Source organism: Microcebus murinus, chromosome X (assembly GCF_040939455.1).
Source record: "Microcebus murinus isolate Inina chromosome X, M.murinus_Inina_mat1.0, whole genome shotgun sequence".
In the NCBI taxonomy this organism is placed as follows: domain Eukaryota; kingdom Metazoa; phylum Chordata; class Mammalia; order Primates; family Cheirogaleidae; genus Microcebus; species Microcebus murinus.
In genome coordinates, this window is record NC_134136.1 from 83,636,594 (window position 1) to 83,708,682 (window position 72,089).

The window sequence follows — 72,089 nt, forward strand, 5'->3', positions numbered from 1 at the left end:
AAATCCTGACACATGCTACAACATAGACGAAGCTGGAGGACATCATGCTAAGTAAAATAATCCAGTCACGAAAAGACAAATACTGTACGATTCCACTGACTTGAGCTACCCAGAGTAGTCAAAGTCAGAGGCGGAAAGTAGAATGGTGGCTACCAGCGACTGAGTGGCAGAAGGAACAGGAACCATTTAATGGATAAAGAGTGTTAGCTCTGCAAGGCAACAAGAATCCTGGAGAAGGAAGGTAGTGAGCATTGTACAAACAACACGCACATACTTAACACTACTGAACTGCACATTTTAATAGTGAAGATGGGAAATTTCATGTTATGTGCATTTGACAACTAGAAATTATCTTAAAATGCCACTTTGTGTCACTCTCACCATATCCTATTGGTGGGAGCAATCATAGTTCCGCCAATATTCGAGGGCAGGGGACGTAAACCCCATCTCTGCTGTTGCAAAACTGCTGCAGCGTTTTAAAGCCACCAGAGTGGACGGAGGCCATGCCCTGTCCCCACACGGCTGGCAGATCCATACACAGGGCCGCGTGCATCCCATAGGTCCCCATGGCACCAGGCTGTGGCTTCACCTGTGATCAGATCCCTGCCCACCTTCTCCCCCGACGCACTCTTGCTCCCCTCGTTCCCCAGGAGGTTTCTCCTCTGAGACCTCCATCAGTAAACCCCCATCTCAGACTCTGGGCTGCTGGAGCTTCCGCCCTGAAACAGACTCTGAGATTGAAAAGTCTATTAAAAATCAAAAGGGCAGTGGAACTTTAGATTTTTGCAGGGCTGTGGAGAATACATTCTGAAATAGGAAGCCTTTTCATCGCTCTCCTTTTGAATAAGCCCTGGACCATGCCAGCTGCTCACAAGACCTGTCCTCGTCACTTAGCCCTATTCCTGCAAAGGCCGTGACTGCCGCTCTCCTCTTTGACTGGCTGCTCTTAAGAAACCAGGTGGCAACTCGGGGAGACGGCAAGTCACAAACACCAGGGCAAAGCACTGCTGAATTGTCCAGGTGCTGGCCAGGGTGACCAGTTGTCTTTGTTTGCTCTGGACTAAGAGGTTTCCTTGGATGTGGGACTGTCGGTGTCAAAACCAGGAGATTCCCACACAAGCCAGGATGACTTTGGTCACCGACGGCCAGTTTGCATCCATCCCTCATGGATGTGTAAGATTTTGTAACCCTCGTGTTAAAACGGCTGTGCATGCATATATTAGTGTCCTGGGGCTGCTGTATCAAAGAATCTTGAACTGCTAGCTTAAAAACAAAAATCCACAAATTTATTTATCACCATTCTGGAGCCTGAGAAGTCCAAGATCAAGGCACAAGCAAATTCAGCGTCTGGTGGGGACTCACTTCCTGGTTCATAGATGGCACCTTCTCGCTGTGTCCTCACTTGGTGGTGGAGAGAGGGGAGCTCTCTGGGGTCCCTTTTATAAGGACATTGATCCCATCCGTGAGGCTCCATCCTCAGGACCTCATCACCTCCCAAAGGCCCCACCTCATATTATTCACCTTGAGGGTGAGGTTGCAACATACAGATATTGGGGGGACACACACATTTGGTCCATAGCAGTAGAGTTGGTTCCTTCTGAGGGCTGAGAGAGAAGGATGTACCCCAGCCCTCCCTTCTTGATGGCATATAGACAGCTGTCTTCTCCCTGTGTGTCTTCCTTTGATCTTCCCTCTATGCATATCTCAGCGTCCACATTTTTTATAAGGACACTAGTCCTGTTGGGGCCCACCATAATGACCTCATTTGAACTTGATTAGCTTTGCGAAGACGCTACCTCCACATGAGATCGCATTCTGTGGCTTGGAAGGTTAAGACTTCGACATATTTATTAATAGGGTGAGGGGAGGTGCACTTCGACCCGTAACAATGCATAAAGCCAAGTGTCAACATGCTTAAAATCAAGATGCTCATGACTCTCATGTGAGTCCATAATACTTTTTGGACAAAATACACACAACAGGGAGATAAAGGGTGGGTTCTCTTGCACCACTTATACCAGTGATTGGGGCAGCAAGTCCCATTTGGGACACACTGGCCAAACGTCAGGGAGAACAGTCCACTTAGTAGGTGAGATAAATCAGGTGTCAGGAATTTGGGGACAGAACTAACAGTCCAAGGTGTCCCCTAGAAGTCCCCAGATCCCGTGACACATGGCTACGTTAAAAATCAAATCACCCCAATTAGTGAACTGAATTACTTCCACAGGTATCTGAATCAAGGCAGACAGTGACATCAGGCCAGAACAAACATCCTAAATTTAAGAGACAGGCAATAACTCGAGAGCCCCCAAGCAGAAGCGAAATCACACTGAGTGTTTGAGGAAGACTGCAACAGTGTAGCACAAATGTCAATAACATTTTTTTAAAGAAAATTAATCCTTCTGATTTACTAGATTGCCACTGAGTAAACATTTACCTCAATAAAGGTTGGCATGCTCTTGGTCTAAAACCATTCATTCATTCATCACCAAACAATGAGTAGTTCACCCCCCAAAACCATGAACAGGATTTCATGGACTAAGTCTATATTAAAATGACTCATAGATTTTGTTTTTACAAAGTAACCTTTTTAAATGGATCTGTATTATGATCAAATAACGAATTGGCAATTACATAATGTCATATCCTATGTACTTTAAAAGTATGCTCAGCACAGAAAACTCAACCATACATTATACTCACCTGGTATTAGATATCTGTCAACACCCTTGGGCAACAGGTAATTACCCACTTTTTACTGGCACTATAAAAACTAGTTGTCATTCAGATTGATTGAGCAACTGATGTATTCTTGTACATTGCCATCACATCAAATTGCATTATATCCTGACATAACCTAAGAACATACAGTCATTTTTCCATTAAGCAAAACACTAATCAGAAAAAATTAAGGTTTAAAGACCTCCAGCTAGAATTCAACCAAATGCTACAGTGAGGATTTTCTTTTTCAAACCTCAACATAAGCCATGAATGTGACTGCATCTTACCCTTTTTTTCCACTTTAATTTTAATTTTTTTGGTGTTGTTCTATTAAAGGTTTGAAAAAATATTTTATCTGCTTTATGTGAAAGCTGTTGTGGTAACTAACCCCTGGGTGTCTGGCAGTAAACACTGCTCCACCACCAAGAAAACAGAAGTCAGGAACCCCATCTGAGTGTATTAATAGGGTTCATTTATTTGTTAAATTTCCCATAAATCGTTCCAGGGCAAGCAGAGAGAAAACAGAGCAGCAATAGAGATGTAAATATTTTGAAAATATGAGCAGTTGTCTGCAGAAAATTCTGCTACCAGGGTAGATGTCAGTCTGATTACTGAAGGGTGTAGGACTCTCCTGCCCAGGAGTCAATGCAAACTGGGAAACTATAGGCTGTGTTTACACATGGCAAATGAAGTGTGAAGCTGTACCCTTCTGGTGAATTGGAGCCATCTAGACGCCAATCAAATATTTTAAGTGAAAACAAGAAGTGCATCTTCTCTTCTCGTCGGGTGTATTGCTTTTTATGTGGCTGCATTCCCCACTGTGCTCTGTCACTTGGATTAAATAAATATACTGTTACCGTTGACTGAAGTTCCTTCTGGGAGAATAAAGCGATAATCACGTTTCCCTACAGAAGAGATTCTGAAAATTCCCTTTTTTCTGAGAAATGATGCTTATGCGGATGTTAAAACCTAAATTTTAAAAATTAAGAACGCCCTCTCTTTTTGTGCTGACAATAACTCAGAGTCTTGGAGAAAGAAACGAGCTGAGAAGGTAAGAAATATACATGCTTCTAAATGTTTCTCTTGTACTTTCCAGCAATAGTGCCTATTCAAGGGAAGATCTGGGCGTTGACAAATGATTTTTTTTCTAATTAAACATGGCCATAATTTTCATCAATTATAGCTCTCACCCTCCTGCCCCACACAAAAGCACACACTGATACACTCTTGGTGTTGAGTAACTGTGTCCACACAGGTTTTGTTGCAGATACCAGGTAAAATTCTGGCTATTTTCTGCAGAAATGCAATTAACGAAGAGCATGGTTAGGTCTCTGGAACGATCTCCCAGGCCAACATCACCAAAAAAAAAAAAAAAAAAAACAGTCTTCCGGGGAAACTGTGTATGCTGCCATGGTGGGAGGGAGACCTCTAAGACTTCACCCAGAGCCCCACTTCACCTGCTGGACCTTCCTCTCCACTGGTCTCAATTCCTCATGAAGGTTTGAAGGGCTGCCTGTGATTGGTGGAGCTAAGTCCTAGCTGGGACCCTAGCTGCAAGGGAGCCTGGGTAATGTCCTTGCTGGCCTTCCTTCCTTGGCAGTGTTGGAAGGCACTCTTGAAGGATACGAAATTGATGCTCAGTCAGCCAGTTAACCTGGCATAATATGTAAAATTAATCGTGTGGCTAGCGACCTCAGGGGCAGTGGGTTCATTTAGAGCTTACGTGTAAGCACATTAAGCTTTGGATTACAAACATACTCCACAACTTAAGATAGCAAGTGCAAGTTTTCTTGTTACGAGCAGTTTTCTCAGCTTTTAAGCTTAAGTGGTTAAACTACTACAAGGCACGCTCAGTGAACCAGGAAGAGCATCTTGTAAGTAAACATCAGGGTGTACACAGTTCAGACCTCACACCTGGCTCCCAACAGCCTCTTGGTTTGTCATGTTTTGCCAGAATGATGAATACTCCCTGGCCCGGAGGCTGTTAGGGTGGGCACACCAAGTCCAGGTGCTCGCTGAGGTGTCCCTGGGTGAGTGGGAAGGAGACATTAGGATTTTCATTTTGTGTCTCATGAAAAACAGACAGCAATAGTCCAAATCCACAGGGAGGCTCCATCCCCCGCTCACGGTATAGGATGTTATGCGGAATGCACAGCAGGGACAGGGCGCTTAGTTGGTTCTCACTTGATTTTATTTTCAGCAAGTGGCAACTTTTCACCATTGACAAGTGTTTGCTCAGAGGAATTTCCTGACGACGCCACCTACATTTAACTCCATTAATCCTCACCAAACAGGTGAGTGCTTTAAAGGCCCTACAAAGAAGCCAAGATTGAACTTGAGACCAATATATTTTGGTTTTTCAGACTCCATCGTCCCTGTCTTAACTAGTCTGCAAAACCAAAAAGTATTGACTATTTAGCCCTATACAGAAATAGTGTGCCAATCCCCGTTTATTTAATAGCAGCATACCCTGCAGGGGAAAAAAAAAAAAAGAAATGAAGCCTCATTCCATATATCAGATATACCAGTTGTAAGGTTATATTCCAAAACCAAACAGATAGAAATCAATAAAAAGATATATTTGCAATAGAAAAGATATATTTGCAATAGAAAAGATATATTTACACTTTTCTTTAAGTTCGCTGTCATCTTTCTTCCTAGGAACGTGTGGAATGACTTTTTGAATGTATAAACTGATCATTTGAACTTTCCCAAGACTCGAAGTTGCAAATGTTTTTCTGTTGTGAAAACATTTCTGCATCGTCCTGGCCTTCCCAGGAAGCAGAGAAACAGAAACGTCATCTGTGTTCTGTTACTGTCACTGTTCCCCGGCCATCAGTGTCTGACTGCAAAGTAAACAGCCATCCCAAAATACCTATGCAAACATGAGCTTATTCTTCTACTGATACGATTTGCATTAAGCTGAATCATTTCCCAGAATAAATTCAAAGGGCATATAATTTTAAACCCCTATGATGGCAGTTGTTCTAGAAATGGGTTTATAAAAAGAAGGCAGGCCCTTTATTAATTTATACAAAATTTTCCATGAGGCTGATAATTGAAGTTCCAAAGGCAATGAGTTTAATTACAATGCCACCTGCCTTGATATCAGATGAACTGTTTATTTTGGAAATAACAGTAAAAAAAAATAGGTTAATGCTTTTTCAAAGAAGTTCTTAAAAGCATAATGGAACTGTGGATATAAAACCATTTTCATCTGCATTATAATAGGTCCTTGTGATCCAATAAATTCTTATAATTGATAATTGACAGTTTTCTCCTCTGAGTAAGGATTATCCCTTACCTTTATTTTTGGACAAGTGGGATTCTAGTTTCTTAACTCATTAAAAAGCATATCTTTCTGTTTAGATAATTACTAATACAAGGGCAACAGAATTGGTAAGTCCAAGATACAAGGAAATCCCTGTCTCTTTTTATTTATTCTTGCGTTGTTTTATTAGGGACAGGATCTCACTCTGTCACATAGGCTGGAGTGCAGTGGTACAATCATAGCTCACTGCAGCCTTGAACTCCTGGGTTCAAACAATTCTTGTACGTCAGCCTCCTGAGTATCTGGGACTATAGGCATGTGACCCCAAGCACGGTTTTGTTATTTTATTTTTTGTAGAGATGGGTTGCCCATGCTGGTCTCAAAATCCTGGCCTCAGGTGATCCTCCTGCCTCAGCCTTCCAAAGTGCTGGAATTACAGGCATGGACCACCATGTCCAGCCCCCTATGTCTCTTTTAAAATCAACTAAGGACTGTGTATTTATTTATTTATTTATTTATTTTTATTTTTATTTTTTTTTGAGACAGAGTCTCACTTTGTTGTCCAGGCTAGAGTGAGTGCCGTGGCGTCAGCCTAGCTCACAGCAACCTCAAACTCCTGGGCTTGAGTGACCCTTCTGCCTCAGCCTCCCGAGTAGCTGAGACTACAGGCATGCGCCACCATGCCCGGCTAATTTTTTTATATATATATATCAGTTGGCCAATTAATTTCTTTCTATTTTTATAGTAGAGACGGGGTCTCGCTCTTGCTCAGGCTGGTTTTGAACTCCTGACCTTGAGCAATCCGCCCGCCTCGGCCTCCCAAGAGCTAGGATTACAGGCGTGAGCCACAGCGCCCGGCCAGGACTGTGTATTTAGAATCACATCATTTAGCAAAACTATTGTCTGATGGAGTGCAAGTGTTTTACAAGACAGCCTTACATTGCAAAAAGAAAAAAAAAATATGAAGTTGGGTAGTCAAAGAGAAAGGCAACTCCAAATATGAAAAAGAAAACATTGCCAATTATGCTTCTAGTTCTTATTGATAGGTTTTAAAGACTTTGGGGGCTGATTTCTCAAAAGAAACTTGTTATTTTTAATGGTAGAAAAATCCTGATGGCTTCGTGGCAAAGCAAGATGTAGAAAGAGAGTCCTATCTGGGCAGGGGTCTCAACATTGGTGGCACCTAAGAATGTCCTGAAAAGACATTTATACTCTGATGCCCATGCCTCATCCTGGCCCAGGTACCCCTGAATCCCCATGGGTGGGACTGAGACATCAGTATTTTTCAAATGCCGCAGGTGATTCCAACGTGCAGCCAAGCTGGAATATCCCAGGTAGGAGTAAATCACACCTAAATGAAACCTAAAGGCCCTGAATGGAAAATAAAGTAAGGGACAGATGCGTTAGGAAAGATCTCTGTATACGAGCATTAGTCATTTAATAACCACTGCTTGTTAAAAATACACCTTCCAAAGCATTCGTTTCGAATCCATGTGTTTACCTTCATGCAGGGTCTAACAGCCCCACCAAGACTTCTGAGTGTATTGGAACAAGCAGAAGTCAGTCATCTGTCAATTTCATGCCAAATCTGGGACTTGCTACAGGGCAACATTGCAAAGGGCTTGCCTTTTTGAGAAAGAGGCCCCAAGATTTTACAGCAACAGGTTCTAAAAAGTGAAAAACAAACAAACAGACAAACAAAAAACGTGGAGGTCAGATTCCGGGTCCAGGGACAGGACTGAAAGTGTCACTCAAAGCACAAGAAAAAACGTAGGGGCTGAAACGTGACCGCAGCCAGTTCTCTGGAAAACACACCCATGGCGATATTGACCTAGAATGTGCTCCTTGGGAGAGAGAGCACTGTCGCTCCAAGAAATTAATAACTGTTATTTGATTAAGGTCTGAAAATCGAGACCAGGTATTCAGCTAGTGTGAAATGTAAAAATTAACTTCTAAAGGCAGCCCTAGGAATAATTTCTTGAAGCCACCACGCTGCCTGGATGGAATGCCACGTGGCAACGGCGGGCCGTCTTCCTTCAGTGTCTTGGGGGGAGGAAGACTACATCACACATCAGATGTAAGCAGCCCCAGAAAAGGCAATTTCCCCCATGTGGGTGGACACTTTGTTACCAAGAAGGAAGTTCATTTCACAGGCTCAGAACGCACAACGAGAGCCACCATGGTTGACAGTGTCTGGCGTCCTCGTTTAGTGACTTCAGAGTGCTGCCAGGCACTGAATGAGACAAAGAGGACTGAATGAATCCTCGTGTTTTGGCGAAGTGTGAAGCAGGGAGGTCTTTCCAAACACCGTTTCAAGATGCCCTGCCATTCCCCCGCCCGAGAGACCGCACCCCCCAGGAGGAAGACACTGGGGAATACACTCTGGACAAAAGATAGGTTTGCCGGTTCACGTTGGTTCTGGCAAGCGAAATGCACGATCTGGCCACTGGCTTGGAAAACAGAGTTCTGGAAATATAAGAAGAAATTAAACATGATTCACTGAGCTAATTACCCAGGACACACACCGTGAATCACTACACAAGACGCATCCTCGGTACAATAAAAAGACCCAGACGCTGCCAAACACAAATGCGACTCCAACTCATTGTGTGCCTGTCTTCATGGGCAAAGTGCCTGCTGGCTGGAATTTTTCCTCTTTGCATGAATGCAACAGGGAACACGAGTGTGCCCTTAGTTCTCATATATCTGTGATGTTCTCTGGTGCCCCCTCTCTCCCTCTGTCTGGATCAACATTTTCCTTTACCTTCCCGTTGTATTTGATATGGTCTATCATTATGTCTTTGCATTTCTCTCCTGGCGTGGCATGTGACATTTTGTTTCCCTGGACCTTAACTTAGTACATGACACATGCCATAAATATTTGTCAGATGGATGGATGGATGCAGTATTTAACTTATTATACTATGTTTTTCTTATCCTTCTCCTACCTTTCTGTCTCCTTCGGTTTAACTTTATTGGCTTAATTACCACTTTCTCTACGCCATCTCTGGATGCTCCTCAAGAATCACCACTCAGTTGTTTTGCTGTCTTCCAGATCGCATCAGTTCTCATTGGATTAAGTTATGACCAGCGGAATGTGTGGGTGGCAAATTAGAGGAGACAAAAACCAGGGAAGGGACCCTCCACATGGGGGTGTGATCAAACAGGTAGAGCTGGGGAAGTGTGGGCAGAGAGGACTTGAGGCAGCATTCAGTTGGCTGGGAGGTCTTTTCTAAGCAGTGCAGGGAGGTATGTATGAAATGCAGGTGAGAGCTGTTAATGGAAAGAACCAATCCCTGCAAAATAATTTTAGAGGTTTGTTCTGAGCCAATATGAGTGACCCTGGGCTGAGAAACACAGTCTCAAGAGGTCCTGAGAAAATGCACCCCGGTAGCCAGGTTGTAATTTGGTTTTATACATTGTAGGGAGACAGGAATTGCAGGTAAAATCAATATGTGGAGGGTGTACCTTGGTTTGGCCTGAAAAGGCAGGACATCTTGAGGTGGGGGCTTACAGATTATGAAAGGTTCAGAGATTCTGTGATCCATAATTGGTTAAAGAAATAAAGCTTTGTATAAAGGCTCACAATCTGTAGAAAGGAGTGTTTTAAGATAAAGAACTCTGTTAACAGACTGAGCTGTGTCTCCCTTCCACCCCTCCCCCCACCCCGCAAAATCCATATGTTGGAGCCCTAACATTCCACATGACTATATTTGGAGACATGGGCCTCTGAGGAGGTGACGAGATTAAATGGGGTCTAAGGGTGGGGCTGGCACACTCACAAGAAAAGGAAGAGATACCAGAACTCTCTCTCTCTCTCTCCACAAGGAGGATGAAGCAAGAAGGTGGCCCATGTACAAGCTAGGAACAGAGCCCTCACTAGAAACCACACCTCCTGGGCTTGACCTTGGACTTCTAGCCTCCAGAACAGTAAGAACATAAATTTCTGTTGTTTAAGTCCCCCGGTCTGTGGCATTTTGTTACAGTAGTCTGAGCTTACTAATACATCTACCAACAACGGCTTTTAATTTTTGATACGTTATTGGAAAAAACTGCTTTCTAAGGAACACAGAAGTAGCAGATGTCTGGCCTCCTAACAGTGAGGACAATAAAAAGATGCAGCTTCAATGAGGAACTTGTAATCAAAGGAAAACGTGTGCAAAACCATCTGTGAACACCATGGCTGAGCAGGTGCAAAGCACGATCCAAGTTCAGAATAGAGGTATTGACGCAGATTTCAAGGACATGGCCCTGGAGCTGATTTTTGAGGACAGAAGACCTGGATCTTTAAGGGAGTCAGAGAGACGAGGTAGATGAATGTCCCTGGCAAAGCTGATGTTGTAGAAATGACCACACGTATTCATGCATTTCTTGCTCTTCCACCTTAGTGTCACTGGGGTGTTTTAGTTTGATTGATTTTTATACCATTTTCCCCTAAAATATCAAGAAGCATGTTTACGGACTGTGAATTACAAAGTTTGATCTTGTTATTCACAAGGGAGTGTTCCGGTGCATTCTGCAGGTATGCACAAGGGCCAGGGAAATAGAAGATGCCTGCTTCTCAGAAGAAGGTGTGGAATACTGTTACGAGGACGATTTCTTATGATGAAAATTGCTCTAGGTAGCATTACTCGATGAAGTCAGTATAAACTTAGAAAAACAAATGCAAAAACAAATGTGAAGCCCTAACACCAACTCTCAAAACCCCCAGTAAGAGGACACAGCTATTATCGTATACTTGGAATTTTTTTTTTTTTTGCTAACTTTATTCATAACCACAACCACGTGCACAAGTAGAGCAAAGAAACCATTCTAATACAATATTTCCAAACACGAGCTTCCAAGGATTTTGGCTCAATTACTTCAGTGATGTTTCTGTAGTCAAGACTTGCAAAGTTTATCTGTCTCTGCTCTCATTAGAGTAAGATTTGTGAGGGAATGCAAGGTCATATTATTATGCTGCCAGTCTGAGAGCAGCTCCATTTTCTGAAAACATACAGCCAAAAAAGACTTCCTGCTGCTGGCCACTGGGAAAGCCAACTGCTGGCTCTGATAATGGATGTGTAGGGGAAGAAAGACAGAGAGAGAGACTGAGAGAGAGAGAGAGAGAAAGAGAGAGAGGTGGAGGGAAGGAATCCAAGAATAAGATGTTTGTTGGTCCTAAGGATTTGGGCCCTGTTAGTTGCAAAAGTGATTTAAAATATTTTATATTTACAAGAGAGAAGACAAAACAAGAATGTAGACTATTTAATTCCCCACTACCACCAGCAGATATTATATATCACTACATATGAGAAGTCCAATTGCCAATTTAAAATTCATTTATAAATTTCAAAATCACCTACCACCTCAACATGGGAACTAAAATGAAATAGTGCCCACTATTGATCCCCATAGGGTGAATCAAATTCCCAAACTACTAAACTCACATAACAACTGTGAGTTTATGTACTTAATTCTAGGCAGATAATAAGCAGATCAAAATAACCAGAAGATCAAAGAGTTTTCCCTAATAGTACTGTTGTAGTCCATTTGGGCTGCTATAACAAAATACCATAGACACAGTAACTTATAAACAACAGAAGTTTATTTCTTATGGTTTTGGAGGCTGGAAGTCCAAAGATCCTGGCATGACAGAGTGTGTGTCTGGTGGGGACTCACTTCCTGGTTCACAGACGGCGCCTTCTCACTGTGTCCTTATATGGTGGAAGGGGCTAGGGAGCTCTCTGGGGTCCCTTTTATAAGGACACTAATATTATTCATGAGGCTCCACCCTCAGGAGCTCCCAAAGGCCCCTCCTCCTGATACCATCATGTTGGGAATGAGGATTTCCACATAGGAGTTTGGAATTTGGAGGGGACACAGACATTCAGAGCACAGCAAGGACCTTTTCATTATTGAATTTGTGAAACTGCCTCGGTCCACCACAACAGGCAAGAGTTTAGAATTCTATGCTAGTTTACATTATAGACTGCAGCTTGGTGGGTTTTTCCTTTCTGTAGAAGCACATTATTGAACATGGTGCTATGCAGTCAGTTGTTATCATTGGTTCACACTTTCACTCCTGGCTCTTTTTAATTGGCAGTAATTACACAGGGAAGACACTTCAGCATATCTGCAGCGTCTCAGATGAGTCTCTGTCTTGAAGCCAAATGAGTCAATCTGGACATACAGCGTAGGAACACAGTGCTGTGATAAGGACCTTACCGTCTTTTCACTGGAAAATTAATGGCGTTCCTTTGCCTGAACATCACACTTTTTTTAAACCTCCGCATCTTACCAGTAACACAAGGGCAGAAGGAACAATATAAATGTGTCTGTACATCCAACCTGAATGCTTGTGAATGCCCCGGGTCTATTTCGGGGATCAAGTGATGAGGGTGATGGAATAAGGTCAATTTCGCCCTTGAATGTGGTTAATTGGTTGTGGCCAGGAAGTGCAATATGGCCAGGAACTCCTGTCACCTCATGAACCGTTTTTTGGTTTTTTTCTTCTGCAGTGTAACACAGAGTTGAGTTTTCAGTTTCTGCTTCACAGAAGATGTCTTGAGAGTCCCGGACTTGAAATTAAATTTTTATGTGACCCTGGTACCTGCCGCTGTGGAATTTTCTGCCTCCGAGCTATTCTCACCCTTGTTTCTACAGAGGTGCTAGGGGTGACAGACGCTGCAGGACAGAAGACTACTAACAGAGTCTGTTCCTTCGTGGACTTGTGACAAGCATAGTCACTGAAAGTCCATCGTCTGGGAATTTCTGCTGCTCGTTTTATGAGCCAGTGTTTCAAGACAGGTTTGCATCACATACTTCACCAGGTTTATGTAGTTTGCAGATATTTAGATTTGTTGGGGTTGTTGTCCGCTTTCAGAAGGCAGCAAAAAATCAAGAAGGAGAGACCTACACCCCTTGGCCTTAGTCCTCAGAAAGCTACGGGTTCCCCTCTTGAAAGGTCAGCAGTACAAGCCGACCAGCCAGGAAAGAGGGGAGCAAGGCATGGTAGGGAGAGACAGCAATTTAACTGCTCGAGTAAGTTAAACATCATTAGGGTATGAAAACCAAGATTTCTTCTACATCACCTAATTCAATACTATTTGATTTCTTTAATGCATATATGATTCTTAAAAATTAAAATGCATACATATGTGTTTATTATCAGATATACATTGGAGTGGACTGCAAAATCCCTACGTGTTATTTCACATGAAAGGGAAGAAATCAAAGCAACACTCCCTGGAAGCAGCCGCTGGCAGCCCTGGCCATGGGTTTACACGATTACACATTCGCTTTTCTCTAAAGGGAGGCACTTTGTCTCGGGTCAACATACAGTGTCTCAACTGAGACTGTCTGGATTTATGTCCACTGCGAACTGGCACCTGTGACCTTGAGCAGGTCATTCAGCCTCCCGGTGCCTCAGTTTCTTCCTGAGTATATTCACGCAGCTATAACAAAATAACATAAACTGCCTGCCTTATGAACAACAGATATTGATTGCTCGCAGCTCTGGAGGCTGGAAGTGCAAGATCCCGGCGTGGCAGCGGCTGTGTCTGGCGGGGACTCACCTCCTGGTTCACAGACGGCCCCTTCTCGCTGTGTCCTCACGTGGTGGAAGGGGTGAGGGAGCTCTCTGCGGTCCCTTTTATTATAAGGACACTGACCCAATCCATGAGGCTCCACCTTCATGACCTCATCACGTCCCAAACGCTGCACCTGCTACCACCATCACCTTGGGGGTGAAGTTTCAACATAGGAATTTGAGGGAGACACAGGCTATGGCATCTCCTTTGTAAATGGGATCATACTTCTACCTGGGGGACTGTAGGTTTTCCACAGAAGATGCGATATGCAAACCACGTGTGTAGAGAAGCACTCTGTGAATAGTAGGTGCTCGCTCTATGATAGCAGTGTTATTATTCAGGGTATCATGGTAGGAGACTTTCAGAAGGACTCTCTGGGCTTCCATCTGCTGTCTCGGCCACCTGCATGACATGTGAACCAGATGACAGAGGAGCCCAGGGCGGAAGGCCGGGTCCACCGCACTCCCAGGGGCACACGTGTCTGCAACTGTGCCTGCTCCCCGTGAGCCCTGAGCAAATCCATCCCCGATTCATGGGCATGCGCCCCTTTTCACGGCAGCCACCTGAATGCAGAAATGACACCTGCCCATCTCCCAACTCAACTCAGCTTGACCTTCACGAAAACACACGTCAAGATTGACCACGTCCATTTACGTTTTCTCAGTATCAGAAGGTCTCAAACACACTGAACAGCCAAAAGCAATTACTGGCTGCCTGAGCTGGCCTTAGACTACCACAATTATCGTTAGACCTGCGAGATTTGATCAATAGAGGTGGTGGTGATGGGTTCGGCCTCCTGCTTACCAAACAAAGCAACTCTGGTTAGTTTTTGAACAACTAACGCAGAGGCCAGCAAATGTGTTCTGTACAGGGCCAGACAGCAACTGACGTTGGCTCTGTGGGCCACGTGGTCCCTGTTGCCAGTAGCCATCGCTGTGGTTGTGGGACTAAACCAGCCACAGATAATGTGTAGACGAATGGCGTGCCCGACCAATAAATACAGCTTCATTTCGGCACAATGACATTTTGATTTCAGGTAATTTTTGTGTGTTGAGAAATATTCTTCTTCTGATTTTTTTTTCTAATCCTTTAAAAACGTAACAACCATTCTTAACATGTCGGTAAGAATGCTGAAAACAGACAGTGGGCTAGATTTTCACCTACCGTTCGTAGACATATACCCTTTTTGTGCTGTAGCTATCCAAATATTGGAATACGTGCTGCTCCTTAGCAGGAGTTTCCAGGGTGTCTAAGGTTTTTCTCTCACTATCCTATCGAAGAGAGGGTCTTTCGTATCCCTTTATCTTCACTTCATCAAACGTTATCCTGAAAGGGCTGGCCGAAGACCCCCCTGTTCTGTGAAGCCTGTGCAACTTCCTCTAGCTCTTCTAGTCACATTTATAAACACCTGTCCCTCATTCAGTATAAAATGGGATAGTTCCTTTCCAAAGACAATTGCAAAGACCTTGAAGATGGACACTGCTCAGGGTTTGATCACCAGCTTCCACTGAACTCTCCAAGTCTTGGTTTCCACGTCTGTGAAATCACTATCATAATACATCCCCGATAAGATTGTTGTTGTGAGGATTAAAAGAAAAAAGGCACTACCTTGAAAACACCCGGTATGAGTTTAGCATGGAATAGATAATGCATGAAACAGAGCTGTGGTAGCGATGACGATGGCAGTGATGATGAGTTGTAACCACAAATGACAACCTACCTGGGTTGGTTACTCAACTTGGTGTGTTTGAACAGTCCTTACAGCTCCATACGAAAGCTGAGCGTGTCTCTATTGAATGCAAATGCCCCTTCCAGATGAAAAATGTTTTAAGTCCAAGATTATGTGTTCCTCTCAAACTGCTACTTCAGGGCCACATGGGAAAACTAAGATATTAAAATCTATACTCCCCCAGTCATTCAAAAACAGGGCGATTTTCTCCCCCAAGGGACATCCGGAGATGACGGAAGATATATTTGGTTGTTGCAATTGTAAACGAGGCAGCTACCCCTGGCATCTGGGGGTGGGTAGAGGCCAGAGACTCTGTTAAACATCCTGCAATGCATAAGACAGCCCCATATCAAAACATGTTCTGGCCCCAAATGACATTGTACCAGAGTTGAGAAACTCTGCCCTGGAAACAAAAGGGAGATGGAGTGGGATAGGGAGAGGAAGAGAGAGGAAATAGCCTAAGATGCGTTCCCTTCTCTTTAAGTCGGTTTTTCAGACAATTAAATCACTTTCTGTTCTTAAATAACTACGGCCCAAAAGGCAATCTGTTTTTGCTTTATCAAGAGGGAGCTAAACATGAATGCTACAAGGGTATACCAGATGACCAATTATTTTAAAATTGCTCCTAGGGCTAATACAGGGAGTGGCCCAAAATAAAACGATGAGCTCTCATCGACTGGACACCTTTCCACTAGGGGTGGAGAAGTCTGTGTCTGCCAGCACACTTGAGCACAGGGCTGCAGAGACGTCAGATCAGAACACACACAACCCCATTCCTACTCGTGATTGGGGCTGGGAAACCAAAACAAGCGTTCTCTTCACATAACTGTAAAAATATTCAAGGAAACTCTTTCTCTGTGGGAACGCCAAACAAACGAGCAATGGGACGTCTACAGGTCCAGGATTAGAAGTCGCTTTCCTTCGGGCAGGGCATGCACAGATGAGCCCATCAACCTCGATGCCATGCAACTCGCCATCTTGCTTGCGTGGTTATTTAAAACCGTGTCCCCACCTGGAGGAAAAAGCCAGGCTTTCCACTTATTTGTAAGCCCCCAGGGGCACGGTGTGACCTGTCTCCTGGCCGAATCTGTTCAACAGTGCACTTAGCGATAAAACGTCTCCAGTCATCCGAAAAGTAGCAACGGTAATTTTCTAGATAGTCACACTACAATTAAAAGTCACTGAACGTGATGCATCCTTGTCTCCAAATAACTTTTTCTAAATGTACAAGGTGACAGTATCCCTACAGGGGATACTCCAAATAACTTTTTCTAAATATACAAGGTGACAGTATCCCTACCCTGCGTGGAGCAGAGAGGGGTATGCAGTATACAAATACTTGACTTTATAATTTTAGAAATTCCAGGAACAAGGTAACTGGTATCTTGGAAAGCTTGACAGACCATGAGAAATACTCTTTTCTAATGCATGGGTTTCACAACCGGGAGAATGAAATCTCAAAAGTGAAATTACATGCCTAAAGTCACATATTAATTGGTCTTGCGAGAAGACAGTGCTAGAAACCAGCCTAGGAGCCTCCAATTCATTTCCCTTTCCCTAGACCAGGGTCTCTCAACCTCCGCACTGTTAACAGTTTGGGCTGATAGTTGTTTTGGTGGGGACTGTCCTCTGCACTGCAAGGTGTTTAGTCACATCTCCAGCCTCTCCCTGTTGGATACCAGTAACTGCCACCCCTCTCCCCGCCAACATGCCTCCAAACATTGACAAATGTCCACCCAAGGGGCAAAGTCTCCTCCCCAGTTGAGAATCAGTACTCTGGACCTAACTTATCTGGATTTTAGTATTCAAAATATGCTTCTAAACTCAATGACACAAGTTTTGGAAACGTGGATACCATTGATTCTCTGGAAAGGGAAGGGCAATTGGAAAGCTCCACACACAGGTTATTACGGAAGAAGTTACGTAAGGGGTGCATTGCAACAGGAGCCGCAGTGCCATTGCTGAGCTGTGAGAAGCTCTTGCTCCTTCGCTAGTGACCCCTTTGGTTTTTAGAAACTTCCCTTCACTTTCCAGAGAATGAATGGTATCCTTTGCTTTATTCTTTCCTTAGTGAATCAGGCAAGGGTCTCAATGGCATCCGGACAGAGTAATCAGAGAAGCATCTGCTCACCCAGGGTCTGTTTATAAACACGTGTGTGTAGAGCAACTGTTCTCACCTGGAGGTGAGTCCCAACCCCTCACCCACCCTAGGGGACATTTGGCAATGTCAGGGGACATTTTGGTCAGCACAGCTGTGGACAGGGGAGAGGCAGCACCTGGTGGACAGAGACCTGGAACTCTCCTAAACATCCTACAATGCACGCACGGTCCTACACACACAAGAACTGTCCATCCCTGAATGCCGGCAGTGCCAAGGTTGGGGGACTGTGCTACACTGAAACCACAGAGATCAGGCAATAACCCACGGCCAGTAAAGGCCAAACTGTCTGTACCACTAGGCTCAGAAGGATGAGCGAAGGGGCTGTAACTGACGCTGGGAGGGGGAGGGTTCTGTAGCCTCAGCCATTGTGAGAGGAGCCGTGGCATTCGGTTGAGGGACTCAGCCAAGTGCAAGGCGCCCTAAAAGGGAGGCCACCAAGGGAATCCCCCCTATATACTGTCCTCCTAGCCAGCCACACCCTGCAGGAAGCCATGGTGTCCACGCAGCTCAGCCCGCCAGGGAGAGAGAGCAGGACAGGAACTCGAGACAGACGCAAGCCCCCCAGAACACTCCATTTTCCAGAATCTTGTGCACATCTGTGTTGCTTCAGCCTGCTTCCCTTCTGATTCCTGGATGCCTGCCCTCCCCGGTCACTGCTCTGGGATCCTGGTGGCCGCCCCACACTACATGGATAAATGCAACCATGGCTGCCTTTCCACCGCGCTGGTAGTGTGCTGTCTCGCAGCTGCCTGCGTTCTTCTGAACGCTGTATTTGACATCCACAGTGGAGCGAACCTTAATAGTCTTACAGATGATAACCTGGACATCGGGCCCTCCAACTGTCTCTCTTGGAAAGATTCCGGATTTGAAGTCAGATGTCAGGACCTGAGTCACCGCTCTGACTTGCACTGGCTTCCGAGGCTCTGATGTGTCCTGGTTGGGTGATCGCAGGTTGCCTGACTCTGAGATGTTCTCAATGGTAAAATCAGGATCAGAGAACAAACCGCCCAGGTAAGATAGCGAAAGTTACCCAGTGACGTGTGTACAGTTATCAGCCCAGAGACTGCAACATACAGAACTAGTATTACTTGTAATGGTAATTATTTTCCTTGCTGATCGTGAGGGAGTCATGCTAAATGTTTTTGCATTTCTTAAATGCAAAAACACTGGAATGATATTTATTACTTTTAATGGACTTACACCCTTCACCAAAGGTACCATAGAACAATTTGAAATCGTTTTCATTGGTGACACTGGCCATTTTCCCTCTGACTATGTTGAATTGTTTTCTTCTCTGCGGTCCTCAGGAAGCAATCTCTGCATTCTCAGATTTGATGCTTTCTATCCCTGGAGCCTTTTAATCAAAACCTTTCCATTATTATCCATGCGGCCCCACACCCCAGGACATTGTTCGAAGAGCCCTGTGTGAGATGTGTTACTGTCCCATGGCTCTGGGGGCCAAGGTGCCGCGTCTGCAGAGATAAGCTGGCTGGGAGATGCCTGCTGTTTACTGCTGCAACCGAGTGTCCAGGTGGCATCTGCACGTTGCCTCCCCTCCTCGGTGGCACTCTCAGCTTCATGCCAGAGACACGAGATAATTGATGACAGCAGGCACAACTTTGCAATAACTTAGAGACAAATTTAAGACATTAACTCCTAGGGACAGTGAGTTGCAAGAGACAGAAGCTATGTGAAGCCAAGAAAAAGAGATAAAAGAAATTATTATGAATTCCCCATCCTGCCCCGTGGTTGCACTGAAAATTGCTTTGAGATTAGAGGAACGGTGAGACTGTAAACACGTGTTCTGTGCAGAGACCCTGAGCGAGGTCAATCCTTGTTGGAGCTCATTCCTGGCAGAGTTAAGACAATGTTGGATGCTCCTGAGGAAACAAACCTGCTGGATGTGGAGAAGATGCTAAACTGAGGCAGGAACAAGGGCTGGGAATGATCTGAAATTGCTGGGAAAGGGGCCCCAACATGGCTGGTGGCATCAATAAGTTCAGAGAGGGGTGAGACAACCCCAGTCTGATTTCACATTAGGGGGAAATTAAGAGCAGAGAGTCTAATCTCAGAGGGAGCCTCACATGCAGAGCAAGTGTGGGAGCCTCACATTGGCAGCTCAGATACCTCCGGGAGCTTCCATCACACTAAAAACACAGGGCCCTGACGTGGGAGGCGAGGCTGGGAGTGGTCCAGCTCCTTCCTGCTTCTCGGCTTCCCCTGACGCACCAGGTGCATCTTTGCATTTCTTTGGATGTGCCCAGCACTCTGCTTGCTGGCCCCCAGGGAGAGACCACCTCCCTTGAGTTGTTCACCAGGCTCAAACACAGGGTTAGGGCTAGGGCTAGGGCTAGGGTTAGAGGTAGGGCCAGGGTTAGGGTTAGGGCTAGGGCTAGGGTTAGGGCTAGGGCTAGGGCTAGGGTTACTGATCTCTATGCATTCATAGCTTCCTTACTAAGCCACTCTCCATCCCATCTCTGTTTCTTGCTGCCATCCTCTGTGCTTTACCCTGTTTTATCATTTTATGAGTACTTAGAATGGCCAGGCACATTGCATATGTGTTTTTTATTAGTTTCCTGGATGTTCCATAAGGTCGCTGTTTTTGTTTTTGAGTACAACCCTAGCAGCAGACAGGATCACCCCCTATATGGTTAGGGCTCAATATAGTGTCATTATATGACTGAATTTGACCTGAACAGGGACTAACCTGGAATAATCTCACTAAAGGGAGAAGAGAATCATAGAGTAAACACAAGTTTAGTCCTAGCACCCGGGGATTGGAGATGTAAGGCAGGAACCTTGGTTCCACTCTGGGGAGCGAAGGGTGGAGGGGACCAGCTTCCCATTAGAATTAGGCAGATGAAGCAGGATCAACAAAAATGTGAGGAAGGATGAGGCATTTTGTAAGCTCCCATTTCTTATCTCGCTTTTCAGCGCCATGAGAGCAGGAACCTTGCCTAAGCTGTTCACTGTCTTTTCCCCAGCACCTGGCTTGCACTCCAGAACTATCAGATTCTGGACAATATAGTGGATGAATGACTGGATGGAGGTATAACTGCAGACTCCAGCAGTCTGCAATGTCCAGCACTGGGGCAAACAGCCACTAAATCAGGGCCACCCAGGAAAATACAAGCATGGATATGGATGCCTACCCAAATGGGCTGCTTCTGGGACTCCAGCGAGGGTGAATTTCTGAAGTTGAGAAAGAGCTGGCACATTGCAAACAGCTAGACTAGCCTTTCAAGGGGCTAGTCTTGATAAAAGCTGAGCACTCATGCATGTCACATACTATTCCATGTTTTAGCCTTTATAGTCCTGAATATGAAAATATATATATATATATATACTTGTAGCATTTGAGGGAACAGTCCACACGGTTGCCCTCTTTTCTGATGCCAATTGCAAGCTCAAAGCTCACCAAGACCACCTTTAGGTTTGATGCTTCATTGGAAAATGCACAGAACTCACTTAAAACTCTTACACTTGCAGTTATTGTGTATTACAGGAAAAGAAGGACAAGCCCAGGGATGGAGAACATGGGGAAGTGTGAAGGAATGTTCCAAATGCAGAATTTCCAGGATTCCTGTCCCTGCAGAGTTGACTAGGGAAGCTTCTGTGAGCCTTAGTGTCACAGTCCTCTTTGGGAGCTCAATCATATAAAATTGACTGGCCACCCACAAGGCTGACCTCCGTCCCCAGCCCTTCTGGAGGTTAACTGATGCTGCTTGATGCCACAGCTCCTACTTTAAATCACAGTGCTGGGATGGCCCAAGAACCCCACCCTAAATCCCATTCTAATTCCCCAGCCCATTCCTAATTCCTGCTGGCCCAAAGCATTCAAGTAAACAAGGACGTTTTTATCAGGTAGAACATTCCCAAATGCTTCAAGACAACCTCCCAGGAGCTAAGGTCAAAGGCTGGACATCTCTTTCAATAAAGCTACATTCTTTAATACCTATTATACAAAATGGTTCTTTAACAAACACAAACGATCAAATAAGAGGTAGAGGAGTGACAAGTTATCAGAAACACATGACTGAGGATAATCCTTGAAACTGAGTTCTAAATTTGAGTGTTCAGTTTCCTTGTAGTCCAAGCAAGAAGAAAGACATAAGAAATTCAGTAGCCTTTGATAGCTAATAAAAACACAGAAATCATTTCTTCATGAATCCCTAATACTAATCTCTAACAATAACTTGGTCTTGGGCTTTTGTTTTTTTATGAGACACATTGAACAAAGTCTTTCCTAGTGCTTTTAGATGACTCAGAAACATATTCTATTAAACTAGGACTTTTAACTGTTATATATCCTCACTAAAACCTGAGATATGATTCTGTTATAAATTATGTGCTTGTGAAACCATCTGCTAAAATCATTAGGGCAATGTAGGCCAGGTTGCCACCTTATGCTAGGAGATTCCATACCAGCATTCCTGAAAGCATGATTGATAATTCACCTGCATCGAGTCAAGATTCTAGGTTGCTGGTTATAAGTGCAGATTCCTAGGCTACAGCAAGATCCATTGAACCAGAATCCCTGGGATCACGGCCCAGGAACCAGCCTTATCACAAACATACCAGGAGCTCCTCAGAGACCCTGAATTTAAAGCATGCCTAAGCTCCATCAATTGTTTACAGCCCTGGCTAAATTGCAGAACCAGCTGGTACATGGCAAAAACACTCCCATGATAAGGCCCTACCCTCCATCAACGAAATTCAAATTTCTGGTGTTGGAGATCTGACATCCTGTGTTTGAAAAGCTTCCCAAGTTATTGTAATACTCAGCATGGTTGAGAGATAGTGCTCTACAGAGGCGATTCTCAAACTTGAGCATAAAGCAGAATCATCTGGAAGGTTTGTTAAACACAGACTGCTGGGCCACACCTGCAGAGTGTTGATTCAGGAGGTCCCAAAGATTTGCATTTCAAACAGGCTCCCAGGTGATAATGATGTAGCTATTCCAGGGACCACAATTTGAGAACTACCGCTTTTGATGATTGGAAATGTTCCAGTCATCCAATGATAAAATGTTCCTTGAACCTGGTTTTGGTCTGAGAGTTTGTGTCCTTCCAAAATTCATATGTTGAAACCTAACCCTCAAGATTATTCTACTAGGAGGTGGGTTCTTTGGGAGGTAATGAGCTCATGAGGGTGGAGCTTCATGGATGGGATTAGTGCCCTTATAAAAGGGACCCCAAAGAGCTCCCTGACCCCTCCTACCATGTGAGAACACAGCAAGAAGTCACCATCTATGAACCAGGAAGTAGGTTCTCATCGGACATGGAATCTGCTGGTGGCTTGATCTTGGACTTCCTAGTCTCCAGAACTGTGATAAATTCCTGTTGTTTATAAGCCACCTGGTTTATAGTATTTTTGTAATAGCAGCCAGAATGGACTAAAACAGACCTGTGGTTTCCAAAAACCATCACTCCATCAGACTCCTGGTTCTTACTCATGACCTACTAAATCAAGTGTCCAGGGATAGGTACTAGAAGCCAATAGTTATACAAATGTCTCCAAGAGATTGTGTCTCCACAAGGGCCAAATCGTGGACCAGAGTTTGGGAGTCTGTATCTTATAGCTATATATGAGCCCCATTTGGATCAGTGTCTCTGGAAAGTACAAAGATTCCTGGATCTGTGCTTTTTCATTGAAAGAGAGCTTTAGACTGAAGTAGGATATCTAAATATCCTACTATGAAAATAACCACTTAATGAGAAAACATTGGCATATTAGAAAGTTGAAATATACATAGTTTTGGTTGCTTTTCTGGGGGGCCTTTAAAGATTGTTTAATTAAAAGAACATAGTTTAAAAATAATCCTAAACATAAAGATTTCATCCTGTCTGCTTTGATTAGTGGTAGCATGGACAGCATTCATATGCTTCTCAGTTCTTCAAACAGCCATCACTCAAGATCATTAGGGTCCCTGGGAGCTTACGCAAGGTGGTCCAAAGGCATTGCACCTTCCCTTATCTTCATTAGTCTCAATCAGGGGTTGGCAAAACTTTGGCCCACAGGTTGAAGCTGACTGCCTTGTTTCTGTAAATAAAGTTTTATTGGCACACAGCCATGATTTCACACCTTGGCTACGGCTGCTTTCAGGCGACAAATGGGAAGTTGAGGACTTGAAACAGAGGCCCGACCTAGCCCACAGAGCCTAAACCGTTTACTATATGGCTCTCTGCTGGAAAAGTCAGCCAAGCACTGGCCTAAAGGCCTAATTATCACCTCTCTCTTTACAGAGGAGTCAGCATGGATATTAAGAAGTGAAAAATATCTTCCAGAAATCCTACATTCGAAGGCACCCTCCCCCATTCCCAGTAAGTATATTCAAGCTTACTTATGCACTTTATTTATAGGAGAATGTGCCAAGCTCTGTTCAGCATCCATTGATTCTGATTTTAGACTCTGGGGGAAAGATTGCCAGGTGCCCACTGAAATCCTTTCCTGTCTTCTGTCGTAATAGAGTGGATGTCTTCAGGGAGAGGCCTGGCCACAGGCTGTATTTCCCAGATGCCTCTGCACCTAGATTTGGCTGTACTGATGCTCACAGTCATCACCAGAGGGAAGGGAGTGGAAATGCTGTGGGTGGCTGCCACTATCCTATGCCACATGTTCGCTATGCTTGTGCTCACCTCCCCTTCCTGCAGTACAGAACTGGAAGTGCCTGGGACCTCACTGGGCAGAGAGAGGATGTGACCAGCTCAGGGTATGAGGTTTCCCCAAAGCCCCGTGGAGCAGAGCCTTAACTGTGATGAGAACCATCGCCCCAGGATTACTGAGCTACAGGGAGACAACATCATCTCTGTTTCAACCCATGGCGTGTGATGGGGTCTTTTTTAATCAGCAGATCAGACCTGGCCCTAAATAAATCAAAAGCCCTTCTGACAATCTTCATGCAATAGTGGATTAGGAACAGCAGCTTTTGAAAACGATGGGATTACGGGTCAAGCGAACAAAATTCTTGATTGTTTCAGATTTTCATGGATGACTCCTTTTATCTGAAGTAATGGTTCTCTTTGTTTCAAATACTGGTCTATTTGTGTTGACTTTTCTCTTTACTGTGCCTTTTTTGTTGTTTATTTTTCTCCTTTCCTGACTTCCGCTGGACTGATTGCTTTCTATAGGACTTTTAAAACTTCCTCTGTTGATTCAGAAGCAACAGGTTTAGCAAGGCTATTAGTTTTTTGGCACTAGCATCGTTCTTGATTATGAGAAAAAGACCCCTTTGTATAACTTTATCATAACCAGTTGAGCATCCTGCCCGATCTCTCTCGATATTGTTATCTAGAATTTAATTCTAGCTTTTCTTGCATTCAGTTAGTTAATTAAATTGGCCAATGGTCTTTTTGTTCTCTCTCTCTGGCTGTTTAATGCATTCATTCTTTCTCGTTGGGTCTACATATCTCTGTTGGAATCACCATCTTCAGCATGTCAGCAAAGCCAACTTGAGTTGCCGACACTTCCTGGTCAGCCAGGATGTTTTCCTGCTTGAAAGGCAGCTGCATCTTGTGAATTTTCTCTTTACGTTCTCATTTCATTATTCCCATGTGCTTTGAGCTAAGGAACAGCCGAAAGGAAGGGTAAAGTATTTTGACGGGAAGCTTCTGACTGAAATATCACACATTTTCATTTTAGAGAAATTAGACTATAAAAGTAAGCCAAAAGAAAAAAAAATACTTAACATGCTCATAATCCTCTCACCCAGAAATATTTATTGTCCATAGTTTGATATGAATCATCCCAAATCATTTTCTCTGCTTACGTTTGCAAATACAGTTTACAAAATATGTTTAAAATACTGCCTTTTCCTCTTAGGATCATAAACACCTTTCCATGTCAATAAATCATTTCTATATCATAATTTATTACATGAATGTATCAGAATTAATTTCATCAATCCACTATGGTTGGGCACATAAACTGTTTCCCATCCTTCATTTTTATAAGTGATATTTCAGGAACTATCCTGGGGCCTACAACTTTTAGACAAACTATGAATAATTTCTTAAAGTGGAATTTCTAGAAATGAAATTACTGAGCCAAAGTGATCGATATATTTATATCTTGCTTAGATTATTAGCAATGCTCTCTCCTTTTACCCTTGAGATAACTATATGCTGTTATGTAAATGACTTGCATTGGAGAAACTAGCATTTATCTGTCTTACATAATATGCATTTAATGTGTATTCTATTTGGGGTCTACAAAATATACATGACCAAGTTATGTAGAGACTCTATAAAAAACTCTACAAATTTTCATAAAGAAAATGTTTAAAATGTTTTAAGTTTTCAAGAAACTTTTTGGGGGCATGGGGGATCTTTCACAATCCTAATTTTACCATAATATAGGCATAGTAATAATAATCTTTTTACAAGTGTATCAACAGAGCAGTGAGACAATTATATTAAACTCCTCTTGCACAAAAGACTGATCGCTCTAACTTTTAAAAGAGCATTGTTTTCCATCTGCACACTCCAATTCTCCATCAAAAACTTTCTTGAAAGTATTTTGCCTAAAAACATTAGATATCTTTATTCGCCTACACCATCATACAGTTATTTCAAGTTTTAGGTTTTTTCAAGTATGCAGAAATTCCAAATGTGCAGCACATCACTTTAAAGAAAAAATGCTTCAAAAAGCAGTAGCTGACCCTCATTCCGAATTCTCTCACTGGGGAGTCTAAAAATGTTCCTAGTGATATTAATTTTATTTCTTCCCCCTGATTCCAACTCGTATATAAACTTCAAAGAAGTGAGGAGTTTTAAAACATTTTTCAGGATCCCCCCTCCCCCCCCAGCAAGAGGCATAGTTCTAAATATGGGGAAAACACAGTTACATACACATGGGACCTAGAACCTACAAGGGCCAACTAGCTAAAGCAGGTTTTTATAAACAGCTGGATGAGGTGTTTTCTTGCATCTGCTTTGGTGCTTAATGGATTAATGTCCTTCACCTGCATACAGAACCGTGCACCTAAACCCTTTGACAGTGACAAAACAGATCCACTCGGGGACACATTTCATTTCCTTTTCAGGACGAAGTCTGCCGGAGAGCTGTGTTTTGACAGCGACTCTCCAGGGTGTCTCTTTAACCTTGCGGAGTGCTGAACACATTTTATTTTTAGGGCACTCGAAAGTTGATTTGGGCGCATCCTTGAATTTATTCAAATTATGTGCAATGGCCCTGCAGGAACCATGGTTGCTATCTATAAATAGGCACCCTGGACCCGGAGCATTCTCAGAGAAGCCTGGAAAAATCATTTGTTTATGTGTCTTCTACAGTATTCTCTTCCTTCATTTCCCAGGCAAAGTCTGATTTTTGTAAGACTAAATACAAGCACACCCCATGGCCATGCTATGATGCTCAAAGAGTCTACACCGATAAGGCATCTAAATGGAATAGATTAGAGCATAATTATTTTGCACTCTTGCGTGGAAATAAAGCGAACTTCCCTTTGTTGACAATCTACCACGAATCTTTTATTCTCCTTCCAATCGGAAAGTAACTGTATATTCAAAAACTGTAAATATACCACTAAGTGCGTGGAGTGTGATTTCATAAAGCATACTGGTGTTTGATTTCCATATATAGTAACATATGCTCCCAGCATTACATTTTTTAAAAATGTGCCCTTCAAACAAACCCCCTTTAACTATGTTGAGACTCTATTTTCAGCAAACACAGAGAATTAGCCTTTATATGTCTGCACTGCTATTTCTAAATAGTTCTTTTTGAAGGGCTGCTTCAAATAGCTACTCATTTTCCCATAGATGTTTTTCTAAAATCTGCCTTTATGCGCTCAATTCATAAATACATTGTTTGTTTTCAGTCGTTATATAAAACAGAGTAATTACATATTTTCCCTGCTATTTTGCTTCCTTTTTTCCCCCCAACATTTTAGAGTAATGTGTATGTGCTTCTCCTCAGGCACAAGATCTTTGGAATGGATTTATGAATTCATGGATGCATGGCCCTCTTGCCTTACACCAGTTTGAAGGGTCTTCAGTCTGTCTGCCCTCACTTGTCTGACCTTGGAGAAAGGAGAGAAACAGAAATCAAGGAAGGATAGCAATGGAGAAACACTCAAAGGAGGGCAAAAAGAAAGAAAGAAAGTGACTCAGGGTGGCTCACGCCTGTAATCCTAGCACTCTGGGAGGCTGGGGCGGGAGGATTGCTCAAGGTCAGGAGTTTAAAACCAGCCTGAGCAAGAGCAAGACCCTGTCTCTACTAAAAATAGAAAGAAATTAATTGGACAACTAAAAATATATAGAAAAAAAATTAGCCGGGCATGGTGGTGCATGCCTGTAGTCCCAGCTACTTGGGAGGCTGAGGCAGAAGGAGTGCTTGAGCCCAGGAGTTTGAGGCTGCTGTGATGCCATGGCACTCACTCTAGCCTGGGCAACAGAGTGAGACTCTGTCTCAAAAAAAAAAAAAAAGAAAAAAAAAGTGACTCTGTAATTATAAGCAAATATAGTCACCTGACCTTGTCTTTGACCCTCAATGATATTTCATGTCCCATTCTCCTTTCCACATGTGTCAGTCATTCCTACTAAATAGATCTCAAGACCCTTGATAGCAGATCTTGTCTCATATATGTTTTGCTCACCCTACCTAAAAACTAAAAAAAAACATCAGGTATGGTGCTGGGTGCCTGCAGTCCCAGCTACTCAGGAGGCTGAGGTGGGAGGATGGCTTGAGCCAGGAGTTTGAGGCCAGCCTGGGCAATATAGCAAGATCCTGTCTCAATTAATAACAATAAAATTAAAAAATAAACTAAAAAGATGCTAAATAAAGTATTTGATTATTTAAATCTATCTATTTAAATATACAGCATCTAAAATCTTCCAACACGGGTTATTCTGACTCTGGTACTTTGTCCACGATAGCTTCTATTAAATGATTAACCGCCCTAGGTGTTGTGATTTGTGACTTTATTTAGTAGTATACATTCATATTAGAATAGTCATATTAGAACAGAACTAATCTCTGAGGCAGCAAACATGATCATCCCTTTACAGAGAAGGAAACTGTAGCACAGAAGCTTTCAGTAGCTTAACTGAGTTTTTCTGGCAAGTTGCTGTTCAGGATTTTAAACCATCTTAATTTGAAACCAAAGAACTGTACTACTATTAATATATACCTCATGCATATAACTCCTCCAAGTCACCAAACTGATCATTGTTTTTATGGGCTCCCCCACACATACACATATACTGCTATACCCCTCATATACATGCACCTCTACCCAGCCAGTAGGGACCGTGACATCGTCGAATCCAATGGCCACTTCTTATTCTTCATCTAACTTGACCTATCAAAAGCAGTTGACACAGTGGACTGTTTTTCCTACTTGAAATGTTTCCTTTGTTCTCTCCCATTATTTGCCTCCTGAATTTCTGGATGGCCTTTCTTTGTCTGCTTCCTTGGTTCCTCCCATCTCTCTTACAGCCTATTCCTCTTAGCAGAAATGCTGAGTGAGGAGTCCTCAGACTTCTCCTGTCTATGCCTACTGTGTTTCCCTAAAAATAAGACAGGGTCTTATATTTATTTTTCCTCAAGAAGATACCCTAGGGCTTATTTTCAGGGATGTGTTATTTTCCCCTCAAAGCCTCAGCTTGCAGCACGCACAGGATGGCTGGGACCTGACCGGGGGAGCCAACCTTGTTGGTGGGGCTGCTCGCACCTTCCCGGTCACCTCTGGGATAGTAGCTGTCACAATGGAGCAGATGAGAAGGGCTGCTCGTGTTCTTTCCCGCTCCGCGACAAAATGCATGGGTTGTGCAGATGAACTGCGTAGCCACGCCCGTCACTAGGGCTTATTTTCAGGGTAGGGCTTCTATTGCGCACATGCTTAGAAATCCTGCTACGGCTTACTTATATTTTTAGTTGTCCAATTAATTTCTTTCTATTTTTAGTAGAGAAGGGGTCTCACTCTTGCTCAGGCTGGTTTTGAACTCCTGACCTTGAGCGATCTACCCGCCTTGGCCTCCCAGAGTGCTAGGATTACACCTTGAGTCACTTTCTTTCTTCACGGTACCTCCCTAAGTGTCTCCTTCAGCCTCATGGTTTTAAATTGGTGACTCCAGACAGTCCCCTCCCCTGGACTCCAGAAATACATCATCAACTCCTATGTGACCTCTTTCCTTTCTGTGCCTGATGGTCAAGTCGAAGACATGTGCAAATATGAGATCTTACTCTCATCCCCGAAACCAGCAAGTCCTGCAGCCTTCTGTTGGTGGCTACTCTACTCTTCTGTCCTACCACGATCCTGCCTGTGATCCCCGGGCCAGCTCTTTCTCCTGCAGACCTCATCTAGTCTGCCAGGAAATCCACCGAGATACATCCAGAATCGAGTGACATCTCACCAACACCCTGGTGTCACCCTGGCCTTGAACACCATCGTCGCTCCTTTCAATTATTGCCATGCATCTCCTGAGTCATCTCTCTATTTCTTCCCTTGATACTGACTGCCTCTTCTCATCCCACCAGGCTGCTAAGATGGCAAGGACGCATCATGGACTCTCTTAGCCTTTGCCTTTCTGATGATGGATCCACATCTCCTCAAGGCAAATCTCCAAAGGCTTTGATCGTCACCCCCAAGGTCACACAGCATCTGCCTGGTCCCTGCTGAGCCTTTGGACACACACTGTGTCACCCACACACTCCCCTTTGTTGCCCAGCCACCCTTTCTCCCTTGCTGGCTCCAAACACACCCATTTCCACGGAGCCTCTCCACCTGCCCTGGTGCTGGCTGAGATGCTCTCCCACTAACACCCACCGGACTCACACCTTCCCTCCATTTATCCACCAGCAAAGTCACCTTCTCAGGGAGTCCTTCTCAGACGCCTTGTGCAAAATGGCAACCGCATATTCCCACCCTTGTTGTGGCAGCTGCTTTATAACTATTTGCCCAGTAACAAAGGAAGTGGGAAGAGTGGACAAGGAACTGGGAGAGTGGAGGTAGCTGCTAACAAGGACTAGGACAGGGAGCTGTGACATGACTGTTGGCACTATTGGCTCTTTAGACGTGCAGGTTGAATATCGCTTATGCAAAATGCTTCTGACCAGAGGTGCCGGGGCTTGGGATTTTGCAATGTTGGCATACACGTAGCGAGGCACCTTGGAGATGGGATGTGGGTCGAAACATGACGATCGTTTATGTTTCCGAGATGCCTTATGCGCACAGCCTGAAGGTGGCTTTATTTTCGCGTTGGGGACACTGAATAAACTATGTGCTGTGTGCCTGTGTATTGTCCGTGACCCATCCATGAGTTCAGGCGTGGAATCTCCCACGGGCAGTATCATGTCAGCGTTCAAAATATTTCAGATTTTGGAGCATTTTGGATTTTCAGGTTATGGATGCTTAACCAGGACTCGCATTGAAAAAAAAAAAAAAAAGAGATGTATGATTTAAACATAAACCGCAGCTATCAAATGTGCTCCAAAATGTGGTCCAATATAAATGTGTTCTTCGTTATAAACACGTGGAGATTATGCCGCTCTCAGACGGCAGAATGCTGCCGAGAAGAGCAGGTGCTATTGTGTTTGAGCCTGAGACCGGCTGGAAAAGATTATGATGCCCAAGGAGGACTACAGTGCTCAACATGACTTAAAAATAAATGAAATAACAAAAACGCTTTTTACCATGTACTTTAATTTCCTTTATATTCTGCTTTTAAGTGAAAACTTTCTGCCTATACCAACCTAATGAGTGAGATGTGCAACGTCTGGGGGATGATCATGCTTGAAGCTCTGACTCGAGGGGGATGGGGGGGCATGAGCAATATACGTAACCTTAACATTTGTACCCCCATAATATGCTGAAATAAAAAAATGGGTATCATGCCACACACACACACACAGTTATCCTTCTCAATGAGGAGGTATCGAGTTGGTACCCTGGATTCAGCATCTAAACTGTCAAAGGAAAAGAACCAAATTCTTTAAAATAATGCTAAGGGATTTACTCTGAGCCGAACATGTATTACCATGGCCCAGGCAGCCACGTCCAAGAAGTCGTGAGCAAGTGGTCTGGTCGTGGTTGGGTTATAGTTTGATTTTAGACATTTCAGGGAGACAGGGGTTATAGGTAAAGTCATGAATCAGTACATGGAAGGTGCATGCTGGCTTGGCTCCGATTGGTGGGACATGCTGAAGCTGGGGGTTATAGGTTACAGGCGGGCTTACAGAGTTTTGGGTTTGCAATTGGCTAAAGACACACGAAGCTTTGTCCAAAGGCTTGGAATGTTTTAACTGAAGATAAGGCTGTCTGCTAATCAGAGACAAGCCACTGGGACATATACCAAGACTCCAGTGATGTGTTAAGTAAATCCATGGTCTGCAGGTGAGGTTTAACCTTTGCCTATCATGGCCTTGGGCTTGTTAAGGATTTTGTATCTTATTGTTACAAAGGGTAACTCCAAAAGGATGGGGCATAACTAGGTGTGTCTGACCTTTCTCCTCATGGCCGGCCGGCAACACAGCTTTAAGGGTTTTGGGGTGGGGGGAGGAAGGTCCTCCTGGCCAAGAGGGGGTCCGTTCAGTCGGCTGGGGCTGAGCATTTTATTTAACTTCCCAAAGCCATGTGAGCCAAACCCATGGCTGTAAACACTTTGGTGGCCAGGTGGTTGCCTTTTCTCGCCTCTCTCTCCTCTGCTTTGCATTTTCCTCCTTCTCTCCTATGTTGATCTGCCACAAGCCAAGGCATCCATTTCTTAGCTTGTGCTTTTCCTCTTCGAACCCTGCCTGTTTAAGCAAGAGATCCCTCCCAGTGCCCCGTTCAGACAGACGTCTGGAGAACAAGCAGACGCTGCACATGCATCTGTGGTGTGTGTGTGTGTGTGTGTTGGGGGCTGGGGTGATGTTTGCAGAGAAGGGACAGGTGGCAGGGATGACACTGGTGGGATGTGATGGCGTGAGGTCCGGGGAAGGGTCCGCTGTAGCACAACGTGCTCTGTCCCAAGATCAAGCTGTGCTTTAGGACAGAGAAAGTACCCAGCAGAGAGCCCCGCCACCCTGAGCCTTCAGGAACATTCGGTGCCTGCTCCTGCCTCTCAGCCTTCCGCTGACAGTCAGACAGCAGCACGCGGCAGAACCGGTGTCTAAAAATATAACTGCATAAACACACAATGCAAAACACAAAGGAAGCAGGAGTTACGGATACACTCAGACGGCAACAGCAAAACTTAAATTACAGGTCTGGAAAGTGTGAGCTTTTCTTGGAAGGCTCTGTTCTCCCTTTTTGTATTTCCTTTAATGATGCTAATTCCACAAAAAACTGAATGTTAACACAAAGCCTTTGAAAGGGGGGAAAAAACGAGGCAGCTCAGCAATAATTCAGTTTAATTAATGCCATCCTGTTCTTTAGTCTACAAACAATTATTGAGAATGCAAGATAGCTATATCTGTCCTTCCTTAACTGCTCTGTTCTTTTATAAAACCATTCAGAGCTATCAAAAATGGAACTCTAAATTATTCTAATGGCATTGCTTTGCTTCTGATGGAATGAGCTCACTTTTCCACTAACACTTGAGGAGTGTCCACGGAAAAATCCAAACTCCAAAATAATGTAAAGTGGTTTATTCTGAGCCGGATGTGAACGAGACCAATGCCCAGGGAACGAGTTCTCAAGAGGTATTGAGAAAATGCACCGAGGCAGCCAGATCGCAGTTGGGTTTTTATGCATTCATGGGGACAGGAATTGCAGGTGAAATCATAAACCAATTCATGGAAGGTGAACATTGGTTTGGCCCGGAAAGGCAGGACAACTGGAAGCAGGAGCTTACCAAGTCATAGGTAGGTTTTAAGTATTCTTTAGTTGACAATTTTGGTTGACAGAGTTAAGTTCTTTCCAAAGACCTGGAGTCAGTGGAAAGGAAAACTTGAGTTAAGGTAGGGGTCTGCTAGGATGCTTGTGTTAAAATAAGGGTGTCTTCTTTCTCTCTCATGTGACACTATAACTGGAACCAGATTGGGAAGTAAACCACACCATATTGGGGTTAATAAAACCCATTTCGTGAGATTTTGTGGTTTGTAGACCTGACTCACCAGGCCTCTTAGAAAGGAATTTGGGCAAAAGGAAAAGGTCAGAGTTCAGTCCTCAGTAGGTAGGGAAGTCTGCTCTTTTGCTCGGCTTGCTTGGGACAAGGTATAAATAAATAAACTCTCCACCAACAGTTTTAAAGTCATCCAATTTTTTTTTTTTTTGTGACTGGCACCATGTTTTGATTTTTTTGTTTTGTTTTTCCACAGATGGTCTCAGCCAGGGCCTCTTATGGATACAGAGAAGACAGTTCTTTACAGCAGCAGTCCATAACCATTTTGGTGCCAGGGACTGGTTTCATGGAAGACAATTTTTCTGTGGATGGGGGATGGGGGAGGCGGAGCTCAGGCTGTGATGTGGGTGATGGGAGCAGCTGTAAATACACACGAAGCTTCGCTCCCTCTCCCGCCGCTCACCTCCTGCTGTGTGACCTCCCCTTCCTAGGTTTCAGGGAAGACAATATTGCCACGGTGGGGCGTGGTGAAAGAGCACTGTGGCCTTGACCCCAGCAGGCTGCAGACCCTAGGGCTTAGGGACATCAGCTTCACAGTGCCTCTAGCGAGTCACTTTGAAAATTCTGGGAAGTCATTTCCTCTCCTTTAAGGAAAAGAGCATTCTTACCTTCCTTATCAGATAATGCGTCCACAGAGAGGGGACACAGCTGCAGCTGGGACCTTCGTTTTGTCCCAGAGCTTAGGTGCCTGTGCAGACACCAACTCAGTTCAGACCAGGCCTCTGTGCATCTCACTTCGTGGGCACCTGCAGAGCAGGATGATCCTTCACAGGTACCACGAGTCTAGCAAAGAGAGATGCCTGGAATGTGTAGGAATCGCTTGTGAAATCTCTTTGAGATCTTACGTCTTATTTTAGTTTATTTATTTTTAGAGACAGGGTCTTGCTTTGTTGCCTGGGTATGAGGGCAGAGGTGTGATCACAGCTCACCGTGGCCTTAAATTCCTGGGCTCAAGTGATCCTCCTGCTTCAGCCTCCCACGTAGCTGGAACTATAGGCGTGTGCCACCATGCCCGGCTAATTTTTCTGTTTTTAGTAGAGACGGGGTCTCACTCTTGGTTAGGCTGGTCTCGAACTCCTGACCTCAAGCAATAATCTTCTCCCTATAACCTCACATGGTGGAGGCAGCGAGGGAGCTCTCTGGGGTCTCTTATATAAAGACACAGATCCCATCCATGAGGCTCCACCCTCATGATTTTATCACCTCCCAAAGGCCCCACCTGCTAACGCCATCACCTTGTGGGTGAGGATTTCAACCCATGAATTTTTGGAGGACACAGGGCCACTATCTGGAGAAGCTTGCTGTAGAAGAAAGGAGGCAAGGACGTGAGGGTTTGAGGTTGCAGTAATATCATGTGAAAAGCAAAAGCCTGTAACACAAAGAGGATAATTAGGTAGATTTGTTATACTCCGTAGTAAAGAACTGTATGGGGCCAACAAAATGATCGCATTTGCTATTTCTGTCTCTGTCCCTAATTACTACAGAGCCAGTCAGCGTAAATCAGAAACGGAAGGGAGGCAGCTCTCCCATGTGGGGGTCTTCAAACTTGAAGATTTCAGCTGCAGGATACAGATTCCATGAATCCATGACCCTGGGGACCGGCCCAGCCTGCATCCACACTGCAGAACCCCGGAGGACATGGTACCGAGATAAAAAAGATAAATCACACTGCTTTTCAGGCCTTTGTGACTCTTTCTATAGTCTCAGCTACAGTGAGTAGGTTAAAAAAAAAAAAAGAAGGAAAAAAAAATCTCTCTTGCTCTTTTAAAAGCTAACTCTTTAATGTTTGAAATGCTAACTTAAAGATATTTAACTCTTAGGCTGCTTCATGCCCGAAAGCTTTTAAATGAGCAAAAATGAACTCATCCCTTATCTCAGTAGATGCTTCATGCAAGCAGCTTCTTCTCTAATGAAATAGAGGTTTACAAATAAACTTGTAGGTATGTGTGCTTATGTGTGCATCATGTATTTAAAAAAAAAAAATGTCTTAAAGCAAACTTACACACCTGCCTGCGTTAGGTCCTGGGCTCGGCAGCTGCTCGTTAATTCAGCTTTGCAGGCGGGGAGCAGAGTGTTCCCGGCAGGCCGCTGACTGTACATTGTGCAGGCAAAGGAGGGCTCACCCGAGCTTCGTCCCGTGTTACTATCAAGCGTCTGATGGGTAACGGATTGTTCCAGCCGAGACGACCTTTCCACCTTTCTACGGCTACACGTGTGAGTCTTGTGTCTCTGTGGTTCCTAAGTGTGCAGGCTGGAGCACACAGCTTCTCCGTTTTTGGAAGGGCACGCTCACCTGTTGCCCTTGGTGACCCGCCCATTGTCACCCTTGCACGGTTCGGCTGGAAGGATTAAAGCCAGGACTGCATCTCACAAAAGAGAGCGAGCTGCCCGTTTCAGGTCGAGGGTCACATGAATGATGCCCATTTAAAAACCATCTTGCTAAAGCAACTTTTTTTTTCTCCTTTTTCTTTCTTTCTTTCTTTTTTTCTCTGCAATACCAGCCCTGCAGAAGCCGAGGTATAAAGGTGAACATGAAACCTTTATGCAAATGTCACATTTTACTTTCAAATGCCTAAGCCCAATTATCCATTATGTCCCAGAAAATTGGTCATAACTTTAAAAAAGCAGATAATGGGTAAGTTCTCCGGTGGACCAATTATAATGTGTGCTAAAAATTATCTTTTTACAAACTTGTTCTCAACTCTTCGGTCCCTTTGATTTATGTGAACCGTAACGTTTTATCTCGAGGTTCCATCCCTCATCTTAAGAGATCTGATGGAAACTTTTACCTGTAAGGAAGTGGAGGAAATCCAATTTCTTTTCCATCGAGACACCATAGATCTTTATCAACAGTCTTGCAAAAGGGTAGGGGGAAAATGTGTTACCATCTGTGAGAGGTTTCCTCCCAGGAGTCACAAAATTTGTAGTATTAGATAAAATAGTCTTATTATTTTAACATAAATTTCCCATTACTTAAAAAAGGCAAATTCATTATTACAACTTGGAAATACTATTCCATGAAAACAAAAAACTCAATAATTCTGGATAACTGTTGAAGAAGGAATCCCATACATATCTTTTCCAAATGCAAAGATTTTCATATGTTCATTTCTGTTTGCTATCATTATTTCTGTTGGCACCATTCCCTCTATATGGCTGTGTTCACTGAAATCAAGAAATAAGACACATTCTGGGAGAGATTTGAGGGCACTGACCTGGAGTCTTGGGCCTTTCACCTTTAGCCCTCCCCTCCTCTGTAAAATAAGTGTCCTCAAAACTCCTTCGGGGGTTCAGCTTGATTCCTATTAATAGTTGTAGCTAAATCCGTCCCTCTGCCTGTTTTTGTCAATAAAGTTTTATTGGAACACAGCCGCAGACATTTGCTTACATATTGCCTATGGATGTTTTCATGGTACAATGACAGAGTTGAGATGTGGCCCACAAAGAGAACAATATTTTCCAGAAGGGCTGATTTGCACTGTTCCCACTGCCACCTCTCCCCTGCCCCCAGCTGTGTGCACCAACCCCGGTGCAGAAGCTCCGAGTCAGACTGTCCTGGGCTCTGGGGCTAGTTCTGCTCTTTCTTCTCCCTTGGGGGAGGGGTGGGACATATTCAAGTCTTAAGTACGAGCTCGAGGGGAGAAAAATCTGTGCCATCTGCTTTGGCCCCAACTCAAGGTCTCCTCTAGGCTAAACTACAAGAGTGGCACCCATGACTTTGGTGTGGTCCATACCACACCAAAAGGGAAACAGTCCCAACGAATACTCACTCTCCAGTCAGTGTGCTCTGTGCTTCTACTTTGTGGTGAGATGCTGGGGAGATAATTTAGCATTCTTGGATATGGAGGGGAGGTAAAAATTTTCCTCTCTCCCCTTAGGTTCAGGGACTGGGGTCAGCAAATTAAACTCACAAAGGAACGATTAACAGGAGAAAATGTTTATTACATACATCTGCCGAGGCCTTTATAGACAAGAAGTCAAGACCCCAAAGAAACAGTTAGACCCAGGGGCTTATATATCATTTAAACAAAGGATGATAAGTTCTAGAGAAGTGAAAAGACCAAGAATAAGGGGTTTGGGATTTTAACAGTAGTTGTTGGAAGGTAAATAAAGGGGAGAAACTAATGGAAGATAAGAGTTATTTTAGTAAGACGTTTTGGGCAGACACATCTCAGCGCTGGCTTTCAGCCACCAGGGATAAGGGTTTTCCTCCCTGTATGAGGGAAGAGAAGAAGAATGACTTCACAAAGGACAAAGTGCTCCGTCTACATTCGCTCCTTCTCAGCTGCCTTCAGCTTAAACTAATTCTTAAGCCCAAATGGCATGTTTCGGGGTGGTATATTCTGACACCTTTCAGGTACCCTAACGATAGACAGTGTTTCCTCAAACCTGATGTCTCTACTTGCAATCTCAGGCTGCGACCCCATTTGGAATCAGGGTCTTTGCAGATGCCACGAATTAAGGATCTGCAGCTGAGACCTTCCTGGACTTAGCGTCAGCCCTGCCCCCAATGACTGCTGTCTTTTTAAGAAAGGAGGGGGGGGAGAGACACAGAAAGGCACAGGCAAGGATAACAGCCACGTAGAGAGAGGGGGCAGAGCGTGGCTGGATGTGGCCACAAGCCGAGGGCACAAGGCTGGGCTCCCTGCAGCCGAAAGAGAAAAGGCAAGATCCATTCTTAGAGCCTTCAATGGGGGCCCCGTCCCGCTGACAAACTTGATTTTTGGACATATGGACTACGAAACTGCGAGAGAATACGTTTTTGTTGTTGTTAAGCCACTTAGTCTGTAGTACTTTGTTTTAGCAGCCAAAGGAAATGAATGCACCCACACAAACATCTCATCAACTCCCTTTAGTAATTATACGCCACACTTGTCTCTGTGTATCCCCAAAGTCCTCACACAGCCCTTTACCATTAATACCATCACCGGTGCATACAATTTTACTTATTGCATTCTTTAGATCTTAGCCTAAGCCAGGCACCAAGCAGGGCCTTTTAAGTAAGGTACGTACATTTCCGGACTTCCATATATATTTCCAATTTGTGCTGCCACCTACACATCTCCAAAGAGTCCTAATCACTAGTACTCTTAAAATATTTAGTAGAATAATAGAACATTTCCTCCTTTGCCGATTAACATTTCAGCAGTTACTTTAATATCTAAAATATTTTAAAGGCCTCTTTCATCCCGGTAGAAATCCTTTGCAGCCAGGAAGCCGTGACTCAAAGCCGTATTTCAGCTCAGAGGTAAAACCCGTGTCATTTGTTATCCTGGATATTTTCTTATTTGCATTTTCATTATTATGGTTCACAAATTTGAGACTGAATGGAATTTGGGCTCCAGTACTTCATTCTGTGTGCGGGTGTTGAAAAAGCAGGCAACATTCACCCTAAATATTAGGCATTTAGGCAGACGGGTTGGGACTAAAACGCTGACATTCTAGAAAATGATGGTTTTATTAGTGCCGGAGATATTCAGCGGGGAGGTGTTATCGCTACTCACAGTATCTAAAACTCCAGGGTCTGATGTTGGCATTTCACCAGTAGGAGAAACCGCGTGCCTGCCTCCCTCCTAAACGGCACTGCACTTTCAGCACTTCACCAAGCATGCAGCACTCTGCCACTAGAGGCACACGTGAATATTTTATCCTCCCTCAATACAATGGTTAGGCACATCCATTCTCTGGCACTCGAGGGTTTGTGACCCAAGGTCACCGCTACACAGGTTTCCATGAACAGAGCTGGGAAAAAAAAAAAAATTAGAAAGGAAGAAGTCCACCCATGATCTTAGCCAAAGGGCTGATAAGCGACATAAAAAGCAAGAAGTCCACATTCCGTTCCTTGAATCTGGTCACTTCCGTGGAGCCGGCTTGCTGTTGACATTACAGGCCACCGATCCTGTTCCGAACCTTTTACATCTTTGCATTGATTGAGTTAATACCACGGTGGCAGGGAATCTGCCACACCTTGAGCTCTGATTTCAGCTCTCTAACTGGGACAGTCATTTCCACGGGCTTCTCTGCCCCCAAACCTGCAAGGTGCGGCTCTGCTGCACGGACATTGACTGCTGCCGAAATTGCAGTTTCACTGATCCAACCGAGGGATGCTAAAATGTGGGCATGCCATGTCCTCTAAGCAGAGCAAGTTTCTGACTACAGTGTTTGCTTTTGGGCTTTCACATGATACTGGCTTTCACAGCCAGCCTCTTAAAAGGAAAAAAAAAAAAAAAAAGGTGGAAAATTAGAGATCACATAAGATCCCCTGCCCTCCCTATCTCCATGGCTTGAGGCTGCAGATAAAACAAAGGTCTGAGATAGAGCAAGGCCCGTTCTCCTAGTACACAAAAGGGCTATTTTTATATCGACCTGGGAGAGAACTCATCTCAAATTATTCTTTGGTCCTGACAGCTATTTGCAGGCTTTCGAAAAGGGGAGGGAAGGCTTGCCTTTCTCAATCACAGTTTGAATAAGTGTCCTTGGGTGAAGCTGACACCTTGTCTTCTACGGAACTCCTCTGAGACTCCCGGGGAATGCAGACACTGAGAGGCTGGGAATCTGCCCTTCCAAACCCACGGTCGGCTCACCAGACTCGGACTCTCCCACGCCGTGATCTTGGACCACCCAGCCTCCAGAGCTGTGAGCAATGCATTTCTGTTGATTCCTAAACTACCCAGTTTCAGCTATTTTGTTACAGCAGCACAAATGGACTAAGACAGATATTCTGTAGAATGTCCCTCAGTCTGGGTTAGCCCATACTTTTCTGATGTTTAAACTGGAGTTATGAGTTTTGGGGAAGAAGACCTCGGAGGAGAGAAGCTCTTTTCATCACATCATATTGGGGATCCTGATGGCCACAAGACCCATCACCGATGATCATACCCACAATCACCGTGTAATAGCAGTATCTATCAAATTTCCCCACTGTTCATTACTCCTTGTTTAGTTTTGACCAAGACATTTAAAAAAAAATTAATAATCTTCAAAACACTTGATGTTGTATTTATTTCTTATTTCTACTCTTTCTTCTTTTTTTCTTGTTTTCAATTTGTTTGTAATTCAATTTTGTCTTTGTTGTTTTCTTTCTTCTAGAGAAGAAAATTCTTAAACATCACATTCCTCATAGAACACTCCTGCTTAAACCTGGAGGCTGTTTATGGTCAGGATGAAAGGAAACCCATATTTGGTGCATCTCCAAAGTATGAGGAAATGTAATAAATATTTTATACACATTTCCTGCTTACATTTCACGAGAAATGTAAGTTAAATATTAAGGGAGTGCCTTTTGTTTTTTTATTTTTTTTTTTAAATAAGGAAACCAATTTCCCAAGACCATAGTGAAAGACAGAAAGTAACAAAACAGGTAGAGTAAGAGCCCAAATTGTGTAGGCAGAATTTCGAGGTCAACTACAAGTCTTTCAAATTTGATTCCTGGAACTCTGCTATGGACCTAACGGACTCAAACGGACAAGTCGGTACCCTGCGGCGCGAACAGTCGCTCCAGGAGCCCCCATTCTCCAAGCTGCTTCTCCAAATTCCACTCGCCCTCCAAGCCCGCCTCCCCCAGTGAGCTTTTGTAGACGTCTACACCCAGCGACGACTGTTCTTCTCACGCTGAGTGCACCATTTCTAACATTCTTTGGCACTCGGTGATGTTCTGTGCTTTCCTGCCCCCAGTTTGTTCGACAGAGTCAAACCACTCTGCTAGGACCCACTCCAAGTTCAGCTGGGCTCACACAGCCGCCCGCAGTCTTGGTAACTTGCTGGAAGGACTTGTGGGACCCACTAGAGGCCACGATACACTTGGTTACGGTTCATCACTGCAGACGGGTAAGAGGCGAGGACAAGTGCAGACGCACAGAGCTTCCGAACAGCCCCTGTGCCCGTGCAGTCACGGGTGATGTTGCTGTCCCAGCACTGATGAGTGACTATCTGCACCGAGTGTTTCCAACCAGAAAGGCCACCCACGAATGGGGTCCGGAGTTTTGACTGGGCTCTGTCACCTAAGGGAAGGGGACTGACCATGTGGCAGAGCTCACGAGGTCAAGCTGATGCCATGTGACCTACAGCCAGCACCCACCCTGCGCCACGCTGCGTTAGACTCTCTGGCGTGGCCGCCCCCCGCCCTACGTCACATTGCTAAACTGTCCGGTGACCCACGGCCACCAGGCAAATGGAGACAATCCTCCCAGCCCGCCCATTCCAAGGGCTTTAGGGCCAGATGTCCTTTGCATAAGTATAAATTCGTTGCTGCACAGTGCGGGACGTCTGACTACCTTGGGGACAGGCACCTGCTTTCGTCTTTCACCTCTTGGTACACACTCTTGGCGTGACCAGGATACGTGTGCGTGTCAGCAGACATCCACACATTCGCGGCGAGGTTTCCCTCAGTGCTAGGATCACGAAAAATTTTTTTCCAGTCTCTCATTTGTGCTATTCCATTACATCCGTGTGTTCTACAAAAATGGTTGCCTTTTATAATTAGGATGGGAAAACAGATTTTAATGAGGCTTTTAAAAAATATATTGTGTAACCAGGCTTGCTCACTCAGAGCACCAGAACGTGTCTGCTCAGTGCATCATCTATAGAAAGTAATAATTGGAGGATTGTGTGTTTCTTTCTCCTCAGAACGATGTGAACAATGACTTAAAAATATTAAGGCTAATGTAAGCTCCAATCATTAATTAGAGCTACGTACAGTTTAAACTCAAGTGATCTAAATATAAACACCCAAACAATATAAACAGATACAAAGTTTATATATATATATATATATATATATATATATATATATATATATTACATAAAAACAATTAGGTACATGCATATTCTGTGGATCCTGTTACTCAGGACTGTAGAAGACTCTATAGCTAGTATGATAATGAGGACAATGTTCTCTGTGTCTTCTCTAAATTTCATTTCTGCCCATCCCAATGCCACTACAGCATGCACTTTCAATGGGGACAAAAATTGCCCCCTAAGAGGCAAAAATTGGTTCTTAGTGGGGAAAAAAATCGTATCATCTTTATCTATAAAGTACAGATAAGCACAGAGTACACAAGCAGATATATTATCTATCTGCGGTATTAAAATTTCATGGGGGTGGGGGGCAGAATGGGTACATTTAGGGGAGAAACTGCCCAAAACATAGGGAGGAAAAGGTGAGAAACACTAGTCAGAACTATCTGGGCTGGAGTTGGTGAACTTGTTTGCAGAAAGTTTTCAGCTTCTGTCTGCGACTGAGCAGTATTCATTTCCAGCAAACTCTTCATAGAAAACATATTTCCAGAGATGGTATGCAAAATGCCTAAGGTTCATTACTTATTGACCAGGACTGCATTTTCTGCCTTTGACAATGGCCCGGCCCAGCTAAGCACACTGCGCTGTTTGTACTGGATTTTGCAACCAAAAGCCTCCACGGAAGGGGCCGGATTCCATTCTCAATGGCAGGAGTCATGTCCCGGTGACTCTACATAATACATGTGCGTTGTGTATTTTGTACAAGGAAATTCCTCCCTGATACCTGGGTGTTTGTAAAATCAGTTATGGAGGGAGTCAAAAGACCAGGCGCCCTTAAGAGGTTCCAGAGGTTAGGGTCGGCCTTGCAAACCCCTCTCCTGTCCACCAGGAGTCTACCATGCAGTATCATGGAATTTATTTCTGTATTTAAGTACAGAATTTATAATTACAAGAGAAACAGAACTTGGGGATTGGAAGGATTCTCAGCCTAGCCATGTGGTTGAGAATGAAAGAACATTTTCTAGAGCAGGAAGCCAAAGGCAATATATGTAACCTCAACGTTTGTAGCCCCGTAACATTTTGAAATTTAAAAAATTAAAAATAAAACAGATAAAAAAAAAAAAGAGCAGGAAACCAAGGGCATAGCCAAGCGACTCTGATAGGAGATTAGCATGGTCAGAACAAAGCTGGGGCTGCTCATCAGGATTGGGGAGAAATATCTGAGGGCACTGGGGAGACACCCAGTACTGCCCCAGTCCCTGGGGGAAGGGACTTTGTCAAAGGAGAGGCCCAGGGCACCCAAGGGACCTCAGTATTGACTGGCCGGTGCCACCTCGATAGTCTGCTCCCACGTGCCAGCACAGCGCTCCCCAGGTGCCCCAGCTGCGGCTCAGGTGGGCCCAGGAGCAGCGTGCTGCTTGAGCCCGCTCCCGAAGGTACAGCCATAGACCCTGGTGGCGCCCACGTGGTGCCAGTTCCGCGGAGTGCAGAATGCAAGAGCTTTGCAAGCCTGGCGTCCTCCGCCCAGATCTTACAGGACATTACAGACACTTTGGGGGACCAGGTACAAACCCACTGTAGGGCGAGCTGGGGCAGAGTCCCCACGAGGGCTGCCCCCAGGACCCCAGAGCTCCAGAGCTGCCAGAGTGCCGTGCCAGCCTGGTGAGGCTGTGGGCACCAGACTCCAACCCCAGAGAGCAGCCACGTGGGCTATGACCTGCAAAGCTGGGGGGCTGGGGAGCCCCGGAGCCTTGGAGGTCCAGCCCCAACCCAGTGTGTCCAGGCGGTGGGATGTGGAGTCAGGGAAGATTATTCTGGTGCCTTAAGACTTGAGGTTGTCTGCCCTGGTAGGTTCTGAACTTACTTGGCACCAGTCACCCTCTTTATCTCATGCACTTCTCCCTTTTGAAATGGGAACGTCTTTCCTATGCCTGTCCCGCCATTGCATTTTGGACATAGGTAACTTGGTTTGATTTTCCAGGCACACGGCTGGAGGGGAACCTGCCCCAGGATGAACTGCACCTTGAGTCTCACCCCTGTCTGATTTAGGTGAGACTCTGGACTTTTGAGTTGATGCTGGAATGAGGCAAGACTTCCAGGGCTATTGTAATGGGATGAACGTATTGTGCATGTGAGGAAGACAGGAATTTTGGTGGGCAGGGGCAGAATGCTATAGCTTGAGTGTGTCCCTCAAAGACCACGTGTTGGGAAGTTAATCCCCAAGGCAACAGTGTTAAGATGTGGGACCTTTAAGAGGAGATTAGGCCGTGAGGGCTCCACCCTCCTCATCTCCATCATCGTTGGATGATGCAGAATGAATGTGCTCACTGGATGCTGGCCTGCTGGTCTTGGACTTCCCAGCCTCCAGAATTGTGAGCCAATAAATTTCTGCTAATTATCACTAAACTGGTCTGCGGTATTTTGTTAGAGTAGCACCCATTAAACCAAGGCAAGATCTGATCAGATAAACAGGAATCACACTAGCTATTTCACCAGAGGAAATTTAATCTAGGGAATTGATTATACAGCTGTTAGCAAAAAAAAAAAAAAAAAAAAGTAAATAGAAAACATTTAGGTAAAGTATACACAGTAACTTCAGAAACCAGTTGCCACCAGCAGAATATAGAACGCAGGTTGGCAGACTTGTTTGTGTAAGAGGCCAAATAGTAAATATTTTAGGCTTTTGGCACCACGTGGTCCATGCACAGCTGCTCAAACCTAGCCACTGTGGTACAAGAGCAGCCACAGGCAACATAGAAAGAAATGTTCATGGCTATGTTGCAATAAAGCTTTATTAACAAAATTGGGCTGTGGGCCAGATGGTGGCCCACAGGCCGTAATTTTCCAAGTGCTGATACACTTGTGGCTGTGAGTGAAGAGAGCTTCTGAATGGGCAGAGAGTTTTCCCCATCCGCCTCTTTGCAAAGGCCCATTTCTGACATCATTCTCTAATGATCTCATAGCAGCCTGTCTTAAACATGGTCAGGGGCAGAGCCAGCTTCCCCTGAGTTCCGCAGGAGCCTTAGCCCGCTGTGAGACTCGCTTTTCACGCTGGGTAACAGACCACCTGTGGTAAGGTATTCCAGCACCCTCCAGCAACAGCTTTTTGCCTTGTCCTCTAAAAAGCATGCAGTGGACATGTAGTAGGCACTCAAGCCCTTTTTTTTTTTTTTTTCAAATTGATGGCTTTGAACTTACACAGGAATTTCAAGGCTTGACTTTCAAAGATACATTTGATGAAGAGTGAGAGAAGGAAACAGTTCACTTTTATGGGCATTCTCAAGAGAAAAGGGACTCACCATCTACTTGGTTATAAGTTACATACTCTAGCCTGAATCACTTCTTCATATCTTGCCATTCATCTAAAGAGGGGGTGAGTATTCGCACCTCCCAGGTTTACACGGTGGTGCCCTAAACCACATTGGCTTAGATCCGTAAGTGAGTTTGCCATGACTAAGAGCCAACGTGACAGGGTTGGAAAAGAGGCCCCCAGAGCGGCAGAAGCAGGGCTGGGAGCTCATTAAGAATCGCAAGAAGGCCCCTAGAGGGAAGGCAGATTTTCCAGTGAAGAAAAGCATGCACTGCACAGATGTTTGTGAAAATGCTTCCTCTGTGCTAGGAGAGGTCTGGGGGTGGGTTCTGGAATGCAGGAGTGACTAAGGCCAGCAAGATCTCAGTCTTCGAGGGGACCCCTTTAGCTTCAGGCCTTTGCTGCTCACAATGCCTTATGGGGGGGGGTGTAGCCAGAACTCATTTTTCAGTGCAGCTGCAATCTCAAAAACATCTGCCAATTTTTAGTTAATTGGTAATCTTGACCACAAAGTGCAGGTACTGGGTTAGGTGATAGTGACCAGACACCCAAAACCGTTCAGTGATCTTTTCCAGTAAAAGATGGATACTTAGATCCATCATGCCTCACCCTCCCCTATAAGAAAAAGGCTTCATTCCTTAGCGTGTTCTGCAGTTCTGCTCCCTGTCTACTGTACCGTCCACGTGTTCTGATGTTTCCCCGGGTTCCAAACATAAAACAATTGTTTTACACCCTCCTTATTTTTTCTTATTACTGTATTCTCTGCTGAAATGCAGAGAATAGCAAACTCCTATTCATCCTTCAAGACCCAGCACAAGTAGCAACTGCTCTGTGAAGCCTTCCTGAAGCACTCTGTAAATCTTAATTGAGAGCCGTTTACTTTGTCACTCCTGTCTCTCAAACTTACTACACTCATAACCACGATAACATCTAATGATGCCCACCCATGTGTTAGTGTCTCCTTTTAAGCACAAAGCCCACCAAAGCTTGCTTGGATTTGTCCCTATACTTGCAAGAAACCAGCGCAGATTCTAGTGCGTGGGAGGGAGGTGCTAAATAGTCATTTCATGGATTAATGAATGAACCAGAAAAGAAGCAAATCTTAACCGTAAGAATGATGCACAAGGATTAAGCATTTTCAAGAAGTCGAGAACCGTTCTATTAATATCCTTATTCCTCCCAGTAACATGACGAGGGAGACAACTGTGATTATCACTTCCGTTTTATACACGAGGAAAATGAGGCCCAGAGACTTCACGTCACATTGCCAAGTCTATGCAGCTAGAGATTGCCTTACTATGGAAGTCCACGTCCACGCGTGCTTATTATCCCGAATAGCCAGGACGGTAGAGCACTTGAGAGGAGTGTTCTTTATGTGAGGAACGAATAAACACCCCCCTTCATAAATAATACAGAAACAAGCTAACTACTTCTACAGAGTGGAAATCTGCTTTTGAGGAGGCTGAAGTATGGTAGGAACTAATAAAACATTTTAAGTGTATCCTACCATTTGAACGTAAAAAGGGAAAATCAATTAATGATTCCAATAGAAACGACAAATAGAAACAATGGCGGTAATTTTGCACGTATGGAGAATCCCTAACGTTCTCGGCAGGGCCGAGCTTACAAAATTCGTCCCCGGTGCTCTGGGGGTGTGATTGTAGCCGGGGGTGGAAATGTCAGTCACTATTGTGGGATCACTGTTTTAATTTGGTAGGGTCAGCCTCTGAGAGGTTTAACAACAACAACAAAAAAGTCAAATAAAGTAGCACACGCATTCTCATTAAGTTGCCTAATTCCATCAGATTTGTTTGATTGAAATAGCATGCCCCGGTGTTTGAGTCTGTAAGCACATCGGCGTGCAATAGATTCAAGAAGCTCACAATTCTAGGTATTAATCCCTCATGTTTCTGCCTAGATTTCAATCAGCTCTTCCCTATAAAATAAAAGACCATTCCAGAAAAGTCCCCTGTTTGCATTAGATTCTGTTATTTCTGCAACGTGAACTCATCTTCTACATCACACAGACACTTTAGAGCGGTCTTATTCGGTTAAAGGTGTCCCTGAGCGTATGTCTGAGTAATTACAGTCCCTCGAAAATGCCAACTTTTATGCCAGGAAATGGAGTTAGTGGAGAAGTTTCTTTTAATTTCCCCTCATCCATCATGGCAAAGGAATGTTTTCATTATTTTAGAGTTCCATACAATGCCAATGTGTAGGGGGTTTAAAATTTGCTTCATACGACTATTTGTCGCTCTCCTTGTTTACTCTCTAAAAACTACGTGTCTGGCAGCATTCCATGCAATCAATCGAGGGTTCCAGCCATGACTCATGAGCAATGACTTCTCCCATCTCTCTCAATTCCAACAGTAGATGCGTGTTTAACAGTGCATGGTCACAAAGCACTTTACACGCCTTGTTTAAGTCACAGGTGTCCCAAGAGTCCCCATACAAAGGAAAAGTTTCATGAAGTTTTGTGATGAATATTTTGTAAATAAAGGTACATTTATCGACAATGTCCCGCTTTCCCCATGTATGGTGACTTTGGGGACACCCTGTATTTTCGGCAGGACAGACTGCCTGGTCTGCTGCCGTTTTCCTGGCAGTCGGGATGTGGTGTCAAAGTGTGAGCAAGGTGTGTGTGGAACCACGTCCCATGCGGGGTTATTCCACTCCTAGTCCTTTCCTTTCGCCATCAAATCTGTGCACGGAACGTCTTCTTTTCACTAAACGTAAGGATTTTGTTTTGCTTTGTTTCAGCATTTTCTTGAAATCCCACGTGTTTATCAAGGTATATCTAGCCAGCCTGGGATAAGAAAAAAAAAAAGTACATTTGGTCTCTGTTCCCAGTTCCTGGCACAGAGTCCCTAAAACCTCTGTAATTCCCTGAGCAATCCAAGTGCCAGTAGAATCATCTTCTGTTCTGATATTTGGCCTTTGACCCTGGTTCCGGACCCGGAGCCCCTAACCACTTGGAATTTCCTGGGTGCTAGGAGCAATTTCCTTTTGGTAGAACAAAGGAATTTTTCTTTTGTTCTTATGAGGTGACTCTCGGTAGCTCCCGGGTGAGGGCTGGGATGGGAAACAGCAGGCAGGAGGAAAAGCTGGGAACTTGCAGCTGCTCCAAACTCCATCCTCTGGGGAGGGGAGACCGACTGGAGATCGAGTTAATAATTGATCAGGCCTATGTGATTAGCAAATAGAAATCCCTGAACTATGGAGCTTCCGGGTGGCCGAACAAGAAGACACCCATGCTCCACAGAACAACTGCAGACCTCACCCTGTGTCTCTTCCCCTGTATCCTATATCATACATTGTCTCCTTTATTCTGCAATAAACTGGTGAACATAAGTAAGAACTTCCCGGAGCTCTGTGAGCTGTCCTAGCAGATTAACTACATCCAAGAAGGAGGCTGTGGGAACCCCAATTTCTGTCTGTGCATCAGTCAGAAGTTGGGGGACCCTCCTCCTTGGGATTGGCATCAGACATGGTTGGGGGCAGGCTTGTGGGACGGAGCCCTCAGCCTGTGGGCTGTGATGCTAACTGCAGGCAGACAGCTCAGATTGGAGTTAAATTGTAGGACTCCCGGTTGGGGCTCACTGCAGAATTGCTTGGTTTGTGGGGTAAAGATCCCAGACACATGCGGTACCAGAAGTGAGCAGTGACTGACTAGTATGGGTAAAGAAAGCAGAGTTTGGTTTCGCATGCAAACTAACACGCCGGCTGTGGCTGAGACTGACAGCAGGGCTCTGTTTGTGAACTTGGACCCTCTCTAAAAGGCGAGATGAGGCAGCCCAGAAGGAAGGATGGGAACCCCAATACTAGACACAGGCTGGCAGAGGCGAAGTGATTTTCCACCATGGCCATCCGTCATGTCATATGCAGAAATGCCTCTCCACACCCCAGCCAGGGAAGAGATTTGGGTCCTGGGTTTTAACCCCTTGCATCCAACACTTTATGGCTGCATTAAACAAACAGGCAGCACTTCAGTTTCCTGAAAACTGACTGTGTGGGAGGAACTGAGAATTCAGTGACTCTTTACACCACATTCTTCATTTCTCACATTTTTCTACCAAAAAAAAAAAGCTATTGTTCCAATCATGCAGGGATAAATGGCTACAGTTAAGTGCCTACTCCAGCACATTTTTAAGAACTGTTCTAGGAAGTGCAATGTGGGTCCACGTCTGTATGAGAGGCAACAGAGGGCTTTATTTGCAAACAAAGTGCTTTAGACAAAGCCTTTCGCATAATACAAATGGCAAGTTATTATTTTCAAATGGCCGTAATGTTCCTAGTCAAAAGCTCTTTCCATTGAAATGGCATTAGCATAAGCCTTATTTTTCTGGAAGACGTATAGGAAGTGGTGAGACATGCACACGCCATGTGCTTTCAGGAGAACTGAGCCACCGGACAAAAAGGAAAACCAAGTAGTTATTAAAAGACCCTGAGCCTGATGCTGAGGACAGACGCCAACAGGATTCCAGAAACAGGGATCGGGCGCCTTTGTGTTTGGAACAGGCACCGTTCCGACCACCAGGGATAAAACTTTGAATAAGACATGATCCCTTCCCCCAAGAAATGTGTAATCTAGCTTTACAGGACTTCAGTCATAACTCCCAGTTGTCATGCCAGATAATAACTCACTGCTGAGGTTTTTGGTTTTTTTCCCTCCCCCTTGACACCGTCCAAATTCAGTGCCGGAACCAAGGAAAGGGTGGTTTCTACTTAGGCCCAGATAACCATCCAAGGATGGAAAACTAAATCGCTGCCTCCTCTGTGTGATATCTGCTTGATTATTTTCAAAAAACCGAAGTCAATGACGGTTTTTGCATGTAATAGTCACGAGCCAAGCCTCTCATCCTTGATTTAAGGCTCTTTGGGGTCACTGAAGTGTCATTTGGAAAATGACTTCCTGATGCATAATATGAATGGTAATGACCCCCTAAAGCCCGGCGTAAATGCTCTGCCTGAGAGCTGGAGATTTATTTTCTTCCAAGTATTGTTTTAAAACAATAAGCAGCTGCAGGTCGGAAGAAAGGCTACGGGTTATGAAAACAGGCTTAATGCAGCCCGAGGCTTAATGCTGCACACTTAGGATGAGAAAGAGGGTTCATCAGTGCACATTTAGAGAAACAATTCAAGAGACACAGAAGTACATTTCTCTTACACCTGAGCACGTGATTATAACCTACGTAATGATGTAAATAAGGGGACATGACAGAAGGCTCTAGAATATCAGAGTCAGGTAAGGCTAGAGTCAGAGAGACTGGGATTTGAATCCCAGCCATGCCACTCATTGATTATGCCCGTTTGGTTTATAAATCAAAGCTGTTGAGCTCAACAACCTCAAGAATGCAAAACTACCTGCCCTCAAGGGTCGTGAGTATTAAATCCAGTACTGCATACAAAGGCTGAAGAGCCAAGCCTGGTACCTAGTACATACGCAATAAACTGTGCTGATGATTGCTAAGGTTATTGTTAAACAGGAATTACACTGGAAATAACTATGTATACAGTGTACAAAAACCTAACCTTGCCGCCTTCACTGATAGGATTATATTGATCAAATATCAAATAGTATGTCATTTGCTAAAGAATCATTTTCACAAGCAGGTAAAACAAAAACCCAAACAGCTATCAAAATAAACCATGTTAAAGATTTTCATTAACTCCTCATGAATGAGGAAACTGGTAAGATGTTACAACCCGTTCACAGTGGAATCCAAGGAACGGGCACATTTATAGATCCGGAATATTGACATGTAAGTGCATAAAACTATTTCATGTAAGTGCATAAAACTACTTTCCACAGTTTGAGAAAGAAATCAGTTGAAACCACAGGAGACAAGACAGAATTTGCATGTATATAAGGCAGGAATTATTTTGCATTCCATTCAGTTATCTATAAGTTACTGAGTTGTAAATTTGCTCTCACAGAGTCAGAATCTGATAACCTGGAAGGTGTGCTCTGGGTAATGCATCATTTTCAACTAAAACACACGTTTTCCATACAGTTACAAATTGTATATATATATATGCTTTATATATAACATATAAAATAAAAATGTATATCTAATGTAGATATGTTTGCATATAAGTATTGTTCATTTGATATATCGTTATCTTTTCATGTAAGCACCCACCCATAAAAGATTAGGTTTTCTATAATCGAATAAATCCTGGTTCTGTGCAAGCCATGCAGAGAACAAAGAAATGACAGCGTGCATCAGGAATGGCACAATTCGAGTCAAAAAGACCATCTTGCCCTGCCGTCTCTCTTCATCATTCCACCAACACTTAGTGTCACTTCTCGAGTTAGAGGCATCAACATTCCAAAAACTGAAAGTTTCACTCGTGCCTTTGAAACTGCCTTCAGATGTCTTGCTCACGGCCAGGAAGGGGGACGCGGGTTTCAACGAGGTTCTGCTGGACCTGGCACCTGTGGTACCCACGGTGAGCTGAGGAGGGACGGGGTTCCCGGCTGGGAGCAAGGCGGAGGAAAGACTCCAGCCGTGGGCTTGTCTCAGCACCCCAACTCTGCCACGCCCCCGCTTGCTGGCATCGGTCCCCCAGGACTCTTTCCCCGGGGAGTGGCAGCAACAGGAGGGCAGAGGCGCCTGCAGCAGCCCTGGCCCTGGGGCAGACCCCCCAACCCTCTCCCACATCGCCACGCCTGCCTGTCCCTGTGTCCCCCCATCCCGCCCCTCACTCTTTTCCTAGCATGCTGTTCTCGTCTGCAGAAACCCAGCTGTTTCCTTCTCCTCTCCTCCCTCCCACTCCGGCTGCACCCATGCCATCCTGCTCCTTGGAGCTCTGAGAAGACCCCAGAGAACACAGGGCGCTGTCCCCGAGGTCTGCCGAGCGCCAGGCGCTCTCCTCCACCCCGACGTCCGCCCCGGGGTTGCAGCTCAGCTCCCACTCCCTGGAAAAGCCTCCACCGCCATTCCACTACTGGGCATCTACCCAAAAGATCAAAAGTCGCTTTATGAAAAAGACACCTGCACTCGAATGTTTATAGCAGCACAATTCATAATTGCAAGGCTGTGGAAACAACCCAAGTGCCCATCAATTCACGAGTGGATTAATAAAATATGGTATATGTATACCATGGAGTACTATTCAGCTTTAAGAAACAACGGTGGTATAGCAGCTCTTGTATTTTCCTGGAGAGAGCTGGAACCCATTCTACTAAGAGAAGTATCTCAAGAATGGAAAAACCAGCCCCACATGTACTCACCAGCAAATTGGTGTTAACAGATCAACACCAGAGTGGACATATAGGAGTAACATTTATCGGGTGTCAGGAGGATGGGAGTGGGGAGGAGGGGATGGGTATATGCAACCACAACGAGTAAGATGTGCAATGTTTGGGGGATGGACACACTTGAAGCTCCTACTAGAGGAGGGATGTGGGGCATGGGCAATATATGTAACCTAAAACACTTGTACCCCCATAAAAAAAAAGAAAGATTGACGAGAGCAGCCACCACGTCCCTCATCACCCCCACAGGCATGTGCACACGCACACACGCACAGGCCTTCGTCACCTCTTATGCATCCAAGAGACTGCCCTCCCCCACCACCGATATCGTCCCTAGGCGTCTGTCGCCGGCCAGCGCTGCCCACCCAGTTCTCGGGTCCACTGAGACCAGCGGCCCCGCCCCCGTGCACCGAGCGCGCCCTTCTTACGCCCACACGGGGCTCCTGCAGGCGCTGGCCACGCCTCTGTCGCGAAAGCATTTGTGGAAAGGCAGCAACGGAGCCCTGGTAATCAGCGTGGGTGTGGGCGAGTCTGGAGCCTCCACCCTGAGGCTGAGATGTCCCGCGACAGAACTTGCCGCCCACATAAGGCCCCCCTACGAACACCCCTCTAAAGAGGCGCGGGCATCCGCAGACGGCAGGGCGGCCTGGTGTTCCGCCTCCCCCTGAGCCACGCCCAGGCAGACTCCAGTCCCAGCGAGCAAGCCAGGGGGCGGGGTGCGAAGGGAAGGTCCCCATGTCAGGCCCCATTCTGGGAGTGAAGGCAGATCTCCCCGCCGCCGCTGCTGGGAACAGATCTCTCTGCACAAGCGAATCACCCCCCAAACCCTAATAACTGCAGGACACGGTCCAGCGCGTCTGACAACGCTGAAGAGTTAATCATACTTTCTAAGCACTCAGTGTTTTCCTCTGTCTAAGCACATCTGAATGAAAAAGAAGTCATTTGATGAGTTTTCTACCAAATACCTGTCGCGTTCGGCAACGCACTTGGAATTAACACAACGTAGCAACAGAGCTACCATTTATTAATCGTTGAGCCATTCTGTAAAATCAGTTTTTGGAAGGTACGCAACTTACCTAAAGCTAAAAGTTGATGCGATCGTTACGTTGTGCTGCGAAACAGTGCAGAATGCAGTAGCATACCTGCACAAGGCCTTTTAAATAAATTAATCCTTTTGCCACAAAAAGATAATTTCACAGTCGTTTATAGAAGGGGGAGTGGGGGGTATTTGGTCGCTGGATGGATGATGGATTTGAGCGAACCCAGGAGTAGCAGGACTCTATCGGGGCGGGATGCAGTGGCACGAAAAAGAAATAGGACTCCCACTTGGGCACATGCATTAGATACTCTTGGCTTTCATCCTCCTCCAAAGCAAAACTGCCCCAGAGCGTAATTATTCATCTCTTCAAAGGAGGGAGTGATGACTGCTCTCCGGCTGGCTCTAAACACAGATCTTTCAGGATGTCCTTTAGACACACTAACTTAGCCAGCCTCGCTTTTTATCCACAAAGTTAGATAAGAGGAGGAGAAGAGAGAAGAGCTTGTATGACCGAAAAGGTCAACAGGTCTCAGAGAAACTTCTAGATCCCGTCCACGTGCTGCACCTGTCAGACAGAGCTCCTGCTACCAACAAAGAGGACGGTCTGTGACCGTGGCAACAGCCGCACTGGTCCACGTACACAGACCGCTATGGGATGCAGTCCCTGGGGCTGGGGACAACAGCCTCCGGAATGCCCCTGGTCACCAACTTGCTCACGGAGACTTGAGAGTCTCCCTTTCAAGGCAGGGCTTAGCATCATTGCCCCAAAGCTCTCGCCTCAGAGAATCCTGAATGTGGGTTCCACTAAAAGAACAACACAGCATCAAAGGGGCATCTTGTTCCTGCTCGTTGGAGATTTCAACCTCACATTACACCCCGTGGCTGAAAATCAAAGCTTCTGCTATGCTCTTCTTGGAGCCAAAACCCGAGGTGAAATCCGTCCCCTCTGATTTTTTTGAGCATGGAATGCAAACAAAATAATCAGTGACTCAAGAGGCATTTCAAACACTCACTAACATGCAGCCATGCAAAACAGGGAAGATTCCTATTTGTAAATGCCGGTCGCTACTCAGAAAGACTCCAAGGAGTTATATCCTAGGCAACAGAAAATTGCTCTGTAAAAGCAATCTTCCCACATGTTTTGCTAAATTTTCCAGATTTGAGCTTGCATTTAAATCAATGAAGGGTTTCTTACCTCTCTATGTCGAGGGGCCTGTCTGCAAATCAGTGCTCTTTTCTCCAAGTCACTCCATGAACAGTGATAAAGAACTGATCTCACCGGTGGACCACGGGCTGCCCCCTCACCTAGGGGAAGCAGACAATGTAGTATTATGTAGACACTTAGGTGTCTGCTGCAATCATCTAGAAAGACACAGTTTGGGCAAAACATCATTGCCCCGCAGATATGAAAAATGACATCTTTGACATCGAATCAATAGTATAAACATTCGATGACTCTGTTCTCCATAATAAAGACCATTTCTATGTTGACACATACCTCTTCTAGTTTAAAGACTAATCCATGGAAGAAATTTGAGACATCAGACTGTATTTTTGCAGCAATGGAACAAATTATTATTTTCCTTCCATTGGGGTTTGAGTTTGTGAGTTTGGACACCTTGACTGTGAAAGGCAAGTGATATAAACCTAAAATCAAAGGTATCAAAGATAGAACATCCCAGGGATCACTACCTGGGACCTCTGCTCAGGGCTCCATGTATTGCCGCTACTTGGAAAGTGGCTCAGTGGACCAGAGGCAGGGACAGAGAGGCTCTACGAGAGAAAGCTACAATGCTGAGACCTGCATCTGGCCAGGCCACAAGAAGCTCCACCCTGGCACAGAAAGCCAGCACAACCAAAGAAGCATGTTGAGAATCTGAGCCCATGCTCTCTATTTTGCAGTATGGTGACGATAGACTTTCTGGAAAGATGTTCAAGAACATCATCAGAGCTGTTTGGGTTCCAGCTCTGGTGACCTCCTGTCCTGGACATGGGAGTTTGGGGCTAGAGTCCCAGGCTGCTATAAAGTGGCACTTTGCGTGGATGAGTCACCTTGCTGTAGATGGCCATTAAACAGTGCCTTAGACAATGTGTAGAATTCAAACAAATCTGTAAACTAAAAACAAAATCCTAAGCACCTCCCCCACCAACCAAATGAACCCCTTCTTGGCCAAGGGGACCCCAGAAAAATCCTAAAACTGAATTCCTGCCCATGATAGGAAGGGAGGTCAGACACGCCTCATTACTCCCCCTTCCTTTTGGAGTTTAGACACAAAAACTGACCAAGACACAACAACTGACCAGCATTACTGTTATTAATAAAATGAAGACCATAAGACTGACAAAACAGACTTTGTGATAATAAGATACCAAGCTATAAACAAGACATGAGGCTACAGTAGGCAAGTGTTAAGCCACATTTATAATCCATACATCTAGCTTAATAGCTCCCTTTTTGCTGGCATGGTATCACATATCAGATATCAGCTTCCTCTATTTAACTTAGGCATTCCTTCCTACTGACTCAAAATTTTCAGACAAAGGTTAACTCTCTCAACCAACTGGCAATTAAAGAATGTCTAAATCTACCTATGACATGTGAGCCCCCACTTCGAGATGCCCTACCTTTTCAGGCCAAACCAATGTACACTTTCCATCTATGGATTTATGTCTTTGCCTGTAACTCCTGCCTTCCTGAAATGCATAAAACCAACCTGTAATCCCACTGCCTCGGGACCTCTTACTCAAGGCTTCTTGAGTATCACTCATTGGCTCAGAATAAACCTCTTTAAGTTATTTTGCAGAGTTTGTATTTTTTTCTGTTAACAAACCCCATGACTATGGATTCAAGAACAAGAATGTCCATCTGGTAAGATGGACACTTACTATAAACTCCATCTGCCCTCTTTGCTTTCCCAATCCCATTTGGTAGAGCACACTGGAAAATTGTGCTCTATTCATCCTTGGAGATCTTTCGCTACTTTAATGATCTCTTTGATGGAATCCACCATGGTCTTTATGTTAAATTCCATCGTCCCTGGGCAATACCATGTGAAATTCTTTCTAAAAGAAAAGAGAGAATAACTTGAGTCCACAATAAAGACGCTATTTGTATTCTTTCTTTCCCTGTGTTGTTAACATTATTATTGGAATAGAATAGCCGTTAGTTTAATTTTAGTTCAATTTGCTTTTAATAAATTTGCATCATTGTCCAGATTGTACTCACCATTAAGGAATGCTGACCCAATTAACCAATAAGCATTAAGTATTAATTGACTCAATTTAGGTCAAGTGTTGGCAATACTGTTTAATAAAAGATTATTAACAAAGAATGAATGACAATCATTTCAGGTTCTTTTTTAAAAGCACCAAAAAAAGGCATAACAAGACAAAATAAAAAGAAAAAAATTCTTTCAAGAATCCTAGCCAATGAATATTTTTACAGCTTGGGACAGTCAGTTATCACAGTACTACAAAGACACCAAAGGCAAAAGGGGAAGACTTCTGGTGCAGCAGAAAGTGTGAATTGTATTCTACAATCTTGCTTTCTTGTCTCTTGTAAAACTGCCCTCCTTTTCCATTCCCGACTCCATCCATCAACCTCAAGACCTCTGAACTTCCCTTCAGATGTCCAGGTGTGGACCTCAGAGCAGCTGCCGGGCTTGCTTGTTAAGGAACTGGAGCAGCTCAAAGCTGACACTTTATACCCACGGATCAAAGAGCAGAGGATCAAGCAAGAAACCAGGGCTGGCAGCTAGATTAAAATTACATTACTTAATATTGAATGCTATATAATGTTATCACACAGTGTTACCATGTATAAAATGCAACGTTATAATAACCTGTGTTATATCACAGTATCCAAAGTGTGACCTCTTGCAGCTAAATTGCAGGCATTTGACAGCACAACATATTATGATTAAAATATTTCAAAATGAATACCATGCGGGATCTTGGAAAGTGCCCTCTTTTGTTTAATTCTTCAAATCACAGGTGGTCACTGTCCTTTCCCCCTCCCCCACATCTGGATAACACTCAAAAAGATGCTCTCTGTGATTCAGCCTTTCTTAGACATATCAGTGAAGGAAATAGAGTGAAATTGCAAATTATAGTGTTCCAGATTCTGGGTAAGGTTCTTCCACAAAATCCTGGTGGATAAAAATTAAATTGATAGATAAGCCGCTACCACTTTGGAAATAAAGATAGCAGCATACAGTTGTAATGGATCATTGCTCTATAGGCATAAAAGGCATACTTCAGGAACGGGACATGGCGGGAAAATACGTATTCATGACAAACAAGGCTGCTGAATTACTCACTGGTGAGACACTCTCGAGCTTTAAGCAAATGTTTGTACAGTGATGATCCTGCATGAGCTGCCTGCATGTGACTGCCTCAAATGCATTTGAAGGTGCACGTGCTCTTAGGACCATTTTATTGGAAAATGAAACAGGGCACCTGGTTCTCACTCTTCAGCCTTTTTCAGAGACAGACACAAGCACTTCCAAGTGAGGGATATGATTAAACCCGTGAGTCATGAGGTCAGTGGTGGAAATTAACGCCAGTTCCCTGCAGAAAACCAACAGGGCATCGCCAATGGGCAAGGGCCAGGCACAGGATGGCCCTCCTAGCAGCTCAGGCTGGCCCTTGCCAGCCGTTTTGGGGTCAAATGCATTCTCTAACACTGGAGTCCCTGTTACTCTAAGCTGGGGGTATGCTTTGTTCTCATTCATATCTCTCAATGTGTTAATATGTATAGATAATAGAGCTGTGGGTGAGCTCCTTTTTTTTTTTTTTTTTTTACAGAAAAATGCTGCTACTTAGAACAATTTTTATTGATGCAAATATTTGTACATATGGGGTTCATGTGATAGTCTGTAGCATGCAGAGACTGTATAATGATCAAGTCAGAGTATCTGGCGTGCCCCTCACCTCAAGTACTTACCATCCCTATGTGTTGGGAACATTTCGAGTGCTCTGTTCTCTGTCCTAGCCGTTTTGAAATACGCAATACATTGTTGTTAACTATGTTCACCTTACTCTGCGATGGAAAGAATCCTGCTGCTTTTCTTTCTAAAATTTATATTCTGGTGGATGGAGTGATTGGCAACTCTTTGGCCCCAGAAAATTGATAAGAAAAAAGCTGGGATTATAGACGTAAAAAACAGAGACAGGAACGTGCAGTCCCTCAAACACCCCGTGATTGGTGCCATTTGCCCAGCGCACTAACAGCCATGTGAGTTGTATGTAACTCACGCTAGTTTTTAGCCTGGGGCCTCGTGAAGTGTACGTAACTCACACGTCTCTTCCCCTTGGGAGCCGAGAGAAATATTTTTCAAGTTGCATATAACTCACGCACAGAAAACAATAAAAAAAATATAACAGATTTTCCATTAAATTAGAAAGGGTCGTTTCATTTTCCAAGTTTTTAGTCTATTTTCATAATAAAATACTATGGCCCCGAGGGGGGGGGATTTTTTTTTTTCCTAGTGTGGCAGTGAATATGTAAGTCACCACTGTTCTCCAAAGCTTCTGAGTGTCCCAGGCCCCTTACCTCTGGGAGCCTCCAACTTGGCACACACGACAGGTCTCCGCCTTCCTTGAAGACTAAGGCGAAGCCACGCCTTGTACGTGGAAATGCATTTCCAGCCTGGGTGAGTTGATATCCTCAAGGAACAGCAAGAGGTAAAGCAGCTCAAATACAAGTTCAAGACTTCATGCAGCTCAAACGCACCGAAGAGCAGCACAAGACCACGATACTCCGAGAGGCAGGGCAGAAAGGAAGTGGTTTCACAGGGTTTTTACGGGAGAAAGAAGGGACCTGTAGCTAGAGCAGGTGGAGGTTGCAGATTTATCAGCAAATGCCGCGCACCTGCCCTCCGAACAGTCGGCTGCCGGCGGCTCGGGCTTTTCCTGCCTCTGATCTGTGTATTCGGCGCAAATCTCACGCCTGCGGATGTCGGAACGGTCCTTGAGAACTGTTTTCAAAAAGGCTTGAAGTTTGTCAAGGTTCACGAAAAAGGGGGAAGAGCGCAGAGAAGATGAGGGGAGGAGAGAGGAGATTTAGAAAACGAAGTAAAGGAGCAAGCGTTTGGTTTGACTTGACTTCGTTTACAGTATTAACTTCTTCCTTTGCTGTTGACTGTAGCACCTCAAGTACCCACTCTATTAGGAGCCTTGCAGCGCTTGGTGAGCTTACAGCTGGAGCTCGGTGTCGGGGGGCTGCACCCCTGGCCTCAAGCAAGCGTGCACAGAAAACGTTAAAAAAGATAAGAATGGTTGTGTCTGTACTAAACACATACAGACCTTTTTTTTCCATGTAATTGTTCTCTAAACAACACAGTGTAACAACTATTGACACAGCATTAAGCACTGTAGTAGGTATCCAAGTAACCTAGAGATGATTTAAAATACGCAGGAGGATGTGTGTAGATTGTATGCAAATACTGCAGCCTTTCATATCAGGGACGTGAGCATCTGTGCATTTTCTTATCTGTCGGGGGTCCCGGAACCAACACCCCAGGCACACCAAAGGAGGATGGGGTTCTGTCCCTCGAGTGGGTCTCTATGTCCCGCTCGAGAAGGCCTGGAAAGCAGAGCTAAGTGATGCTCATGCTCACGCTCCCCACAGCGTGAGGCAGCTCAAGGCTCCATAAATTGATGTTGAATTGGATTGAGGGTGAGCTTCAGCGTAAACCAAATTCAGGTCTTCACCCAAGCCCACATGTTGCAGAAGTATCGATGGATAAGATGCTGTGATGTCTGGGAATCACTCCAAAATAACCCAGGCAGTGGGGGGTGTTTAACTGACACAAGGCTGGCCAGCAGGTGGGGATTGTTGGAGCTGAGTTACTAGTATCTGGTCGTCATGGCCATTATTTCCTCTATGTTATATGTTTTGGGGTTTTGTAATTAGAAAAGATTAGAACAAAAAAAACCCTAATGTTTTAAAATTGGCATATGTTAAATAGAAACTTCTCTATACATGTATTGCTATTGCTTATCTGCTAATAACTGCTTCTTACTCTGGTTATTGCCATATTCTTAAATTATTAGCAGACATAGCATCTTTAGTGTCATTGTAAGCATAGAAAATATATAAAACAGTTTTAGAAATATTAGCTAGGAGTGGTGGGATACACCTGTAGTCCCAGCTACTGGGGAGGCTCATGCCTCTAGTCCCAGCTACTCGGGAGGCTGAGGCAGGAGGATCGCTTGAGCCCAGGAGTTTGAGGTTGCTGTGAGCGAGGCTGACGCCACGGCACTCACTCTAGCCTGGGCAACAAAGCGAGACTCTGTCTCAAAAAAAAAAAAAAAAAAGAAGAAGAAGTGGGAAACAAGAGTCCAGAGTCTGGTGAATGGATAAAGGAAATCTGGTCCATCCCTATGATGCAGTATGAGTCCACCATAGAAAGGACTCAAGTTCTGATACGTCTCCAGCTCGATGAACCGTGAAAACATGAGGCTCGGTGAAAGAACCCAGACACAAGAGTCACATATTATATGATTCTGTTTATTTGAAATGTCCAGAATGAGCAAATCTATAGAGATGGAAAATAGACCCATGGCTGTGAGGGGCTGGAGCAGGGGGAGGAAAATTGGGAGCTAAGGAGCCTGGGGTTTCTTTTTTGGAGACTGATGAAAGTGATCTAAACTTGACTGTGGTGCTGTTGCCCAGCCTTGTGGATATACTCACAGCCATTCCATCGTGCACCTGAAATGGGTGAACTGAGCAGTGTGTGAATTACATTTCAACACAGCCGCTACAGTTTTTTTTTAAAGAAAATACAGGGTGCCGTAAGTACTGTACAGAAAAATTAAATGGGAACGTGATGAAAGAGTGCCAGTGGTGTTACATTTCAATTCGATGTCTTTCCAACATGCTCTAAAGTCCTGTAAACAAGTAAATCATAAAAGATTCCCTGGACCAAGGAGTCAACGCCTGCCACACCCAGAGCTAACGGTCACCTTCTGGCAACATTAATGAAATTGCCTCACTGAAGGTTTTAAGAAACCTCCAAATGCTTTGTGCACCTAGGGAATTCGGGATGTGCCCAATACCCTGCCTCCATGGGAAAACCTGCCTCCAGGGCCGGAATTTTATCTAAGCACTCATTGGGTTTCACACTATTTGCATGCCCAGGGGCTCAGGTTTGCAGGTGTAATCCCAGAAACACCCGAACACAACTTGGGTGATTTAACACCGATTGGCCAACTGAATCTACAGAGTCAAAAAATCAGTGCCTACTCCACCACAGGGCGGGTGTTTTTAAAAAAACGAATGCGTTCGGCATTTTTGCAAGTTCTTTTACAGAAACGCGCCTTTGGGATTGTCAAGGGCCTTCAGAAAGCGTTCCCCAGGCCGGTCCCTCTGGAGGCAGCCTCTTGCCCCACAAGGGTTCCCCGAGGGCAGCCTTCCTGGAGGACAGACTCAGTGGCTCTGTGAGCCGGCCTGGGCTGGCCTTTCCACATCCACTGAGGTCCTCCACCCGGAGCACACCCACCGCCTCCAGCTCTTGACAGCCCGGGCGTGGCCAGGCGCCCGGCACACGGCCTCCCGGTTACACTGTCATTACAGTGAAAAGCAAAGCAGGTGACACTCGCCCCCTGGGGCCAGAGATGCCAGGAAGAGGAGGCCTTGTATTTTAACAGCGATGTCATAAATTGTACCCAGAAGAAGGGACACATTTGAAAGCATTCTCAAAGCTTAACTTGACCACAAAGTAGAAAATTCGAGAAGTTGCTGGGAGGGCTCTGTTCGGACACTAACCTTCACTTTCTGCTGTTTCTGTGGTTGCATTTGACACTGAATTTAAAGCCTGCTGTCCCCCAGGCCTCCAGCAAAGCGTGGGTTTGTCCTGGAGGGCCGCCAGCCCTAGGCATCCACTCAGGCTACTGCTCAGAGACAGTGATAAAGACTAGCAAGGATGAAATACAGATTTAGAGGTGTCAGAAGGGAATAAATTGGGTTCATGTTGTATTTTCTTCCGCATCCAAATGTCCCCAAAGCAGAATTTCGTTGTCAGTCTCAGAGCTGAGGCAGAGACGGCCTCCTCGGCTGCTACGTGCAAATAACGAAAGTTTGCACACAACCCTCCCCCCGGCTATTACCAAGACCCTCCTTTCATCTGTCGTCCAAGAAAAATAAAATTAAGAGCTGAGAAGCCTGCTCTGGGGCAGTAGCCACTTATGCGGGAAACTTGAAAAACGAGAAATCGCCAACCAAGGGTAATAAAACGCAGGTGGGAGGTGAGGGATTTGGACAGAACAGAGGAGAGAAAGCCCAGGAAACATGCACTAAAAAAGCCTGGAAGGAAAAATGCAAAACCCGGTGTTCTTAGTGGTGGCCTGAGGAAATACTAGAAGTATCTGCACCATAAATATACATATCTATTCTCCTCAAAGACCAGCAGCAGCAGCAGCAGCCAGGGGCACTAAGCACCTGATTGGGAAGGAAAGGCCATAAGGAAATCAGCTCAGAGTCGGGAAAATTAAAGACATGGGGCTTGATTTCCCACTAAGTGTTGAGCATGTGAATTTAAGCGAATATCTCAACATCACTGGGCCTTTTAGTTGTAAAAGAAGAGGCAGTAATACCTACCTCGCAGGAACGTTGGGTCGTTATGTTATGTGTCTGACAGCAGCTAAGACAAACTGCTGAATAGCATCAACTGGATGTCACGACCCACAGAAAAAGTTCCCAATGGGGATTGGCAGACTATGCCCATGGGCCAAATGTGGCCCACTGCTTATGTTTGTAAATAAAGTTTTATTGAAACATAACATGGTCATGCCCATTCATGAAGTACCATCAGTAGCTGCTTTTCTGCTATAGCTAGGAGTTGACTAGTTGAGTCAGATACCATATGACCCAAAAAGCAGGATACATTTACTATCCGGTTCCTTTTTGAAAAAGTTTGCTGATCCCTGCTCTAGAACGTGAGTTTATCATCACTTATATGCGGACATCAGTAAGCTTCTGCCTATTGACCACCTGTTATGCCTGGTCATACACAATGTCATCAAATCTTATGAGATGGGCATTTACAATCTCCATTCTCAGTTGGGGAGGGGGGTTCGTCTTCCTGAAGAAGTAGCCCCTCCCTAACCCCAGATTGCACCAAATGCTCAACCTGGGGCTCTCTGTGCACCTCATTGTTTCTCATTTAATATCCCTACATGGGGTGCCATCTGTCTACTTGCCCATATATTGCAATGGTCTCAGGGCACATCAAAGACAAGGACTATGTCTTTTCTTATCATGAGACACCCAGAACAGTCTCTAGTTCAGAATAATTCACTTATTTGAACCAACTTTCCCAGTCTCTAGCCCATTTTGAAAATGGGGAGAAAACAGCCATAAGGAATTATATGGAACGATGTCAATCGTACTGATGTTGTTAATCTTGTATATAAAAATAAATGTGTTCGAATTCACATTGCTCCTTCCACCGCAAGGACTACTATATTCTTGTTTCAAAGGAGCAGAGTATATAAGCTGTTTCTCTAATCGAGTTAGTTCAACTCAGCTCACCTGACCCATCCATACTCTTGCAGTGAGCCATCCAGTGGTAGGTGCAGATCTCAAAGTAGAATATCAAAAGCACATATGAAAATCAAATGAAATTGTACGGCAGTCAGAAGGGAGAGAATTGAAATATTATATTTCTTTTATACTTCACGATTTCAACTATTGAGTCCATGAGAATCAAACCTACAAAAATAATAATATCTTCCCTATTGACAAACTTTGTTACAGATGTCTCCTCTCTCCTGACTAAAACAATGAATAGAAGGGAAAAACTAAAATGAAATTTTGTCTTTGATGAGGGGAAGAACTGCACAGATGCAGGCTCTTGCCTGTAATACCAATGCTTTGGGAGGCCAAGTTTGGAGGATTGCCTGAGGCCAGGAGTTCAAGACCAGCCTGAGCAACATAGTAAGACCCCTTCTCTACAAAAAATTTTTTTTAAATTGCTGATTGTGGTGACATATGCCTGCAGTCCCAGGTATGCAGGAAGATTACTTGATCCCAGGAATTTGAGGTTACAGGGAGCTATGATGACAGCACTGCACTCCCACCTGGGCAACAGAGTGAGACTCTGTCTCTACAAAAAATGTTAAAAAATAAAGAAATTAGCTGGGTGTTCTGGAGTGAACCTGTAGCCCCAGCTACTTGGGAAGCTGAGGCTGAGCGAGACTCTGTCTCTAAAACAATAACAACAACAAGAAATAAATTATGATGAACACAAAGAAGCCCTCTAAATGAACTCAGATATCACACAGTACCAGATAGGAAAGGAAGGCTCCTAATCCACTAGGGAATATAAAGTCTTTGCAGAAATTTATAGGAAGAGTATTAAAAGGTCTTAAGCCCAGAATGAGGTAAGGCATCTAAAAACATAAAGACATCAAAAGTGGCTTTGAGTTAATATCACAGCCAGAAGAACAGGAGAGAAGACCTTATCTTGTGCCCCAGAGGATCAGCCTGAAGATCACTCCCCAGCCCTTCCTTCTGGGGGCCCAGGCAGTAACAGTGCCCATCTGGTCTCCACCACCCACTGTCTTTGCATGTCCTGATGTTCCTCTTCCTTTCTTTTCCACAGAGCCAAGCTATGGTTTGAACAGTCATTCCTGACTCCCAATACCATAGTCCTCCTGGAGAAAAGGAAGTACATTCTGTAGTCATTGAAGGGCTTAAGTTATCATGAGCGCGGGCACATGTGTAGGTGACAATGAACTTGTGACATCAAGCACAGTCTCCATGCGGAGGGTCTAACTACCTCTCCTCTGCGTTGGAGCATTCACATCTCCCCATCTTCTGCAGACAGTCATTTCTGTCAGGGGGAAGCTGACACTGTCTTTAATCCTTTTATGCAACAGGGAGGGAGGGATATGGATTTTATGGACTCTTTCCTTCAAAAAGACCACCAATCCCAGGGTAAAACAACAGGTGGGAACTAGTTCTTCTCAGGTAAACTGCTCATCTTGAGCAGCTGGACATTTTTAGGACCCTCCCAACTTCTTGACACCCCGCTTAGCAGGAGCCCTGTGCACTACCAAGGTTTCTTTGGATCCTTGCTTCCAAAATTATGTGACAGCCATGGTCTTTTCATGACTAGCCCAAACTAACTCAAATAATGAAGTAGTGTCCATTTCAAATTTTTCCTCTAGTAATTCTTTTACTTAATTGTTTGGAATCTTCTGCTTTCTCTGATTTTTAAGTACTAGCTCTAAATAAATAAATAGGCAGATAGATAAATAACAATAATTAGCAGAAAATCCCAGAATCAGATGAGTTTGATAACATGTGTTGGGCCAGGGGTGGGCTATGCATTTGTTTATGACTATAATTGTATATGTTATATAGAGTACTTGTCATACCCAATAACTTTGGCTAGCCAAATTGATCATAAACTGAAAATATCTATCAATAATCCTAGTCTTTCACAATATCAAGAGGTTCTGAAGGGAGTACTGTAAATTGTAGATGTTCCACCACCTAAAATATGATGAAAACCATTCACTAGTCCATCTACAGCAAGATAAGCATATCTCCTGGACTTGTGTTTTGCTTCCTCTTCTCTCTCCTTGAGAATAACCCTCAGAGAGGCAATTGTGAACTTAAACAGTAGAAGAACATTAAAATCCTTAGACCATGAAGAGGTTATAAGAAGACCCCGATCTCCTAGCCTGGGTAAGCTGCTTCTCAAATGTGTGAAAAGTTTGCACATTATCTGGACTAATCATTATTGGTCATGTTGAAAAACCATTTATGAAACAGCAGAAATTTCCATCCAGAAAATTGAAAATGAACAAATGTTTGGACTTTCTAAAGATGAAAAGGAGATGGATCTCACAAGCGTGAGCAAGGAAGAGGGGAGGAGGGCGTCCAACAGCACAGAGAGGCCGGGCAGAGGGAGCTGAGATGCGCACCCTGGGCTTGGAGATCTGAGGTCACTTGAGATTGCTGAGAAAGCAACTGGGCTTTGAGAGGACACGCACTTAATGTCATCCCTGAGGACACGTTGGAAATGGATTATCTGAAAGGATGGTTGGTGAGTCCTTAAATCAGAGAGTGAAGGTCACTGTGAGTCAGGATGGGCTCACTGGGAACACGTCCTGTCAGACTAAACTCATTCCTCTGGACTGATAAGTATAAGAAATGTAGCAGACAAGAAGGACAGCATCTCTATTTGAGCCAAAAAAAAAAAAAAAGAGACAAGATTTTTTATCACAGTCTTGTGGATTGTGTCATGACACAGTTAGGACCAGCTTAACATTATTCTAACTGCTGATCAAGAGAGGGGGATCCACCCAGAGGAATGTTTCTCACGGTCCCTTCCTGGTCTCTCCTGTTGGCCGTTTTAACTAACGACTTGGATGCAGAAAAGGATGGCCTGGGAATCGGGCGGGCAGTGAGGGGAAGCTGGGATGGTGCGCTAATGCCTCCTACGACACAGGTGAGACCACGCGGAACCAGGAAGAGAAAGGAGAAGCGAAGAAACACGCTTCAAAGGTGATCTGCTGGGCCAGATCAATAGCCCACATCTACTGAGATGGAGAAGGAGAGCAGCAGGATTCTACCCTAGTCAAACACGCCAGCCGTACAAGGACCAACACAGGGGAAAAGGGCTGTGTGATAAAAACAACCATGTATTTTAATTGACTGTCGGGGCAATATTAGTCTTCAGTGTAAGTACTCTAATTAGAAAACAAAACATAGTTTAAAAATCTACAAACTCAAAAACCTCATGTAACCTCAAACAATTGCAGTAGAAATGTGTTGAGCACAGTGAAAGGAACCTCAGTTGGGGCCTCACTTTGGGTAACTGTTTCATTAGAACAATACGGAGAGCATGCTGATGACTTCAACATATTTTTTGATAATTTATTCATAGAAATTCACAATTAAGAACAAAATTCAATTAGCCGTGTAACTTCGAGATTGGAAAAGTGACTTTATGCAGCATGAGGGGCATCTGGGTGTCTCGTGAGACCCACCCACAGAAGTGTGGGGTTTTTTCCTGGGCGCCCACGATTGTGTTTTCAGAGGAAGATGACTATGGTGTTGAGAAACCGAAAAGCGGACAGAGGGATGAGTGGAAGGAAAGGAAAGAAGAGAAGAGGGCTTGGGACAGCAGTATCTGGGTGTGACTAGTGATAACCACCGTGTCTTATAGCCATAGCACCTCCTCTCAGGTACCCTCCAGCCTTGCACACTGTAGCATTTAGCACAACAAGAATTAATCGTGTGCATTGGTCTCTCTCCCTGTAGATACTAAAGTAAGTCCATGGGAGCAAGGACTGTGTTGGTCGCCTTCTTTGTTCTATTCTTAATGCCTGGTGCACAGCCATCTATAAGCATATCCGAAACACAAAAAAACATATTTGAATGCATTTTTGAACATTGCTCAGCAGTCCAATAACTTGCTCATGTGGTGGAAATTTAAAAATAGAAAATAGAATGAAAAGAAACAATACGTTTCAAAGTTAGTCTCAGAACGCTGCAGCCTGTGAAGAAAAAATATGTTATTTCAATGTAATACACGAACCATTAAAGAAAATTGGCCACTTATTAGTTCATAAAGCAGATTATCAATACATTTCATCAGGTTGTTATTATATAAGTCACATTTTCTCCCCATAATGCATAAAGTTAAAAATCAAGAAGGAACAGATGAATAGAAAACTCTTACAGAAAAATTCTAAAACACAGATATTAAAAGCTCAATGCTCAAAAAAGAAATTATAATGCAAAGAAAAAAGCATATGTAAACAATAATAAAAATAAATGTTATAAAAGAAAGGATACCAATAGAGCAATACCTAGAGGGAAATTTAAAGCCTTTAATGTGAAAATATGATGGAAATCAGTAAGTTGCGTATTCAACACAGGAGGCAAGGGAAAGAATAACAGATTAAATCTCTGTAAAGTGGAAAGAATAAAATATTAAGACAGAAACTTCTTCAGCAAGATTGAACACAAGAGAGAACAAATATGCACTATTAGAATTTATAAAACCTGTAAGTATAGATGCTATAGAGATAACAACATGGTAGCATTAACAAGTTTACACCAATAAACCTGAAAACAAATTAATTGTTGAAAATCCTAGAAAAATATAATGGACTCAAGAAGAAACAGACAAACTAAAACAAAAACAAAAGCAAACAAGCAAAAAGAACTTGAATCAGTAGTTTAAAAATCTTACCCTAAAGAAAGGTCTAAGTTTTATATAGTTAGTTCTCACAAATAATCCACAAATAATACTAAACCAATATAATTCCTCTGGAGAGTAGAAAAATAAGAAATTTATCCCAAATAAATTTATCCCAATAAATGACACTAGTTAGCTAGTGTCATTTTATGACACTAGCTAACTTTAATAAGCAAATCATCTGAAGAAAGAAAATTTTATTAAATATAGGAATGACATCTTAAACAAAACATCAACAAAACAATTCCACAAGGTACAAAGAATAATACATAATCAAATAATGAACAAATTGGGTTTATCCTAGAAATACAAAGCTGGATTAGCATTACAAAGAACAATTCATTAATCACCAGAGAAAAACCTATATGATCATTTTAATAAATGAAGAAAAATTATTTGATGAAATTACTATCTGTTCCTGATTTTTATAGATTCTTAGCATCTTAGAAATCCCTTATTCTGATAAATATTTATTTTAAAATAATATTCATTTTTAAAAACCTAATGGAAATATTATACTTAACAGGAAAAAGGAAAAAATTTCCCATTTAAGATTGGGAGTAGCTGGGCATGGTGGCTCAAGCCTGTAATCCTAGCACTCTGGGAGGCTGAGGCAGGTGGATCGCTCAAGGTCAGGAGTTCAAAACCAACCTGAGCAAGAGTGAGCCCCCATCTCTACTAAAAATAGAAAGAAATTAATTGCCCAACTAAAAATATATAGAAAAAATTAGCTGGGCTTGGTGGCATGTGCCTGTAGTCCCAGCTACTTAGGAGGCTGAGGCAGGAGGATCACTTGAGCCCAGGAGTTTGAGGTTGCTGTGAGCTAGGTTGATGCCACAGCACTCCAGCCTGGGCAACAGAGTGAGACTCTGACTCAAAAAAAAAAAAAAAGATTGGGAGTAAGATTATATTATATAACATATAATATTAAATAACATTCAGCTTTGAACTGAATATTATTACTAAAGTGTAGCTCAGTGAAACAAGAAAACAATAAATATATGAATAATTCACAGAAAGAGGTTGTTACCATTCATCAGTTATTCATTCTACCTAAAAAAACCTTAAACCTCAAAGAATATTTAGGTAAATTATTAGAATTAATGTGGCTCTGTCAAGGTTGCTGGATACAATATAAATACTCATAATCTATATACTAGCAATGTTAGAACATAAATTTTTAGAGGACAGTTTTCAAAAAAGCCACAATAATATAAAGAATTAGTAATGAATAGAATAAAGTTGGTAAAAAGAACCCCATTTTATTAGGAAATTATAAAAATGACTAAGAAATAATAAATAAAATTAAAATAAATGAAGAGCTATAATATAATCTTGAAAAGGGAGACACAAAATTTTCAAGAAGTCATTACTGTTCTATTCAGTCTATAGCTTTAGCATAGTTTCAGTCAAAATGCAACAGGATTTTAGAGGGAATTTACAAATTGATTCTAAAATGTATGTGGAAAAACAAAGGGCCATGAATAACCAAGATGCTTCTGAGAAAAAGGAGATGGAAAAACTCATTCTATTCAGAATTAGTATAAAGTTATGGTAGTTAAACCCATGGTGTCCAAGGCTATAAGAGACACACTGGCCAATCTAAGAATAAAGAGTCATTGGGGTGAGAACAGACATATTGACCAGTAAAATGAACCAAGATCAGAGAAACAGACTTAAGTACATGGAATTTTCATATACAACAGAAAGAGCTTTACTGATGTGTGGGAAAATATGGAAGAAATGTTACTAGGACAAGTAGTTATTTATACACATATAAAAAAATAGAACTGAAACTCCACCTCACACTCTACACAAAAATCAGATCCAGATGGTTGAAAATTCTAAATGCCAAAGAAAAGCTGTAACACTTTGTAAGACAATTTAGGAGACTATCTGATGTCCTCTGAATAGCAAAGGATTTTTTTAAACTGAACAACAACAAAAAAATCACGAGTCATAAAGGAAAAGAAACACAAACTGGACTATGTTCAACAAATTTATTGGTCAAAAAAATACCATGGAGAGAAAACATTAAGTCATAAACAAAAGATACTTGTAACATATAACTCACAGTGGCTTGGCATCTACAATGCATAAGTAACTCCAACAAGTTGATATTCAAAAATAAACAAATAAACCAGCCAACAGAAAAAAAAAATTGCAAAAATACATAAACCAGGATTTCATAGAAGTATAAACAAAAAAGCATTCTTATGAAAAGAATGCTTAAACTCATTATTATAGTTATCAGGAAAATGAGATAGAAATATGGTTTTATAACCATCAGATTGGCAGAAGCTTAAAAATCTAGAAATAATCAGCTGAAGTACCCATGTCAGCTACCACCGTGAGTGTCGGGCAAAACTGCATATGGTGGGTTTTCACAGGACACGCTGAGAATTTTACTGGATGATTCTACAATCTGCTTTGAGGCTGTCAAATGTTTTCACCTACACTGAGAATATAAAAACTAGGTCAAATCTGAGATTGGTGGGGGGTTTTCTTTGGAGAAATGCATTGCTGTGCTGTAAGTAGCCCTACCTTGTGGAGGGCAGAGTGGGTTATTACTGGTCCCAAGCCTGATGAGTGAGCTTCAAGGAGATTCCTACAGTGCTAGGAATGTTCCTTGCAGTTGGAAGACGAGGAGGGGAAAGTTAAATTGGATGGTGGCTGGGTTCTGACTCTCAGGTGGGGAGTCTCGTGGGCAGAGAGGGGCAAAGCTAGGAGGGGCTGCAGGCTTGGGATCAAGGTACGTTTCCTGTATTCGAGGAGTCCCCAAGTGGGAGGCTGGTGTGGAACAGCTTTGAGGTCCTGGACATTCTAGAACAGGACAGTACTGCAGGCACCTGCCTAGAATAGAGACACCCTCCCTCATGCCCTGTTTTAGCTGAAAATGACCAAAGATCCCTGGAAAGCACCCATGAAAAAAAGAGGTAGCCCCAGCACTAGATGCACAGAGGGACCTGACTGTGCACACACTCCACTCTCGAGGGTTCAAGTGC